This window comes from Lytechinus pictus, chromosome 8 (genome assembly GCF_037042905.1).
Source record: "Lytechinus pictus isolate F3 Inbred chromosome 8, Lp3.0, whole genome shotgun sequence".
Taxonomy (NCBI): Eukaryota; Metazoa; Echinodermata; class Echinoidea; order Temnopleuroida; family Toxopneustidae; genus Lytechinus; species Lytechinus pictus.
Genome location: NC_087252.1, coordinates 31,434,693 through 31,506,781, shown reverse-complemented (window position 1 = coordinate 31,506,781; position 72,089 = coordinate 31,434,693). Strand labels below are relative to the sequence as shown.

The following is a 72,089-nucleotide window of genomic DNA, read 5'->3' as shown; positions in this document are numbered from 1 at the left end:
AGGAGTCTTTTGGTTTGTACCAGGTTAAAAAGGGGATTCTAAGCTTTACAATGATAGGTAATACATCAATGGTATCTTTGATTAAGTTATGTTAAATCACTGATAATTCTCGGTTACGTGTTTTTCAGGACCCTCTGTATACAAGTAACTCCTCGAGTCTTCAAATCTTCATTGTACATTATTTATGAAATTAGAGCACTTATGTTATGAAATCTTTATATATTTCAATGATAGATGCATCACCGAACCGCAGCAAACGTGGCTTCAAGCTCTTCAGGCGGCGGAGCAAGAAGGAGAAAGCGATGAGAAGCGTTAGCCTGGATGAATCGGATCTGGACCGGGCCCGTCAGCAGGCTATACGAAGCTCAGAGGGAACGTCAACCCTACCGTTACCTGATCATAGAACTAATACATTGGAGGTGCCTAGCCCAGAGACACATGAACCTATTAGTGCTGGTAAGTTCTTTCGTGGTCGCTTTAAAGATAGATTAAACCCAGTTTTCATCTATGGCACTTTCTGAATATACATGTAGTATTATAGTGGGAACCAGTTTAAACGTGTAATGGGAATGCTTGAAGTGGTCTTGGAAGCGATCTTAAGTGGTCTTCCAAACCAACTTGGAAAACCACCTCGTGATGTGGTTTTCAAGACCGTATTGCCTTGTTAAACCGGTTTTAAACATAGGTAAAGACACAAGCTTTTTTAAGGAAGCGAACTTCGCACAGAGGTATGAGCATGTGTGCATGTTGGGCACGCTACTCAGTACATGCTGTAGAATGCCTACACTGCCATGTTAAATTTTACGATTCCAATCGCAATAATAATAATAATAGACAGTTCTTGTATAGCACATATCACACTCTGAATAACGTCTCTATGCGCTTCCCAAGGACTCGGATATTATTACCCTGGCTGTAGCTCAAGCAACAAGACCACTTTCCGTGAAGTTGTTCTGGGGCCCATAACACAAAGCTTAGCAATGATCGTAGAACCTTTTTCTACAATTGATTCCATAGACTAAAATGGACAATCAATCAGAAAAATCAATTGTACGATTAATCGCTAACCTTTGTGTTACGGGACCCTGGAAACCAGTTCAGGAGATAGTGATGAGGATGCTAGCAAAGTGATCTTCTAAAACTGGTTTCCTAAACTGGTTTAAGGGAGACCAGTTTAAGAAAGTAGATGAGAACAGTTTTTAATGTAGTCAATGTGAAAACACAGATTTCATGAGAAAGCCTTTAACCCTAATTCTCCCGGGGGGGGGGGGGGGCCATTATGGCCCCCCCCCTCGACAATTTTCGCGATATATCTGCTGCGCAAATTTTTTTGACCTCGCCGCTCACTGACTTTTTACTTTCAAGTCTCGCGCAAATTTTGAGACCAAATTTGTGACGCCCGGGCAACCGCGTAGCCAGGATTTCATTTTGGAGGGGGCGGTAAATGCACGCGAAGCGTGCCAACACTTACAGAGCGCACGAAGCACGCTCCCTAGGGGGTGGGTGCAGGGAGAGGGAGTTTCCCCCTCCCGCGCGAAGCTTTTGGTGTTTCATAAATTAAAATGAAAAGGAGCCGTCTCTCTTGTCTCTAGTACCTATATCAGCTCCAATTCAGTTGACTATATTGTGATTTTGAACCTTGTTTTCAAGTGATTGTGACCGCACAAAAAGGAATACAATGGAGGAAATTAAAATCATAATAACCTCGCGCGAAGCGCGGAAGCTAAAGCGTTTTATCAATTTTTTGCCATGAAAAGGGTCCCGAGAAAAGGGTATTCTCAAAGATATATTGAATACTTCCCTTGGAAAGATCAGATTTGATTACAAACAATTTAGCGACAGTGCATATCTTTAACTCGCAAAGAAGAGGAAAAGAAGTGTATATGCCGGGAGGAAGATATTCATCCCCCCTCGCAGAGCAATAAAACTCTGAAATTTCAAAGGGCGGAAGTTTCATCAAATGCAGATATCTCTAATACCCCATCGGCTCTAATTCAATTGATTTCCTAAGATTATTGAACTTCATTACAAGGAAAATGGTGCGCAAAAAGTTGAAACTTCAGTGATTAATTGAAATTATATAAGAAAGGATGGCTTATTTCTTTGACTTATCCTGAAGCGCTTCATTTTGAATTATAAAGAAACCATATTGTCATTCAAAATTTCAAACTGAGGGTGAAAAACAGGACAGAAAATGAATGTGCAGGGAAATAACATGAAGGTTAATAGAATTTGAAAAAGAATATTGTACTTTTTTATTCAATACGACACGAATTTTATACATTCCTCTTTTTAAATTAGGAACCTGTTTGCCCCAAATTATGGTTGTTTAGTAATGAGCTGAAAAGCGGGAGAAGTTGACTTTATGGAGGTGACGGCAGAAATTGATATAAAGATTTTACCCGCCCGGAGCCGACCCGACCAGAAGTTGCGCGATCAAAAAAAAAAGATAACTTCATATACTTCGGCCTCACATTACTCTAATTCCATGCCCTAATGTATACATTTGAACTTTAACTGGCAAGAAACACATAGGCCTATAGCTGAGGTGAAAAAGCAGGGTTAGAGAAAGAGTGGGGGAATCAATGGAGAACTTCAATATTGTCATTTAACCGCGCGCAGCGCGGAAGCAAAATTCATATATAAATTTAGAGCAAGAGTGAAGGAGTTTCTCTTTTGAGAAAAAAATAAAGAATAAAAAGAAAAAAAAAACCGACAGAGCTACCTTTCTTTTCTTTCCTCCTTTCCCTTTTCCTTTTTTCCTCTCTTTTTTTCCCTTCTTTTTTTCTTTTTGGGGACGTTTTTTTTTGGGGGGGGTGACCGCCCCCACCGCCCCCCCCTGGCTACGCGCCTGCGCCCGGGTACGCGGTCACGACATTACGCAACATTATGTAAGTGCATGTCAGACCCAAAATTGCTCATAAACGTGATTTCATGTACAAATCCAATGCAAATTGTGTATTTGGCCAAAATTCATAAATGTATCATTATTTCTACTTTTTATGATTAAACTTGTTTATGATCAGAATTAAGTCTGGAACGATTTCCATCGAAAAAACAATAAAAAACAAAAAGTAAAAAAACAGAGAAATACATAAGAAATTTAAAAAACAATAAAATACATAAGAAATCGGTCTTGGTACCAGAATTTTTTTCATTCACAATTGTTAGGAATGCCATAAAGAATATTTTCACCAAAAAATAGCATTCTAGGAGCTTTATTTAGTGAATCAGAGCAAAAAGTATGATTTCATGAATAAATTAGCATAATTAATTCATATAAAATAAAAATATATGAATTCAGTGAAATTTACCAATGCGACTGCGTAGATTACGTCATTCTCTACCATCATGCAAATTTTCGTTGTGATTGCGCAATCCACGGCTGAGATCTTAAGGGGAGGGGCCATAATGGCCCCCCCCCCCCGGGAATGACAAGAATCAAAATACCCTGGGAGATTGAGGGTTAAAACCAAGGTGAATTGTCACTATCATCGTTGATTCAGATTTGGTAGACACACATAAACTAATTTCTTAAAAAGAAATCCAAGCTGAAAATTAAGTTCGTTAAGACAGACAAGCACATGTGGATCGTCCATGAATTGTTATTACTTTGAAAAAGACCTGACAATTTTTTTTTTTTTTTTTAAATACCCAGAACCCTCTCTTGGTATTAATTTTTTCATACAGAATCCTCACCAATTAAAATCAAGAAGAAACTGTTTGGTTTCTTGAAGTGTCAGATGAGTACTGTCACTTTTAAAAGTCTAGTTGCTAATGAGATTTTTTTTTAGCCATTGACTCTTCTGTGAAAATTTAAATCTTGAATTGTTTGGTATCTAGCGTCGTCTCTTGATACTGATTTTTCATACAGAATCCTCGCCAAGAAGTAAGAGGAATCTGTTTGGTTTCTTGAAGCGCCAGAAGAGCAACCTCACTTCTAAAAGTCCAGTTGCCAAAGATTTTTTTCAGCCAGTGACTCTTCTGTAAAAATGTAAATCTTGAATTGTTTTATATCTAGCGCCGTCTCTTGGTACTGTCTTTCCATGCAGAATCCTCTTCAAGGTGAAGCAAGAGGAAACTGTTTGGTTTCTTTTAAGCGTCAGAAGAGTAACCTCACTTTCAAAACTCTAGTTGGAATAATTTTTTTTCAGCCATAAACCCTTCTGTAAATATTGAATCTTGAATTGTTTGATATCTCGCGCCGTCTCTTGGTACTGATTTTTCATTCAGAATCCTCACCAAGGAGAAGCAAGAGGAAATATGTTTCTTGAAGCCTCAGATGAGTATCGTTTCTATCGAAAGTTTAGTTGCCTAAGATATTTTTTCAGCCATTAACTCTTGTGTAAATATTGAATCTTGAATTTTGGGTATCTAGCGTCTTCTCTTGGTACTGATTTTTCATTCAGAATCCTCACCAAGGAGAAGTAAGAGGAAACTGTTTGGTTTCTTGAAGCGCCAGAAGAGTAAAGAGAGGCAGTACAGCTCACAGGGTAGCTTACAACCTAAAGCAGCCAAGGGTAAAGCCCAACCCGTCGTCCCTAGACAGAATCTTACAGTACCATCAGGACAACCTAGGTCAGCTAGTACAGGTTAGTTACACAGCGCCCTCTTGTGGGTGACTTAGGTTTTTTATGCATGCTTGTTTGACATGGATAGAAAAGAGATTGGTTAGGTCAGCTTGGACAGGTTAGCAGGCATATACTGTAGTCGCGGCCGGTACGTCTGGGTCATGAGGCTGCAGGATGAAACCTCCCATAAACTCGTACAAGAGATTTGGCCCAATGCCTAGACCAAGGCCAGCCTCGACTACATCCCTGCAGGTTTGTTAAACAGTTCCCTCTTTTGGATGCCTTTGGTTATAGTTTTATGCTTGAATATGGGTATATAGGTATGACCAGTTCGATTCAGTTGTAGGTTTACCTTTTTTATAGGGATAATTAAAAAACATAACTTTTAAAGATGTGTGCATGAACAATCCCCTTAAACTCTACGACTGGACAACAATCATTTTTAAATCTTCATCATCTGTCCCCCAATTTTTTTTTTTTTTTTTTTTTTTTGGGGGGGGGGCAGAAAGATGGTTCCTCTAGGAGATTCTTATACCAGTTGAACGAAGTGTCCTACCTTGTTAGTATAGCCATTTTGCATGTTTGCATCTTCAAGTCGCAGTGACCAATCACCCAAGTTAAAGATCCCATGACTATGTTGTTGTATGGTTATCAGTGTTGTCACAACAGTAGTCAGCACCTGTAGGAATCTCTCAAATTTGAGACCAGGGCCCCGTTGTACAAAGAGTTACGATTGAGCCAATCAATCGCAACTATGGAAAGCCAGCAAAGTCAACATATAAAATGCATGTTTGTTTAAAAAAAATCTAGATATGAATCCATATCCATAAATTCATTGATTTCTTGATAATTTGGAGTGTTCTCCTTTGATTACAAAGGACATTTTGCAAATTTCCTGTAAATTTTTTTTTGACACTGATGGATTTCCATAGAGTTACAATTGATCGGATCAATCGTAACTCTTTGTACAACAGGGCCCAGAGCCCTGTCTCACAAAGAGTCACGATTGAGCCAATCAACCACAACTATGGAATGCCAGCAACGCCAACATCTGAAATGCATGTTTGTCCAAAATATTTTCTAGATGTGGTGTATAATCATTCATTCATTGTTTCCTTGAAAATGTGCTTCTCTGTGTTTACAAATGAGATCATGCAAATTTCCTGGAGAAAAAAGTTAAGACATTGTTGGATTTCCTACTAGTTTAAGATAGTCGGATCAATCGTAACTCTTTGTAAGACGGGTTCCTGGACTTAAAGGGGAATCCAGCCTTGGCCATAAAATGTTGTGTTGGGAAGGAGAAAAATAAATTAAAGAGAATGGTGAAAGTTTGAAAGAAATCGGACAAGCAATAAGAAAGTTATAGCTGCTTAAAAATTGAAATCACTAATACTATGTAGATTTCAAATTGGCAACTGAGTAAGTAAATTATGACAAGGGGCAAGGACAACTTTCCCATAGGCCATGTACTTTATTATCAGGGATTTGTGGTTTTCTCCTATAAGTACCCATTCCCCTGGGGCAGTAATCTAAATATAATCCAGGTAGTATATTGTTTTATGTCCTTATGAAATAAAAATATAATTTGAAATAAAACTTTTGTGAAAAATGACATTTTAGTCATAATATGTATTTGAGTACATGGAAGAGTAGTCCTTGCCTTACATCACTATGACATCCCATATGCGGCCAATTTGAAGTCTCCATGGGTATAGTGATTACCAATATTTACAACTTTTAAAAATTCACAACTTTCTTGTTGTTTGTCCAATATTGTTCAAATTTTCACCTATTAACTTGTCTGATTTTTCTTTTCCTTATATAAACAAGTTTTTGTTTGGGTTGGATTCCCCTTTAATTATATCACATCTGCCTGCCCAGTACTGATATACCAACTGACACAGAAAATAATAAGAAAATGTTAGTCCTTAATATCTTAGCCTATTTTAGTCTATCATTTGCTAGAGAGATTAGAATTACATCTTTTGATAGGAAGAGCATTTTGTTTTGTACCATGTGAGTAAAAAAAAAGCAATAATTTGAAAATCACTAAATGCTTAAAAAGAATAGCATAACTGTGAATGGAAATGCAGTGTAGTTGGTTGTATATAGACGCATTTTGTCTTAATTACAAATTTTAATTGGAGTGTTTAAACATACTAGGATGAAATACTCTCTTTTGAAATAAATTTGCTTTGGGACCTTATCTTTGAAGTAAATGGAAACTTTCCTAATGAAATTATTATGGACTCACGCAATATATGTAGTTGCTTGTATGGATATGTTTTTATTTATCATATATATTCTAGATAAAGTTTTATATAATTGTTTGGGATAGAATTACTATCGGTCATGTGATTTTGCACCAGTATGCATGCTCTTGATGTTTGACATTAATTTGACCCCTCATTTTTTCTCACATGTTTTGTGATTTTTTCCCCTTTCTCTTTTCTTCTTTGCCTTCCCCTTACTTTTTTCCTTCTTCCCGTCAATCTTTCCATCCTATCGTCATGAACCCGTCATCTTCCCATGTTTTACCATTCATGTACCATTCATCGTTTTAAAATCATTTTTTAAAACCCATCATGAATCATATATGAAATCCATATTATTAATCGTCATGTTTTTCTCTCCTAACTTGGTAACGTTACAACTAATAATGTTTCTGTTCATTTATGTGTTATTGTTTCATGCTGCATGCTGATATAATTATTATGATAACTCTTCCTGCTTTTACTACACTTTGTACATTTTCACTATATCCTGACCTAAATCCCTTCCTTCTACTAATATATTTTCATGCACTGATAAAAACGATATCAAATATGAATGAACATATTTCTTCATATGTTATTCCGCATGAACAATTCTTGTACATCTTCAATAATCCTTCCTCTTTTGGACTTACATCTCTCACCATCTTATCATGCCTACATGCCTGTGAAAATATACTTTGATTTTGCCATTTCGTAATGAAATTGGGAATTCTGTCTTTTCATATTCATTATGTGGCTTACAAAATACAAATGCACAATGCCTTCACCTACATGTATATACTCACAAATTTTCACCCATCAACATTTATAAATAACTTTTTCAACATCATACATTTTCATTTTAATCATCCAAAATGGATCTTTGTAATGGACGAAATACTACATACATTCTGCATTCCATATTAAAGAGGATATAGACGTTCACCTTCGTTCCCATGACAACAGAGATACCAGACCACGCCCATTATCCATGTGACTACTCCACCCCTCTCTGAAACGCTTCCCTCTGCCGATGTCCACCCCTTACAAGAAAATCACCTTCAAACTTCGGTTAAACCTCTCATGACATGGCGTGTGTTCAGACATCAGCGCTTGTGATCAATAGCGCTTTCAGTCACCAGTGGTGATCAGTAAATCGTTACGTACACATGCTAGCTATCGCCACTCGCAATAGATGGCAATGGGCGATCAGGAACTTGTTATTCAGACTTTATCGTCACTTACGATATATTGCAATAGGCGATGTCATTCAGATATTATCACCACATGCAAGAGATTGGTAGAGGCTTTCAGTATCATGTTATTCAGACGTTCTTACCACTTGCAAGAGATTGCAGCAGATGATCACTGATATGTTATTCACATAATCACTACTTGTGATAGATTGCAAAAGAGGATCAGTAACATGTCATGTGGTTCTTATTACCACTTGTGATAGATTGCAGCTGGCGATCAGTTAGATATCTTTCTGAAGTTATCGCCACTTGCGATACGCGTCATGGTAATGCACGTTACTTTCGTAAAATTATGTTTCACAAACGAGATGATAATGATCTAAGCTCTCTCCAGTCAAAATCACAGATGATGAGTAGCGATTTTTGGGACTTGTTGTCCATAGGACAAATGTGTTCTCAAGTGGTGATTGATCATGAGTAATGATCAATTTAATTTTCACTCAAGATAATGGAGTTTTTGGATGTGTCAACTTTCACGGATTGAGATTGATAATGATAATCTCAATTGGCAATAACGTGTGAATTGGGGGAAGAGGCACCTTTCTTGCCTCCTGTTTCCTTCTGTAATCCCTTCAGGACAATGTTTACTTTAGGCTATAGTTAAAATCCTCATAATATTGTTAGAACATGGAAGGATTATATAAACCAAGTTTCCTTTTTCTTTGATAGACACTAACCTGGACCTTGACAGTCATACTGTACTAAAAAGTTATTTGCCCTTGTAAAGGACTAGAGATATTTTACAGAGTTATTTCATTTGTTGTAGAAATTTACAGATATGTATTCATGTATATGCTTAATACTACAGGAGATGTACACTTTAAATTTCATGGACTTGCAAACAAATCTAGATTGGCTGTTAATTGTGACGAGCCGAATATTAGATATATTTTTAAACCAAAAGTTAAACAATTCAATCTCAAGAGATTGAAATTAAATCATTTTAGATTTATATTCAAATCCACAAAGTTTAATTCTACACTGTTCACTAGCCTGTAAGCACAGATTCAATTTTGACACTTTAACCAATAACAGGTCTAGAGTGAAGACTAGATGTCTGTGTCAAATAAGAGCCAGCCACAGAACATAGTGAATCTAGTCTCACTCATTCAGACTCTGCATTTTACACTATGCAAATTGTTAGAATCAAGGGTCTGTGTCTGCAGGCTAACTATTCACATTTGATCTAGATTTATTCTTAATTTTAGAATTTAGAGTGTGTATGGAATTTGAATAGAAGATTGGAAATAATTTAGATTGTACTGAATGTAATTCATTACAGAAGTTTGAAAAAAATCATATTTGAAGTCTCTTAGTTTGTTGTGTGAAATGAAGAATTGTCATTAAATGAATTTAATGGAATTTATCAGTAAATTTCTTAGAAATGAATTTATTTGCTGAAAATGATCATTTGGCAAATAAATTAGTCATCAGTTTGGGTTGCAAAATGAGGAATGTTTCTTGGAAATGATATGCACTTAAAATGATAATCATGCTAACTGAAATGAATAATTAGTAATTATTTAATGAGTGATAAAATTCAATACAAAGCAACGTTCTTTGCTTTGCAAAATTATGAATTTATAGTGGTACTAAAATTACAAAATGAGAGATTTCCAAAAATGGTAATATTAGATCAGGTTCAAACATGTGCTTTGATTTTAAAATACATGGTATAAATGTTTTTAGTGAAATTTATCTGATTTATATTACTGGTAGTCATTTTACCGATTTACTGATTTCAGTTCAAAGAAGATTCAAATCAATGCAGTTTGTTTTGGTTTTCACACTTCTAAATTAGGGTGAATTATCTGATTCTATGATTGATAAGGTGACTAAACTTTCCCTGTTTTGAAAAGCATTCAAGAATTTCATGGCTTTGTTACATAAATCCCAGAAAAAAGCTACATTTGCTTCATATCGTTTGCCATTTTATAGATGTAGGTACATTTTTAAAAGCCTTTATTTTGTAAATGTTCTGAGAGAACGCCCATATTTATTGCATTTCGTGTGCGCAAGTTAAATGAGCTGGTCTCAATATAATTTGCATATATTTTTTCTTTGTTCACATTTTTTTTTTGGGGGGCGGGGGTCGTTGTTTGCTATAATATCATACTCAAAAGTAATTTGCATCGTAGATTCTTGACTTTGCAAGAAAACGTGTACACTGCTGAAAACAGTGGTGTTAACTTAAATCTACACTAAATTAGTGTTGTATATGGTGAGGACGGCACCAAGGTGTCAATTTCTACACCCTTTAGTGTCATTCTGTTTGTGAAGTCAATCTCAACATTTGGTGTCATTTTAACACCTGTTTGAAATAAGAAATTATCCTATATTCTATTTAGCACCGTGATAAGAAGTAGCATTGTAGCAATTATTATATTTGGAAATGCACACAGAACTAGTTAATCAATTTCACTATACAGTATAAAATGTACTTTTATGAATGTTAATGAAATTTAAAGCCTTGATTTTATTAAATTTATCTAATTTCATTAGGTGTACCAAAGGTTGGTTTATTTTCTATTCTAATGCTGGATCTTTCGGAATTGTCTTTCACGCAATGTTATGTATGCCCAGCCCACACTATTTATTAATGCCCTGTTTTCATGAAACCTATTATGTATGATAACTCTACTATCGCTGGTAACTACTGTCAAAACGTTACCCCCAAAACAAAAAACCTGTTTAAAAAAGAAATCCATGGGACTTATATAATAGAGCCCCGTACACCTGCTAAAATAGCACCTGATTGTGGGGTGGGGCTCATTTTTAACATAGGATAACAACGATCATTCTTATTTGCAATCAATCATAAAAATTAATTATGGATGAATACCGTACCTCAGTTTGTGTTAAAGAAAGAGCCTCTGAATAAAGGGTGCCAGGGTGTTTATATTGAACATCTGATAGGAAGACATTTCCTCATAACATGGGGGGTGTTTCACAAAGATTTAAGTATGACTTAAGTCGCACTTAAATGCCGACGCGTACATGATATGCAACGCGCAATCTTATTGATCAATACGCAGTAGTGCGCGTCATCTTGACATGATTTGACCAATGCGCGCAACTAGACTTTTAAATGCGACTCTAATTCATATTTCAATCTTTGTGAAACACCCCCCTGATGTGGAAAAAAGGAATGTCATACATACAGTGGTCCTCAAAAGTTAGTGAACCCCACAAGAAAATGAATTTATTTAAAGTGTTCAATTTCTGACATGTTTTTTTCTACTGATATTTCATTTATTTGAGAAGTCAGGTGAAAAATTATTACATTGAATACAGTTTGTTTCTCTGGGCTTGCCAAACATTGAAGTGTTGTTGTCTACTTTCAACACCCGGTATAAAGGCATTTTGTCGTGAGGTTCACTAACTTCTGAGCACAACTTTACATGTATTTGTTATCAATAATTTATATTCTAGTATACTTATTGGAACTAGAAACTAGAAATCAAATTTCTGAATCACTTACTGTGGAAAAGTGCCTGCTTAAGCAGTATCAGGGCCCTGTCTTACAAAGAGTTGAATACTTGCCAATAGTATCGTTTTGTTTCCAATACTTGTTAAGGGTAGGGTTTCAAACGCCAATACTTGTTAAGGGGTGCATTTTCAGAATACGTGTTTAGGGTGCTTTTTGAGATCTCACGGTATCCACTCGTGAACTGGGTGTAAAAGAAATGATGCATGCACAAGTATATGTATAAATTGTAGATAGAAAGTACTTCCATCGACATTGTAGATGTTGGTGTTATTGCCCGGGGGGCCACTTCCATTCACGAGTGGATACCGTGAGATCTCAAAAAGCACCCTTAACACGTATTCTGAAAATGCACCCCTTAACAAGTATTGGCGTTTGAAACCCTACCCTTAACAAGTATTGGAAACAAAACGATACTATTGGCAAGTATTCCCTGAATTGAACCCCTAAACAAGTACGCGCCTTCAAACACGGACGTCGGTTTTACCTTTACCTCCATCATTGGTTTTAGTACAGCCCAACTCGCGCAAATCGTACTCTAAACACTCCTGGGGCAAAAAGTACATCCTTTATAAAACATTTTAGTTTTGATTTTTTATACCCTCGCAAATTTGACCCTAAACACGTAGCTTTCCTAGCGAAATAGATACCCTTTTTTCATTATTTTAGTGTTTTTGACACCCTTATTACGTAACGTGCCCTATCTTGAAAAAGACATCCTTTTTACATGTTTTTTTGGTCGCGCATGGTATCCACTTGTCAATGTAAGTGGCCCCCCCCAGGTGTTATTGGATTTCAATAGTTATGTTTTATCAGATCAATCGCAACTCTTTGTAAGACAGGGCTCAGGTCATAGTTAATAAAGCTCTTTTAAAAGATTCTCAGCTGCAGGTATGTTTATCACGTGAATTAATTTGGTGATACATAAACATCAGGGGGGGGGGTTCACAAAGATTTAAGTGTGACTTATTACAGTCATGCTTAGTGCTGATGCACACATGATCATTTAATGTGCAGCCTTATCGATTAATTGCATTAGCGCATGTTCTCTTAAGCGGTGATGCCTTTTATTAAATTGGCACGCAACTGGACAGTTAAGTGCGATTCAGAGTCATATTCATCTCTCTGTAAATCACCCCCAGGTGTGAAAGTAGGCATTTTATGACAATAATAATTTTTAGAGTAAAAAAGTTAAAAATTATCATAATGATCCAAGGCCATATAGGAAATTATAGAATTGAATGAAATAAAAGCATCAAATCATGTAATTTCAGAGTAATCAGTTTCTGTGTGTGTATTTGCTTTAAAGTTTGAACTATTTTGTTGTACTGTAAGTAGAGGTTATTCCACTATAAACTGCTTAGAAAGCATAACTGCTCATAACGGCGATTCCATGCTAGAAAAAGAACACTAGAACACTTTTCAGCCAAACAAACGAGGAACGTCATTTTGTTTTGTGTTAATATTAAAGTACTACTAGGGAGTCATGTAAAAAAATGACAACCAACAAAAATATGTTTTCTATTGATGAATTCGGGGTGAAAGTATTGCATGTTGTACAGGAAATTTCTGAGTCCCGTACGACACACTAACATTTTCACCTTTAATTCACCTGTACTCATATATTTTTAGTAAACACGTGACTCGCCGCGTATTACACTTAGTATTACCGCACATACGACACGAGCAACCGCAGAAAAGTGGCATATTTGGGCCATTTTTTTATGCTAAATCCTTCTGAAATAATTGCAAATCTTGACTGAAATTATCGACTAAATATTCCTACACGTACTAGAAACATGACGTCATTTTAAAAGATCACCTGACATTTAGAATCCATGTTTTTGAAGTCACATGGCTGAAGGCCCGGCCTATCTGGTATATGGGCGTTTACTGGGAGGCCGGTATTCCCTATCTGGTTCAAAGGGTTAATCAAAGCGGATCAACAATTAAAATGCATTAGCAAAAGTTTGTGGAAATTGTTTTAAAGGTGTTATGGTTTTAGTTATGATTTTGTGACATCACAAGCGCGCATCTCCTCATGTATCTTGATATGAATTCCATGAATGGGAATTTTTCACAATATTGAAGGAAATTTTGTTCGTGCATTCAATATAATAATAATAATAACAGGATATTTACCCAGGGTAGCCACTTCAGTTCCGAAAACTGTTCTCCCAGCGGGCCCTGCTATTATTATTACCCGGCTAAGCTAGGCTACTGATTCAGGTGCACACAGCTTTTTGAGGAATTATTTCCTGCCGGTACCCATTTACCTCACCTGGGTTGAGTGCAGCACAGTGTGGATAAATTTCTTGCTGAAGGAAAACACGCCACAGCAAGGATTCGAACCCACGACCCTCTGTTTGAAAGGCGAGAGTCAGAACCACTAGACCACGACGCGCCCACTTATATCAACAGACACATCATTTTCACACCCAATTCTATAAGAAAATGATTTCATTCATCATGAACCATTGGAAAATGGGAATTCATGGAATTTACATTGCAAGACATACAAATTATAGTCGCAAATTATAAAGTCTAAAATCTCTTAACTTTCTAGAACTTATTCTTTTAGTGGATTTTCATCAAACCTTCACCAATGTTGTTTCTCTGCTTTTATTAAAACCAACGTATTGTTCGGGTGAATTTCTCCTTTAAATGCAACAGTGATTTGATTCATCATCTTTTTTAATTGAGACTGTCTACAAATAACAGCTTTAATCCACTCTTCTTTCTTTGTCTATTTTCCTATCAAAAAGTGTATTGAGATGCTTATGGGCAGTTAGGGGCTATACAAGCACTGTATTCATCTTGACCCGCATATTTAAACTAACCCTAATATACTAATTAAAATCCCACATTTTTATCATGTTTTTCCTTTTCATGTCACCTGTTATTACCCCACAATTTAAAAACCTGTCGCAAATACATTTGATTTAAAATTCAATTATTTGTCTTCATCAGTTTCTATCCCAGCAACCAAGCCCCTACCAACCCCAAATTTGCCCCTCCCCTCCCCACCCAACCCCTCGTTCCCTCTAAATCAACACTCCAAACTACCCCCTTTTCCCTCTTTAACCCCTCGCCTTATACCTCAATCACATTTGTTCTACGGCGGCCGTACGGAGAGTCGAAAACAGCCATTTTAACACTTTTTGTGCCAGGTACATACATGTATAGGTGGTTTGAATAAAATTGAATGAATGGGTGTTTTTTATTCATCGTACGGCCGCTGTAGGGGAAATGTGATTGAGGTATTAAAGGGATGGTCCGGGCTGAAAGTATTTATAGCTTAATAAATAGAGTAGAATTCACTGAGCAAAATGCCAAAAATTTCATCAAAATCGGATAACAAATAACAAAGTTATTGAATTTTAAAGTTTAGCAATATTTGGGGAAAACAGTTGTCATGAATATTCATTAGGTGGGCTGATGATGTCACATCTCCACTTGTTCTTTTGTATTTTATTATATGAAATGAGGTTTATTCAAATTTTTTCCTCCAAGAAGTAGAAAAATTGGAATGACAACTGATTTAGTGCATTAGATATTTATTGCTGCAACTTATTTCATTATAAGGGAGCCATATTATTCACACAAGTATGAAATAATGAAAAAATTTGATTTTATGTAATAACATAAGAAAACGGAAAGTGGAGATGTGACATCATCAGCCCACCTAATGAATATTCATGACGACTGTTTTCACAAAATATTGCTTAACTTTAAACTTCAATAACTTTATTATTTGTTATCCGATTTTGATGAAATTTTCGGCATTTTGCTCAGTGAATTCTACTCTTATGTATTAAGATATAAATATTTTCAGCCCAGACCATCCCTTTAACAACCCTATTCCTACATGTAGCTAGATGTCTGCTCTATCTGTCTTTCTTCACCTGTGAAAAGTTCATTCACCTCCAGCATGCCATTAGTCTCTCCTCCAGCCCTAGTCCTATCTCTATTCTGTGGCCATCACTCTACTAGGCTTGTTGTTGCAACTCATTAGTCTCTCCTCCAGCCCCAGTCCAATCTCTATTCCATGGCTATCACTCTACTAGGCTTGTTGTTGCAACTCATTAGTCTGCTATCCAGCCCTAGTTGTATCTCTATTCCGTGGCTGCCACTCTACTAGCCTTGTTGTTGCAACTCATGTTTTTATTGTGGTGTTCCATCCCTTCTCAAACCTTCCTGACTGTGTGCCCTGCATGAAGACTGTATCAACGACGGAAGAACACATTCAGGTAATAATTAAACTCTTCTTCAGTTCTTTCTCTCTCTCTTTTCTTTCTCTTCTCTCTCTCCTCTTTCCCTCTTTCCTCCTCATCACTTTCTATACTCTCTTCTTGGGTGCTCCTTGTCCACCATCTCTCCTACTGTCTCATTTATTTCCTCTTGTTCGTTCGCTTGTTCATATCCCTCTCCCTCTTCTATCTCTCTCTCTTCTTGAGTTCCCCTTGTCCCCCCTCTCTCTGTCGTACCTCCTTCCTCTACCCCCTCCCTCTCTCAACTTTGACAAGCTTATCTCACCACTATTTTCTTTCCTATAATTCGTCTTGATTTCAGAGTAAAACTCTCATTAAAAAGGAAGTTCACTCAAACATCAGGTTTGTTTTGATATAACAGATATATTGATGATTTTGGGGGAAAACCCATCATAGAATAATAGAGATTCAAGTTTTGGAAGTTATATTTTTGTAGTACCACATGTGACCACTGATCAACTTAATATTTCTCATGTGATAGAATTTTCAGTGAAATGAAATAACAGTAATAATGATAATTTCAATGAAAATGAATTGATAATAATATGATAAATTTCATTGCAATGAAATTTTGTCATATGATTAAAAATGTCAAAACAAACTTGATACCATGTTTGACTTCCCCATTTAACAGAATTTGATGATTGTTGTAAACATTTGTTGTGTTCTGCCCTCTATGTTGCTTTGAAATCAAATAGAATCGAAAGTAAATTGAGATGAATAATAAGGCACCTTAATAAAAAACCCAAACTGCCTCTTTGAGCAGAATCCCCTCCTCAGCGCCTTTTCCTCGATTTCAGCACACTCAAAGTATTAGTCTTCCGGCACAGGCCCTGATTTAAACTTTGATCAACAAGTGGGTCTTCACTTGAAGACTAGCACAAACACAACATCCTGTTTACTGAGGGACAGGGGCCTTCCGTACACAAGTAATTTTAGGCTGCATATTCAGACCCCTTAACTCAAGTGAAGGGTTTCGGCAGCAGACTGACCGGGATACAGGAAAAAACGCTGTGAAAGATGCTGAAAGACATGAGGGATTTTGATTAAGGTGCCTTAGTCTTTACATTGACGTTGGTCGTTAAACACAAAGAAATGCATTTAAGGTGTCACCATTATTCATAACATGCATGTTTTGTGTACAAGATGTTCCTAAGCATGCATATACACGTATAATGTAATTGTGTGTGTTGGTGATATTTTAGTTTCCAAAGTGATTTAGTCTGTCGAAAGTTTGCGGGAATGTTTCTAACATTATCTAATTCAGCCATATTATGCTTTTCTGTTTTTCTTTTATAACTCTTGCTGTCTGTTTTTCTTGTTTTATTTGCTCATCATGAAATTGTTTTAGCAACTGAATTACATGAATTGATTCTTATTCATGAAAGTATGATAGGGCTATGTTTTGAAATCAATTATTTTGAAGCGTTTTCTCTTGCTCATATTTTTTTTCGCGCAGACATACTAAAGTTTAAGTTATTGTGGATAATTTTATTTTATACTGTTGATGCTTGATGGTTAGATTTCTTTTTACCTTCTTTATGGCACAATCAAATCTCCCCTACGGCGAGCCGAAAACAGCCGTTCCAACAATTTTTGTACCAGCTTCGTATTTGTGGGTTTGAATAAAAATGACATAACATTTATTCATACCAGCGACATACATGTATTTGTAGGTTTGAATACAAATGACGTTACACTTTTTGTACCAGCTACATATTTACAAACCTGTTTGAATAAAAATGAACAAAATAACTGTTTTTTACTCTCCGTAAGGGAAATGTGTCTACGCCATTACTGCAGTATTCTTGTTTTTCAAGCTTGCTTTTCAAATGGAGGGGGTGGGAGATAACAATGCAGGCTTTGAAGTTTAAATTATGTCTGTGGCTCCATTATCTAAAATTTTTATAAGGAAGGTATGACTGGTCATGGAAATGTTTATCCCCCCAAAAAATAATACAAAAATAATGATATCACACATCATAACTTTTAAAACTTATACTTATTTTGAAAGAACTGAAAAAATAAACATCAAAATAATTTTGTTTTCTTTTCTAAATACCTGCTAAATTTTCATCTGTTTGCTTTTCCAAATATTTCTTTATGACTATATTTAGAACGTTTTGCATTTTATTGTTATTGTATTCTATGGCTATGCTATCTGCTTATCCTTCTTGTAAAAATGCTTTATATTTTTGCTAATTCTGTGCTTTGGAAGGTGAAATAAATCAACCTTCTACTTTATTTGTTGTCAATTTTTGACAGTTATCTCTTTGACCCATTAAGGTACAGAGGCTTGACAATGAATTTTGAAGAGTGGTGCTGGTTTGTTTAAAAAAAGTTCCCAAATGATTTTGATAAAGCAAAAATTGAACAGCAGAAAATAAATGTTTCGGCTCTTAAATTAAGATGATTTTGAGTCAAATCTCTACATTACAGCATTCCAACCTAATTCCCCCCTGATTTTTTTTTGGGGGGGTTGCTGTAAAGTGTACTAGGATTAAAGAGTAAAAAATGATAACATCTCTAGCGCTGTATATGGTGCTGTTTCTGAATAAAAGCCATTTCTTATGAGCTAACCATTACACTTTCTAAATTTGCAACTCTATGAAAAATTAAAATCGTCAACGCTACGTATAAAAATTAAAATGGTCAACTTTTGGTTTAAATTTTCCTTTGATCATTAAGTTTTTACTCATGCTACATGCATATTTTCTATATGCACATAGTTCCTGTGCTATGCAGATCAGTACATATTTCCTGTGCTATGCAAATCAGTATATTATCATTATTATATTTATATTAATATTTTTTCCAAAATATGAAAGTGGATAGGAAATTAAAGAGTTGTTGCCAATTTGAGGATCAATATAAGATTGATTTTTGACCTCTGTACCTCTCTGGTTTAACATTAGCCTGAGCCATGTATTTCAGTAAAATCTTACTCGGTGTATTTTTGCTTGTAATGCTCCAATGTCTGCATACACAAAGCAACGTGCAGTGCTGCGAAGACACTGTAAAAGGTGCCGAGTATGATTCCTCCTCAGCGTCCTTTCTTTCGTATAAACTTTTATTGCTCTTTTTAGTTCTCCTATGTACAAAAGAATAGGAGCTATTTCAGTTTCAGCATTTTTTCAGAATTCTCCAGGTTTTTTTTCAGCTTCTTTATTTGTGAGCACTCACATCCCTGTGTAATGGACGACATGTTTCTTCTGTATATTTTATTTACAGGGGACATAGGAATCTATGGTGAGTTTGAGCTTCGCAGGCCGTCTGTGGATGATACAGAGAGTAATGTATCGGGGACTAGCTCCAGAGCGGACAAACAACAACCCATCTCAACGGTGTGACACGCAGACAGACAGACAGACACACACATCTAGAATGTGAGGTGAGTAGTCTTGGTCTATTAAGGGATGGTCTATCATAGCTATCAAACCTACTTGGTCTACTAGCAGTTAGGTCCAATTCTTAGTTAGACTAATATCACCATGGCTTAACTTTCTTGGTCTACTAGCATGTGGTGTAAGTCTCAGATAGTCTAACATTGTCATTGAACTGACATGGTCAACATGAAGATGGTCAAATTTTCAGATTGTCTAACATGGTCTATCATGGCTATTAAACCTACTTGGTCTACTAGCAGCTGGTCTAATTCTTAGTTAGACTAATATCACCATGGCTTAACTTTCTTGGTCTACTAGCATGTGGTGTAAGTCTCAGATAGTCTAACATTGTCATTGAACTGACATGGTCAACATGAAGATGGTCAAATTTTCAGATTGTCTAACATGGTCTATCATGGCTATTAAACCTACTTGGTCTACTAGCAGTTAGGTCTAATTCTTAGTTAGACTAATATCACCATGGCTTAACTTTCTTGGTCTACTAGCATGTGGTGTAAGTCTCAGATAGTCTAACATTGTCATTGAACTGACATGGTCAACATGAAGATGGTCAAATTTTCAGATTGTCTAACATGGTCTATCATGGCTATTAAACCTACTTGGTCTACCAGCAGTTGGTCTGATTCTTAGTTAGACTAATATCACCATGGCTAAACTTTCTTGGTCTACTAGCACAGGGTTTAAGTCTCAGATAGTCTAACATTGTCATTGAACTGACATGGTCATCATGAAGATGGTCAAATTTTCAGATTGTCTAACATGGTCTATCATGGCTATTAAACTTACTTGGTCTACTAACAGCTGGTCTAATTCTTAGTTAGACTAATATCACCATGGCTAAACTTTCTTGGTCTACTAGCACAGGGTTTAAGTCTCAGATAGTCTAACATTGTCATTGAACTGACATGGTCAAATTTTCAGATTGTCCAACACTATCATATCTATCCCACGTGGGTGTAAAAGAAGATGGTTTTTGTAGTAGGCTTATTATATATGTGACAACAAACATAATTTATTCCTTTAATTTGTCTTCTTCTTTTTTCCCCTTTCCCAACAGTAAGGTGAGGATCTGCACAATGCCTTGCAGAGTTCCGTGGATCAGAGCACAATCAGCACCATGTATTAGACTAGAATGTTATCTGAGAGCGAGATAAGGTATCAAGCAATACTGACATGATAATGAATGGATGGGACTGCAGTTGGGAAACCAAGGAATTGTTTGTAAATAGGAAGACATGACAAGTACTTCAGCCATTTCAACTCACAACAGTAGTTTTCATGTATCATGTTTGTTAGAATTTATCTTATTTCTTTTTGCCAAATATCTGTAAGTCGACTTTCAACAGCTTTTTATAGACCAGTAATGGATATTCTCACCAGTAAACTAATTTTGAGTTATGTTTGGCAGTGATGTTTTGGTGCTTTTTGAAAAGTGCACACAGACCAATAAAAATGATAATGGGTGTCTAGAATGCCTGAGTGGGGAGAATAAACCTACTTTTGTTACAAAATATCAATTGAAATCGTGAACTAAATCATAATAATAAAAAAATCTATAAATAGCATGCCTTCCTTAAATGTAAAGGTAATGTGAATTTTGGATAGTTCAGCTATAGTGATTACAAACAATATTTTTTAATTTGTATTTGAAATGCCATGAGTTCGGTGACAGGATAAGGAATTGAAAGTCATGCACGTCATTAGTGTCTGTTGGCAAGACATTGAAGTGTGATTGTTGTTCGCCGAGGTGTTACAGTACTTCTGCTTCGCAGTTACGAATCTTTCGGTTTACGACGCAACTGCTTCTGTACAACACACTCTTTAATAGCGTGCTGGTGTTGCTCTGCGTATGTCCGAGGCCCGAGACAACTTTTCCCTCAATTCTTCCTGTATATCCCCTGATTTCTCACGATGGTTCTGGGACAATTTCTTGTTCTGTCTTATCTTAATAACTTTAATATGTACCCCTTTTGCAAATTCTTGGCCTCTGATTGGCCAACTTAAGAGGTATTACATTCACTATTGACTGTGAGGTCACATGATGGGGAAAATTAGCCTTTGATATGTACACCTTTTGCAAATGTGAGGCCCCTAATTGGTCAAATTAGCAGGCATAACATTCACTATTGACGGCTAGGTAATAGTTGGATGCTACTCCTGTCATTGATGTCAGAGATTTGTTTTTCTTTGTAACTCCCAAACCAATATAACCCAGACTGCCTCCTAGATTCCCAAAATGGAATGCTTTTGGGTGACCACCTGTTCTCAAGTTGCTTGAAGATATGCCACAAACAATATTCAAGATCATTTAGGAAATCAATATTTTGCATTACTGCCTGCCAGCTGCAAAAAAAAGTAGCCCCCTGCAGCACAAAAAGTACCCCTTTCAATGAAATAAATGGCCCCCTAAATTAAGCAGTTGCCCCATGTGGAAAAAACAGCCCCTACCCCCCCCCAAAAAAAATGACAACAACAACCTACTTTGCACCATTAGGTATTGTTATATTATTACACAAAATCAACGCCTTGGCTCTCAGTAGGACAGCATATTGATGAAAATTATCACCCATTTTGGGGAAGAAACCAAACTATAAACCCTAGAGCAGTGAGTTCTGTGGACTGGAGATCACGCTGGTATTCCATCTCGTATCTGAGGGGTTGTCGTGCATGAACAGGAAGTGAAACCTAATGAACAGATGCATTATGGGTCCTGCTGTTGATCTAGGTCACATGTTTTGCTGTGTGTGCGTGTGTGTGTATTCTGTTGAAGGCTATATAGCTTGATATTGATACAATACCAGTATGTCTTAGCTGTTGAATTAATAGAATAGGCAGGAAGTGGATGCACAATGTTTTCGGACCAGACATTCTGAAACTAACTGAAGGACTGAAAGATAAAAAAGAAACTTTGGATGATGGAACCGATATAATCTTTTGCTATGGGGAAAATCCAGTGTAGATAATGCCTCTTGAAAATGGTTTCACTTTCGTGTGGTATAAATCTTTGTTTTCAAAACAAAATGATGTGATTTGTTTCCCCTAACCTCGTGGCTTGTTTTTCTCAAGATTTGTACTAGTACTATAATTTCATTCATTTCTTTGTAGGGTCTTTGTGTCAAAGAAAATAAAGCCCATGATCATCTAACTTCATATGTATCTGTATAGGGAATGTTTTATTAAACTATGTAAATGTAGATCTTTGACGGTTTGCTTTTGGTGGATATGTGAATCATTGTTACCTTGACAACCGCTCTCTGCTCACTTCTCCGATCCCACTAGCTGGTCATTTGGCCTCACTGGTTATCGTACAACAGTTCCTTGATATACAGTTGCATCTGTGGGAATCGGCAAATCAAAGTGTCCCCATGAATCAAATCAACAACATTCCTTTTCCCAATTTAGTCATTTTCAGATGAGTTACTCATTGCATAAAGAATAACAATTAATTTAATTTTCCCGTAAAGGTAAAGGAAATCCATCAGTGTCATAATTCTTTTCTACAAAGAATTTGCACATTGTCGTTTTTATGCAAAGAGAAGCGCAGCGAATTTTGAAGATAACAATGAATGCATGAATATACATCACAGCTAGAAAATATTTTGAACAAACATGCATAATAGATGTGGACGTTGCTGGCCGTCCATAGTTGCGATTGATCGGATCAATCGTAACTCTTTGTAAGATTGGGCCCTGATCATCTTAAGAGGATGTTCTCTATTGTGTGAACATCAGTGAGATACATGTATGTGTGCGTTGGTGCTTAAGTATGACTTGTGTTTAGACTTAACTCCTTGTGAAATACAGCCCCTCATGAAAGCAGAAAGCCAATGGTCTTTTTATTTAATAAATCCTGAATCTTAACTTCAACTTCAAGAGTATTGGGTTTATTTTTAATCTTTAGGATTAACTTTTAAATCTCAGAGGATTTGAATTCAAATCTTTAAGCTTTATATTTTATTCCACAAGGTTTTCATCTAAATCTGATATTTGGCTGATCACTTTTTTCTAGTCGATCTCAATTTGTTTTAAATCCTTTGAATTTAGAGTTTACTTATTTATGTAAATGCATCAAATTAGGAAATCATAAATCAATGATTTGTGTAGGTTTTTTCCCTTGTGTGTCTTGCCATGTGTTATTTGATCATGTATGTCGTGTTTTGTTTGTAAACTTTACATAGAGATTTGTCATCATTCTTACAATTGAAATAAAGATTGAAGTATATTTCATAAGTACTAGAAATGGACACTTTTCATCCGTCAATTCTGATCTTAAAGGAATAGGTTTGACAATATTTGATAGAAGCTGGTTTTTCAATCCAGATTGACGATGTATGGTGTGCTTATGAATATCTTGTATTTGTATTTTGCTGAGAGTTGTCTGTAGTTTATGACACGCCTGAGGTTTGTACAAATTGTTTTTTCTCATCTATTTATTTTCATTTAATGTATTTATGTATGTAAAGACGGTGTGTTGTTATCTAATAACATGAGTGAATTTATTGAATGGCTAAGAATTGATATTAGTGAAATTATATCGTTGAATTGAAATATTTTGACCAAATTTGGACTTAACAACCATAATTTAGATCAATGGTTTGTGAAATAACTTAGAATGATCTAGTAGTGCTAGTCTCATGTGGAGTTGTTGAGATTTATTGATCAGAGTTCTAAAAGTAAGTGAAAGTGAAATTGAAGGTTTTGGGGGTAAAAAAATAGTTCAATACTTCTAATGAATGTATAAATTTAAAGTCATTTTAGTTTGCAAATTTATGCAAAGATCCAATATGCTTCAGCAAATATATTCCACTCAAATTGTGCACAAAATTGCCACTTTTCACCCAGGTGTAGGTTAATTGCGTACTACATAATTCTGCAGTATTTTGATGAAATGTAAAGTGTACCTTCTTCCCCCCCCCCCCAGGAGTGGTGAGTGTGTACATTGCCTATGACAGGCATGTATCAAATGACAAAGGGGAATACCATAGGCCTAATTTGTATGTGTAAAGTATACAGAGTTTTCATCTAAAAATAAAAACATGACTGATATTGCTGATATGAAATTTTTTGATGAATCATGGGCGTCGGTGCAGGGGGTTATTCTTTGTTCACAGGGAGGGGGGGGGGACGTCTATTGTTGCACCCCCCCCCCCAAACACAAAAGATAATCCTCGGTTCTGATGCCCATGGATAAATCTACTAAACATATAAAGATAAAATAATAATTTTTAGAATTCTACCATAATCTGTAGATTGGATGAATGTGTTTGCTTGTTGTATGTGTAGTATCACATTCTATTGGGAATAGACATATCAATTTAAGATATTAAAATAGTTTAGGAGGAGAGTTAACGAAAAACACAGCAAAAACAAAAATGATAGAGTAAATATCGGTGTTTTAGATGTGAAATAGTTTTCTTTATTTGATAAAGAAATAATCATTTACTCATGAATGTACATATTTTTTTTCACCATGCCTTAGCTGTTTATACTTTTAAATTGCACTCTAGTTTTTCTTAGATCGTGCACCACTAATTTTATCTGTGATTTATCATGGGTGATTTGTTTATTTCATATTTCAAAGCAAGAATTTGAAGAACAGAGTTTGTTATTATACATGACTACTTACTGCGACTAACATGTATAAAATTGTGTATACATGTACATGTAGAAAAAAAATGTATTCTAGAATATCTATTTAAGATAAAAATATAACTTTGCAAAGAAATATAAAATCTGGATTTTTGTGGAAAGTAGGCTTTCATACTACCTGGAACTGCCATTATACATGTATTTATTAAGTCATTTAAGAATTCATAAAACAATTGAATGAACAAGGATTAGTTAATATTATACAATGGTGATATGGATCCTCATCATGTGATTGGCTGAAATCTGTCACATGGCCAGTCATTTATTTTAGCTAATATACAAATTTCGAAATGACTGGTACGAACAACTAGTTCTATCGCCTGGTCATGGTTTTGAGATTAAGATGGTTTACCAAATAAGAAGGATCCACATCACTTTGTTATAAAACAAATAATGCACATCATTTTGCTCAGGCATTAGAATAATAATCACACACACTTGTTACCTTTGAAACAGTCCAAAATGCCCTCAGCTACACCCCGGGCATTTTAGAATTGTTCAAAAGGTACCTCGTGCGTATAATTCATACTAATGACCTAGATGATGTGTAATATACAATGAATACACTAGCCCTTAAAGTGTAATCTTTTTTGAAAATTATATCCTGGTAGTAAAATTGCAAAGGCTTTAGTTGTATCCTGTGGAGCTTTATACATAAACCATTGTGTACATATTACCCAGGTGCTACAGACTAAAGAAGGAAAATGATACTATTTATTCTAAGAACCACTTGCTGGCCAGACATTTTATCTGTTGATAAAACATTTGGCCATAATCACTAAAGTGAGTCATCATGTTGGATGAATTTGCAGAAATGGGGGGCAAATTGTAATTTTAATGTGGTTTTCACCCTACTGTATTTAAAGTGTTGGGAGAGAAATCAGGAAAACATGATATGCAAGCCACTGCAAATATTAAGCTCTGTTAAACTTCCTGTCGAAACATCACCCCAAATTACATCCAGTCCACCTCTAGTACAATTCCCACGGAGGGTGGGCATGACATCAACGGAATAAATGGTATACTCTTTACTACGACATAAGCTTGTACAAAGGACTGAAAGTTTTTTACATCCTATTGTAAGGACAACAGTGCCTTGTTGATGTTTTTTCTGAAGACTTTTTTCATATATTAGGACAGTAATCTGTTCTACAGTTTGCAAGAAGGAAGCAAGTGATTAATAAAGATATTTTGAGTGATACACATCAGCATAGTATTATGTAACCAGCCACCCCAAACCCAACAAAAAGTCACCAGCAATGACCAGGGAAGATTCTCAGTAAATAGTCATTTTGGTCTTCAAAATTGAAATGATAAGATTTAGCCACCTGAAAGAATGATTCTTCTTCTTCATACTGCCAAAAAATTTTGTTGTAAAGTTGAAAAAAAAATACAAGTTTCTTTGACCCCTTTTTTTCAGATTCTTGGAAATTTTGCTAATATTACACTGCTGCACATCTCATGGTTGAGTGAACCCTGAACTTCAAACATTTTTCTATCTCTTTATTCCTCGAAGCTCTCTGAATTTCTTCTGCATTCAGTCAACTACTCGTGTGAATTATTGTTGATCAACTTGGGCAAAGTATATATATCATTAGGATGTGCTTTTTCAAACTCAATAAAAGATCTCACTTTATTGCGGGCGACTTGGTGGTTTTGGGGTGGGATGTCACATTCTTGTATGCTCTTTTTGGTTAAATATAACCAAATAGAACACCCATCCTGCTATGTCGGGCAATACATCATGCTACTGCATTCTAATCAGTATGTTGAGAACTAGTGAATTTTTGCTTGGTGAAAGGAAATACCATTTCATCGCTTGCTTCCTCTTGTGAATACACTCTAAAAACAAATCAGTCAAAAATGACTAGTTAATAGGGTCAGCTGGGTGCAACTGTTATTCTAGTCATATTTTACTAGAACAGAGTTATTTCTGACAAGAATACATGTCAGAAATGTGACTATCAGTGATTGCCATATCAGTTGCTCCCAGCTGACTACTGGTCTAGTCAATTTGACTGATTTGTTTTAAGAGTGTATACTCTCAAAATTTCATGGATTGAAAATAAATCCAGATCAGCTGTGCAAAGTGGCCAATCAATCTGGATTGAGATTTAAATCCTAACGATTTGAATTAAAACCAGTCAAGATTTTACACAAGATGTTTAGGGCCTGGATCTTGATTTAGACTTTTACTGGTCAAAAGTCCAATGACTTGGGTAATAATATTTATGAAGCACCGGGAGAAGCCGTTCTGATATATGAAATGCTCTATGAAAGCGGACTGTTTTTCACAGCTGATACGGGCCCTGTATTATGAAGCATAGCGATCGATCGTGGGGCTTATTTCTACAATTGATTGCTGTGTATTATCAATCAGAGAAGTCGGCCCAACTATCAATTGCTAAGTTTTGTGTAACAGGTTCCTGGATTTATTTTACATCCCTGACAATGAGAGTTTACTACTAACATTAAAGGGATGGTCCGGGCTGAAAGTATTTATAGCTTAATAAATAGAGTAGAATTCACTGAGCAAAATGCCGAAAATAACATAAGAAAACGGAATGTGTGGATGTGACATCATCAGCCCACCTAATGAATATTCATGACGACTGTTTTCACAAAATATTGCTCAACTTTAAACTTCAATAACTTTATTATTTGTTATCCGATTTTGATGAAATTTTCGGCATTTTCTCAGTAAATTCTACTCTATGTATTAAGATATAAGTATTTTCAGCCCGGACCATCCCTTTAATCTATTCACTGTGAATATGTAATGTAGTACTCGTAGTTCAGTGACGATTCAATGCAGTTTTGTGCAATTATTTTCTTTGAATATAGATAATGAGATTTTAATTAGTTGTGTATGATGTGTATGGACTAGTTTTCAAGATACCGTCTTTGTTTGTATTGTGTATGTATTATAATGAAATTGTTGTATGTAATTCTACTCTCTCAAATTTGGAAAGAAACAAATCATTATGACACTATTAAAAAGTAATTTAATATTTAAATTATTTGACCCCATTTCATGCGTTCCCTTCCAAGAAATCAAATCTAATTCTAATGATTGAAAAACAGTTATGAAATAGATAAAAATCCATGAATTACAAGTAGCAGTATATAACCAGTTTGTATGTAATTTGACTTCCGTTTTCATTATGAGCAAGGGAACCATTTGTACAAGAACATTTCATTGTCATTTCAGACTTAAGTTCCTTAGTAATCTAAGTGAAGAAATTTTATAGATTCAAATATCCTACAATACAATATAGGGGATGCAGATTGAAGTTCTTGGTAAAAAACAAAGAAATTGGTAATAAGATCATGATTTAAGAGGTGTTTCAAAGCGATGATATCCTTCAATTTTAGAAGTTTATGTTGAGACAACAGTAGTATATCATATTAAAGCAACACATGTTATTCAGAGAAGAACGTTCTTAACCCGGTAACATATCTCACCACAAATTTTATGATAAATAGTTGAATTCATCCTTGGAAGTGTCATGTTATGTTACACAGTTCATCACATTTTACATATCCGGAAAAATTCTAATAAAGTAACTCGTAGTAAATGTCACAGTGCTTGGATTTAGTTTTTTTTTATTCTGTCAAAATGCTAGGATTTTACCTCTCTCTAAACGCAAAAGAGCTAATCTATATAGTCCCGAATCATGCTCCTATTGGAGGGATGCTAGGGACCAATCCCTTTGGAGTGAACTGCATGTGCCTCTTCCAAAATAGTCATGCACTCTAAAAGGATTGGTCCCTAATATCACTCCAAGAGGAGTGCGATTAAACACTATAGATTAACTCTTTTGCATTTAGAGAGTGGGATTTACAATCATCCATTACCGCCACCAATTTTTATTTCGCATTTCAGACTTATGCAATGACAAGATACAGGGAGGAGAGGAGGGGAGGCGGAACAAGAAAACGAGGTGGAGGAAGGGAAAGAAGAGGGGAGCATTAGGAGAAGGGGAAAGGAAGGGGAACAGAAGAACAGAAGAAGAGAGAGGAAGAAATGAGGATGAGAAAGAACAGGGATAAGAAGATGGGGAAGAAGTGGTAGGGTAGAGGACGAGGCGGGAGAGGATGAAGGGGAAAGAGAAGAAGGGAGAAGGCGAAGAGGGGGAAAAGAAAACGAGGAGGAGAAGAAGGGTACGGAAGAAGAACAGTGAGATGATGAAGAAGAGGGGGAGAGGAAGGATGGGGAAGAGGAAGAGGAAAATGAAATAGAAAAAATGAAAATAATAGGGAAAGAAGAAGAGAAAGGAAAACAAGAAGAGAAAGAGGGGAATGGGAGAGAAAGATAAAAAGTAAGACAAACAAGAGCATGAAGAATATGAGGAATGGAAAGAGAAAGAACTAGAGGGAAAGGGCGAGGGGAAGAAGAATAGGAGGAAGAGAAAAAGTAAGAGGATGGAAAGATTAAGAGAAACAGGATGAGGAGGAAAATACAGACGAAGCGGAAGAATAAGAGGAGGAAGAGGAGTAGGGGCATACTGATGGGGGCTTGGGAGGAAAAGAAAAAAAAAGAAAAGGAGAAGGAAGACGAGTAACTATGTTTTTTTCCATTGAACTAATCTATGGAATCTGGAATAGAAATATGTAAGTAGGCCTATATTAAGTAGACAAGTTAAAGTTTGTGACAGAGTTTGAGATAATAATTAAGTATTGATAGTAAATGTCGCAGGCCTATCTGAGCGAACGAAGCGAGCGAATACATTTTCTGTTAGGCCTACCTTTTTAATAAAAAATACAATTTTTGACTTTTTGTCAGGAAAAAAGGGTATAATTTTTCATCCCTATTCCTTCTTTTTCTCATTTTTTCATCTCGATTGTGAACAGTTTGGTATCCATGTTTTCAGCTCACCCCCCCCACATCTGTACGTCGGTGTCTCGCAATCCCGACATAGCACTTCCGTGCTATAGAGTAAGATCACACACTCACTCTAGGAACACAGTCCGAGAACTTTTTACTGTGTTTGCCCATGAAAAGTTTTGTTCATTACTAACATAGGCCCTTATTACCATGACGACAAATTTATACAATATTATGTGTAATATATACGAGGGTGACAAAGACATTACTTTCAAAAGAGCCGATAAAAGATCTCAGCACTTTTAATACTCAAGTGGCAATTCTTTCTGTATCGATCCTTTCTGTTGTTCTGGACTGTAAACAAAAGATTAATAATTAATCGAAGATGACTAGAAAGTAACAAGTACTTCATTCTCGGGAGGAGAAGTTGGGGGTCGGGGGAGTGGGGGCGCTCCATTAAAAAAAAAAATCATTATTTTCAAGAGCACTCGCGTGATCCTCGGGCGATAGGCACGTCCATCTCCTCTGCTTGGGCACCATTGCCATGATTGCCGAACTAGCAAGGATGAAAATCTGGGAAACATCTGGGAAAAATCTGGGAAAAGAACCCTTTTCGAACAAGAACCCCCGACCCCCGTTGTCATGTATCTTTCCCTCTTTACGGTGAAAATATCCATTGCAAACTCAAAACAGAAAATCAAGCGGTCATATGTTTTCTAAGACAGTGTGGATAATTATGACACAAGCTAATCTGCTTCCGCTTCTTTAATTCCTCAACATGTTTTCATGAGCGCAGATTCTCTTAAAAAACATCTCCAAAGATTAAACGGAACTTCGGTGAGTATAAAAAACATTATCTTGAAATTGATCAGTTAATTCGTCTGAAATAATTATTTGCATTTTGTTTTTGTTTCCAGTTACTTAAAGCATTGCGGTATATTAAAGTTCATGTTACAGTTTATGATTCACCAGTTGCCTACGGTAACCGATTGCTCCCTACACAAAGTCTATTGGAAGAAAATAATTCCATATTCAACGGGTTAACGTATATTAATCACCCATCTCGGAAATTATTCCATTAACCTTTTGAACGTTTTATTCATCCAATTTCTAAGTCCTGATGATATCTATTTTTTATTTCAAGTTTGTCATTTTTCTTTATTTCTTTCTTTGGTGATCTTTTTATGTTGATTTCTGTGGACAAGCATAATATCATCGGGTATAGCTGAAAATAATGCTTTGTAAAACAGAAAAGATAAAAACAGTTTCTTTGTTAAAATAATTAAGTAACGCAAACTTTTTCCTGGTTTCTTCTATCAATCCTATGCTCCAAGTCTCCTACCGTTGCCGCTACTACCAGTGCCATTCAGTGCGTTTCAGTCAGAAAAAAGGTAACCCAAATCTAGGGAGTCGAAATTCAAAGCCCATTTAATTCTTAAAATTATTTTGGTTTGATATGAGAAAAAAACTCCTAATCTTTCCATTGATACCGTATTTGTACCAGTTGTGTCACGCACGACCGAACTAATTGATGTTGAAGACAACATAGGCAGATACAACTTTTCCCAAGTTATTGAAAACTTGATGAAAAGGCAGAGGCTGATGTAAATACTTTCATCGATGCCGGAGTTGGCAACAATCTTTTGATTGGACCCTACTTCTTCCAAGGGAGTGTAAATAGGCGAATGTACTTGTAGATGATTAACAAGTAGATCATACCACACCACAGTTGGACCAACATTTTGAGAGACAGGTTCGAGGAGTGTACAGGCATCTTTGGTGGATTCAGGATGGCGCTCCTGCCCATCGTTAAACACCATTCGTGATAGACTCAGAGAACTCTTCCGACATCGAGTTGTTGCCATCAGCCATGACGTTGAACGGCCATCAAGATAGCAAGACCTCATAACCCGTGATTATTTCCTTTGGGGACACTTAAGAAATAAGGTGTTCGCAACTCCTCCCCGAGATCTCGATGACAAATGGTGAGACGATGACAAATGGTGAGACGAGCTTTTCAAGATATCCTTCCACGCTGCCGGCTTTAATCGTGTGCAAAGGAGAGGAGGAAATTTTAAAGGTGTGGGTGAATAAGGCATTAACATTTCAATCATTTCAGAGGAGTGCCTTGAATCATCATTCCAAAATTTAATTTGAGAACCTGAATAAAATCTTATTTTGGTCCCTCTGGACGACGGACACAAAACGCATTCATAACGGAAACAGCGGACAGGCCAAATTTCGGGGTGGCTCCATATTTTCATCCGCTGCAGACAATCATGGCCCCTACTAAGAGTAGGGTCCATGAGACAATGAACTAAATTGGCAAACAATGAAATCACATTGGACGGATGCTCGATGGATATAAGAGTACATAACGTTTTCCAACAGATGGCAAGGTTCTTTTTCGTTCTACATCCTCTCTGCATCCGCAAGTGCAGTGGGACCGAGCTTAATCCACTTCACCGAAACTTGGAAAAAGTGGTATATGCACCTGTTGTCTTCAACATCAATTAATTCGGTCGTGCATGACTCAAATGGTACCAATAGGGTATCAATTGAAAGCTGAAGAATTCCTCCTTCATATCCACGAAGAGTAATTTCACGAAACGAAATATGATTGGTATATCAGCCCTCTAGATTTGGATTACCTTTTTTTTTCTAAAAACGCACTGTACTACTACCATTACTACAACTACTACTACTACTACTACTACTACTACTACTACTACTACTACTACTACTACTACTACTACTACTACTACTACTACTACTACTGCTACTACTGCTACTACTGCTACTACTACTGCTACTATTACTTCTACTACTTCTACTACTAATACTACTACTACTACTACTACACTGCAAAAAAACTCCGTTGTTGATTTAACACCAGCCTGGAATCTATATATGTCCACACCAGAGAGATGTTAAACAACACCAGTTTAGTTTGGGTCTAACACCAAATAGGTGTTTATACAACACCAATTAGTATCAAAACAGCATCGGTTTGATTTTAAACTGGTTTTGTTTCACTACTTCTTGGGTGTGGACATATATATATAGATTTCGGGCTGGTGTTAAATCAACACCGGAGTTTTTGCAGTAAACTACTACTACTACTACTACTACTACTACTACTACTACTACTACTACTACTACTACTTCTACTACTACTACTACTACTACTACTACTACTACTACTACTACTACTACTACTACTACTACTTCTTCTACTACTACTACTACTACTACTGCTACTACTACTACTAGCCTAAATACTACTACTAATACTACTACTACTACTACTACTAATACTACAACTACTACTACTACTACTACTACTACTACTAGCCTAACTACTACTACTACTACTACTACTACTACTACTACTACTACTACTACTACTACTACTACTACTACTACCACTACTAGCCTAACTACTACTACTTCTACTACTAGCCAAACTACTACTACTACTACTACTACTACTACTACTACTACTACTATTACCTGCTACTACTGCTACTACTACTACTACTTCTACTACTACTACTACTACTACTACTACTACTACTTCTATTACTACAACAACAACAACAACAACAACTTCTACTACTACTTCTACTACTACTACTACTACTACTTCTACTACTACTACAACAACAACTACAACTACAAATGTGTGATTGATTTATATACATTATTATCATCAACATACCAAGAAGCATTTCTAACTTGGAAATTGTTCGTGTTTCCACTGATTTTCTTTCCAGACTAAATGCAATGGCGATGTTCTTTCAGGCATTCTTTCCTCGACATACGCAGTCAGTGATCTTAATATTATGTGGTAAGAGTTAATGCTCTGTTCTTGCCTAGACATTGTCATTTCATTGTAACGATTGTAACCACCAATATGATAAAGAAGTGAAATAAACAGTGGAACTAATCAAATGAATATGTCTATGGAATTTATCCCTCATCCAGTAAATTCATGAATATCAAATTGAATTAACACACAGAAACACGCCAAATCATTAATGAAAAAAAAAATCACGTACTGCAATTAATTGTAATTTTATAACAAAGAGATACGACTAAAGTGATCACTATTTACCTTAACCCTTCCTACATAATATAAATAGGGTAATATAAACACATATAAAACTTAGGTATGTGATTAGGCACACATATAGATAAATCAACCATTAATACATAAAGCCATGAACGCAATTAGTAGTTGTAGATAGATAGTGTAGATTTATGAACGAATAAGTGATGAATAAGTGATAAATTAATAAATTAAACAGGGATAACGACCCACTGACCCTGGACGCTAATTTTTGTACTGTCCTCCGTTATTTGATTTCTCTCAATTTTTCTTCCCTTTCTTTCTCACTTCCTGATTATTAATAGGGAGGGATTGGGCAGGGGCTGAGAGGTCGCTCCCTGTGGCGCTGCCCAAGCCCAACATTTTCATTAGTGTAATGACTTGATTTGGTTAAGTAATATGCGTTGAAAAAATGCAATCACGTATCCCTTGCCAGTCAATATTGTGGGTAAAAAAAAAATCATTCGTAAGTCTGGCAATAAATTGCAAATTGGGACGACACTGGGTGATTTCAAGTTGAGTGTTGACCTTTTGGTGTAGGTGTTACGTCAATTTTCACACGATTATAACACCAAACATAAAATGAAGATGGTCTAGAAAAGTCACTCACTATTTGTTGAGATGTCAATAATGTGATCTGGATCAGTTTTACAAGCTCTGAATAAGTTTTGGAGCTAGGGGAAGCAATCCAAATTTCAACACCAATACCAACACCAAGGCCAACACCGTACTTGAAACCACCCACTGCTTGTCTGCTGCTTCCAACAGGCATTAAAAATTCAGTTAAAACAAATAAAAATCCAGTAAGAATCGACATATTATTGATTCTAAATTTGCATCATAAATCTGCATTTTATCGAAAATATTTTTTTTACAACACTCCTCTTAAGAAACCTATTTGGTGCTCTTGTTTGAAGGAATGACTGTGTATGCCTTTGCCATTGAAGTAACGATACAACAAACTGGACTTGCTATTCTGGGAAGGAACGCCGTTTTAAAATGTCACTACCGAGAGACATCTTCGTCTACCCAATCGGGACTCGTCTACTGGAACTCAGATATTGAAAAGAATTTCATCAGTGGTACATCGAACACCAGTACCACAAATACTTACCGCCCTCAACGGTATCAAATGTGGTTTGATGGAGCATCAAATGGCGTCTTAAAGATTTTGAATGTGGGTTTTGACGACGAGATGACGTATGCATGTGGTGTAATCACAGAAAGCGGGAGCGGCCTATCAGAAGATTTTGAGCTAATTGTTCTAGGTGAGATATAGAATGTACAATAAATTGAAGATGATCATGATGGCGATTATGTTATCGGAGATGGAAGATGGTCAAAATAATCTGATGAAAACAGGAATGCTTTGTTGTGTCCGGGATGACTTTTAAAATATTTCAATTGGGAATGAAATATGATGAGAGATTGCGATGAATTGACATTCTTGGGGATAGTAGAGGAAGTTGTTGTCAAATATCAGCGTCAAAGGATACATATCAATACGATAGGCCTAGTTAATTATAAAGTCATTCATGTCGATAACGCTATTCCCTCGAGTTGAATGAATTTTACTTTTCTGACTTAATGATTTTAATTCTATAACTTTTTTCCTTACGGAAGTTATCTTTGTAGGCATTGAATAGGCCTTTATATTTTTATCGAAATTGATTCTTTAATGAGGAGGGGTCTCAGTGGAAGAATCTATGGCGTCCCAATGGTGACATTTATGACTCACTTTTATTACATAATCCTTTGTCAATGCAACTCATTAACCATATAGCTCCACCGTCTCATGTAACCATTGAGAGCAAAGGATCCAGCAGCAGTGAAGTGGTCGTCGTTAGTGGTCAATCCCATTCAATTACATGTACTTCCGGGTCAAGCAAACCTAGTGCGAGTATCACGTGGTCTAAGGTAGATGTGAACTTTGACCTCCAACTTCATAAATCAGATCAGGTGAGTTTTGAGTAATAAGTTATTTCCATAGGTTCGATAACCACTTTGCAGTGTAATGATAAACGAGAGAGCTGTATAGGGAAAATGTCATCGATAGTGTACGTGATTTGTGTGTGTGTGTGTGTGTGTGGGGGGGGGGGGGATGCACGTGCGTCCGAGATATAGGCCTATTGAATAGTATCTCAAACAATGAAACACATCTAATTCAACAAAAAAATGTACCCTTTCGCACTGACATTTCTTTCCCGGCGAAAGTCAACGGGCGATTGCAGAACAAACGAAAGAAAATTGTAAACATTACTTCTTACCTATTACAAAAAGGTATCAAAAAAATTAATTACAACATATTTTGGAAGTATTACGATAAAAACAAACAATATCACCTTGTTTTTATATCTTAGCGCATTTTATACATGTAAAAAGTGTTTTTTAATAAATATTGTTAGTAAAAAAAAAAAAAAATGTTCGAGGGTATCTACTTGGCCATAGCATTCAGCTGGGCTTGCAACTATCGCGCGCGGAATCTCGGTGCAGGGGACTTTGGGAGAGAAAAAAATTGACCTCTGACGTCATTAAAGAGGAGAAGTTCTCCGGTTTGCTTTCATACTGGCCTTTTCACCGGCGAACTTCACCGGTGAAACAGTTTCGCCGGCGAAGTTCTCCACCTCTAGAGGTGGAGAAGTTCACCGGCGAACTTCACCGGTGAAGTTCTCCTGTGTACCTTTCATACTGGACACTTTCCCCTTCGTTGGCGAACTTCGCCGGTGAAGTTCGCCGGTGAAAGGCGCAATATGAAAGGGGTATGAGTCAAGGGTTTTTCAGTGACCACTTAGTTGTGGGCCAATCTGGCCCAAAATGTCATAATACGCTTGTACAAAAAAGATTATCCTGCGCAAGGGATTTTTTTCTCTATTCCCTTTTTTGGGCCACCTACCCATGTCACATGAGTTTCTTTGCAAATTTAAAACTGACTGATAAAAGCCTGCTGGAAAAGAAAACAACGTAATACGTGCACATTCTACGATACATCATACTCTTTAAAGAAAATAATCTTTTAAAATTATCCATTCAGTCCACCACCCCTTCAGAATCAGATGATCGCATGGTGATTACACAGCGTCTGGTGAGTTTCATACCAATGCCACCCCATGACAAGAAGAGATTACGTTGTGCCGCTTCTCATCCTGCACTCGAATCTACGCTATCATCCACGGTGACATTACGAGTCATGGGTAAGTGGTGTTCTTCTACAGATCCGTCACTTTAATAAACCGGGTGGGTGTTTCATAAAGCTGTTCGAAGTTAAGAGCGACTTAAGAACAACCGGTGATCCTTTCTTGTGGTAAATGGTATATTCATTGGCGATGGTTACGCGCGTAAGAAAGGTTCACCGGTCGTTCGTAAAGTCGCTCTTAACTAACGAACAGCTTTATGAAACACCTACCAGAACGTTCAAGTTATCACGCTAGTTCTTATTAGACCCTATGCATTGACGTCATGCACGCCGCCACATCAGAGGCTGAAGCCATCGACTTGTATACCTTCATTTATCTGCAACTGGCGCACATTTGACAACTCCGTTTATGCCTATTTCTATATCCTTTGAGAGAGGGCGCTATGAAATTATGACGTCATATGCATAAGGTCTATTCCATGAAATTTCGAGATTATCAGGTGTAAGGGTGCAATAAGGGGGCTAGTTCTTGAACCACAATTTCAGTTGGCAATCTCGAGTTTTTGGAGTGCGCTTTAGTGATCTAATTGACAGGTGAAGCGCACGCAGGTTTTACTTCAGGATAACTTGATACTGTTTGCCCATTGCATTTGAAAAACTGTACACAATGTTTGCTTCCCGTTTGCATCCTCCATGAAAAGAAGGTCTCATATAGGCCTGTTGACTGTTCTCCAACGTGTCGACTTCTGGGAACGCTCTATTTACCTCTTGATCTATACCATAACTTATGTAATGTTATCCAATCTGTTCGTAGTTCTCCCTCGTGATATGAGGCTGATCTTGAAAGAACCCGACCTAGAGACCACCTTAACCGGAAACCTTAATATAGATGATGGTGATACCACCACCTTCCAATGCCTGGTCCTTCAAGCTTCTCCTGCAGCCACAATCACCTGGAGGATTGGTGAATCTCCAGGAGATACTATTGACGGGGAAACCAGGGTAACAGACAGAGGTGATGGTCTGATGGATACCGATTCTCAAGTCCAACTGGTTATTTCCAGCGAGCAACACCATAACCGTCTTCTGACATGTGAAGCTACTCTGCGCATCAACTCGAAGACCCACAAGATTGCAAGATCCGTTACTCTACTTGTTCATGGTAAAGAATCCTTTCCATGTTTTACGTATCGATAGTGGGGAGTTTCCGTTCCACAACATATGGTGGATTCAAGAACGGAATGAATGTATTGTCAAATGCCTGCCATGGGAGCAAAGAAGTCTATGGTAAAATTTAATGAATACAAACAGCAGCTTAGTCCGCGATTCTGAACAACGTTACATTTGCAAATATTGCCATCAGCTGTGAAACTAGGAAAAAACTGCTGTTTCGGTTCACCAAATTTCGACAAACACTTCTTAGCTGCTCTTTGTCGTTAGACGGGCATAGGACAATACGTCTATTTTGTTTATGAATCCTGCGTACGATGCTGAGCAAAAACTCCCTGATATCTGTTCAAGAACGTTCCCACAAACAGCCATGTTGGAGGGGTGAGAATAAAAATCTGCGCATAGAACTGAGAAGAATCAGTTTCCTTTGGTCCAATTGTGTCCATTTTTGTTCTCCAATATGACTCTTAACGGGAAATATATGCTGTACTTTGTTTGGCTTAAGTCTGACAGCTACTTGAAAATCCTTCCCATTCTCAAAAACATATCCAATCAAATTCAGAGTCTGTAAAATATTTGCGTATAATGATGGCCAACACTGTAAAAACTTCGAAAATTCCCCAACATCCAAGAGTAGATTAACATCTAAACGGATGTGTGAACCTTATTTTTGGCGAGGGATTTTGAGTTTCCCATATATTCCTGCTGCAATAAATCCACCGTAAGTTTAATATTTTTATGGGCTTTCTTAAAATCTTTGAACAAATCGCGATGAATAGTAATACATAAAAGTTACTCACTATACCTGCGGTGTAATCATCAGTGATAGATTAAAATGGTTTTGCAGTATCAATACTGATTTCTTGGAAACTTATGCTCATTTAGCAGGGGATATACGTATGAAAAGGACAAAGACATTTCTAGGGGTAAAATAAATATTTGAATAGTTCTATTGTGAGCAAATTCATTTACGCAGTCCATGGAATTGGGAATGTCAGCCAAAATCTTCTTCTCCGATGAAATTTTGTTTAATGCGGATGCTGTAGGTAAACTGATCCACTCTCCTTACTGTGTTTAAAGGTCCCCCGAATATGATAACACTTGACGGAACAAACAACCTCCTTGAAGGTGCTCAGAGCTCGATAACCTGTTCAGCGCCCAACGCTTTCCCTGAGCCAAGGATCACCTGGGACATCGATGGCCGTGATGTCACGGGAATGACCACAAAAGGTGCAAGTGTAACAGCTAGAGGGCGCTTTACCGTAGAGAGTTCTCTTCCCCTTGACGCCGAAAGAAGCGACAATGGGAAAGTTGTGACGTGCAGAGCGATTCATTCAAGTGTCAGTGGTGGGGAAGATCACGTGACGGATGCAGCAGCCACACTTGATGTTCACTGTAAGTACATGCGTATACCATTTTGCTTAAACAGGACACATTTCCTACATACTGGGTGTGCGAGATACCAAAGACGCTGAGGCGACTTGCAAAGACGGTATATGTTTTTGTAAGACCGATTACTTTCAAGGTATATGTTTTTGAAGATAATTGTATATCCTTGCAGGGCAGTTCCTTTACCTCCCATATTTTCCTTCTACCTCAAATAAAAAAGTAATTTGCTTTCTGGAAGGATTTCGTTAATCCATTGGCTATTCTCCTATGTTGAGAGCCAATCAATTTTGCAAAATATTAAATCACTGATTACAGCTAGGCCAAATGCAATATCTCTCGTTCTACTGTGAGGAAACCAAATAAATGTATATTTGTATCTTACTTTGAGAAATACCCTTTCATTCTTGATAGATTGCCCATCGAATATCACAACAACATGTCCTGTGGTACGAGATTGCGACGAAGCCAGAGTTCGATGCAGCGAGGTGATTAGCAACCCGGCCACCGTCGTGAGGATGTTTCAACATGAGCAGACCGTTTCCCAAACCTTGACGACTGTAGATTACAGAAATGTGACGTCTCCGGTCCATGGGGTAAAGACAAATGTCATTTACGAGAGGCAATTCACCAAGGACAGTGGTCCCAGGGAGTTCCGATGTTGCACAGAGTCTTCTTCGATTTGTCCAAACATAATCTGTCATCGCTGTAGAGCTGACATTCAGTGTAAGTCTACTGTATTTCATGTATATACCTAATTTCAAAATTGTGCACAAGATCATGCACTATTCTCCCATGTTTTCAGTCGAACAGAGTAATGAATATATTTTCTTGTCTTTATGGCCTCACCAGAGCGAATAGAACGTCAAAGAAACATAAGCATAATGGTCCGACAGGGCGTATATATATATACAAACAATCCTTAACATCTGCTATTGTAGTATAATTTATCATAATCAATTTCGTATCATGAATGATATGCCTTTCTTTTGGCGTTAGTTTAAATTTAGTTATCATATCTAAATATAATTTCGTTTCGACACCTTTCACACTCCCAGATCCTCCTGAAGTTTATCGGCTTCCGGAAGGTCAAACACTTCAGGTCACAGAGGGGGATAGTGCTAATTTGACGTGCTGCGCAGACGCGAACCCCACTCCGGAAGGACTGATCACCTGGAGTGTACAAGGTCGACATAATGTCTCCTGTTCACCCGAAGGCCATTCACATGTTATTGAAACAGTCAGGGGATCCACAGGTGACGCTTGCAGCACGTTGACCTTTGAACCTGTGACCGCAGGGGATGCCGGGATACACGAATGCATGGCTGACAATGGATTCGCTACCTCGTACCATGTCACCTTCGAGCTCCAAGTAAAATGTAAGATCTTGTCGGTGGAAAATATATTGCATTCGACAGAGTTACTGTTCAGGGTGGGTGCTTCATAAATATGATAAAGTTTTTTGTAATGTCTTGCACGACTTTACACACGACTGAAGCATACATGCTAAGTCAATGTCGCTACAAAGAGATATATAATTTACCACAGTGTCACCACGTGGACATTTACCCTGATTGGGCGCTCGAGCATCAAGAAATTCCTTCCTTCCGGATACCCATTAGTTCTCGATGCTAAACTATTGGTAAACTATAGGGTCCCCTACTTGGATAATTTTCACCACACAGCATTAGTTAAGTTGGATATGAATTAAATGAATATTACCTTTTAATTTTTGTTTCACTGAGCTAACTAATATTCAATGATTCACACTTACTTTCTAGTCCCGCCTTGCGCTACGGCAGACCAAAGCTCCATGTTATTAAACAATGGGAGTGACGCTACTCTACTGTGTGACGTCATTTCAAACCCACCATCCGAGGTCACGTGGTACTTTAACAACCAACCAATCAACACGAGCAGTCCGCGGTATCAGGTGACTACTGGTGGCAGCAGTGGGATCAATCACATGCTTATAAGAAGTGAGATTGAAATACTTGGCATATCTGCATCGATTGACGCAGGGAACTATTCCTGTATGGCGTACAACTCTCTGGGTAATGTCACGAGCGTCACTCATCTTAAAATTGCAAGTACGTTAACCCAATCGTTATATCTAACGTGAAATTTTGAAATAATCTATTCGTTTATTGTTTTTATTGAAAACTCCTTCATAATGATTTTTATTTGCATTTTGTAACTATATATTTCACGTTTTATATTATGAATGATTATCAATCTTCTCTTAGTTTTAAAATAGTTACCAGTTTATGATCCTCCTTGCCTTAGTGGCACAAAAGGCCGCGGTTTAAAAGACCTCACTTCAAACCGGCACAGCCCCTGCCTTATAAAACAAGCTACCCCGGGACTGATCTACTTTTTTTTGCTGAGAGGAGGAGGGGGTTGATCAGTTAGTTTGACCCAACGCCGATGAGTTGCGAGGTACAAGTGTACTGCGTCATTGTCTCCCTCCCGTAGATAAGCCACTGTTCTCGTCATCAGCAAAAAGTTTATATAATTGGCGTTTGATCCCCTCTCCCTTTTCAGGGAGCCCAAGAGTGTGGAAAGAAGGGGGGGGGGGGGTGGGGGTGGGTGAACCCCTAAACTCCTCCTCTACATGTAGCATGTCTAGATTCGCAACTGTACATTTTAAGTACTATTACTGACTCTTGAAAACAAATTCCCGTCTTTGCCACCATGCGTGTCATGTACTTCTTCTCTCTATTGGTAAATACCGTCTCGACTATGCAGTTTATCAGTTGATGTGACCACTCCAACAGTAATAAAACATTCCAGATTGCATTTGTTTTCTTCATATTTTGAAACATGTCTTATTCTCTGCTTTTTCCGAATTCCACCTCAGCCGTACCAGATCCACCGACGGAACTACACGCTCCCATAAACTCAATAAAAGAAACATCGTTATTGGTGGAATGGAAACCCGGCTACAACGGTGGCAAGGAACAGACATTCCGATTGGCTTATTGTTTGGTTGACTCAATGACGTCATGTTTTCAGATATCCAACCTTCGTAATAAAACATCCTTCGAGTTTGCAGATACCCTTAAACCATACACCTTATATGCCATTAGTGTCTGGAGTAAGAATGAAGTAGGGAAAAGTACCGAAGTTTCGATCAACGCCTCGACAAAACGTAAGAAATGTATAATTCCACTGTTCCACTCGTATGATTCCAGACATGCCATTAGAAACGCATAACGCTGATTGAAAAAATCTGCAAACTATGTACTATTTGAGTTTTTTTATGCAGAATCGGCGATGAAGTGTGAATATTTCCTATTTTTCGACGGAGACAAATTATGGAGCTAAATTGAATTCCTGATGGTGATGGCAAAAGATTTACCTTTAAAATGAATGCCTTATCTGTTCAACCAAGTCACAGATGAAATATGATATTCCACACCTTTCGCATTTACTACGGGGAAACTCCCTACAACGCACCAATTCCTTTGAAAATGCGCGTCAAATCACAATGGAGAGCTGAGATGCTTTGTCGAAAATTGATGGACCGGGACGGCATCGGAATCACTTGACTCTGGACATGACATATTTGCAATTGTTCGTTTGGTGTAAATCTTAGGATGATCTGCTGTCCCAGTTCACCAACTTTCGACAATAGCCTCTCAACTCTCCATTGTGAGTTTAATGGCGTTTTCAAATGAATCAATGCGTTGAAGAGAGTTTTCCCCCAGTATATGAGAAAACTCTACCTTGAGGTGACGTATGACATACGTCATATTTCGTTTCCTTGGCAATTTATTTCTTGGGCAATAGAGAGTCATACAGTCAAGACGTATCGTTAAAGTACTATTCTTCTTCTTTTCTTCCTTTGCCACATATTCCAGTTTTTACCTTCTCTTTCCCTGTTCTTTACTGCTTGCAAAATCCCAGGGGAGAGGCAGGGGTAGTCGTCTCCTGCTCAACCATAGTGCCGCCCCTGCTTTTCTGATTCTAACGAATATTTTTTTTTTTTATCTTTATCATTTTTTTCTTTTCATATTTTTCAGCTTTGTCACCTTCGGACTTAGGTGAGTTTTATATTCAACAGTAATCCTATTTTCAGTACGACCCATGCTACTTATCCAAATCCATATGACCTCATATGCAGTCAAATTAGGTTTGAGAATATTCAAACACGTTGGAGACGGAGCTCGCTTATGTATGGGAAAGAGTCTCTAATGGGTTAAGAAATTCCTAGCAATGTTGTTAAATAAATTAACCGGAAAATTCCAGAATTTGACACTTGCATAATATTGTAGCACTTATCCAAATATCATTGAGGCAACAAATTTGACAACTTAGTAAGGTTGTGCTAGCGTGTTGTTACGGCTTTTAAGGAAGTTCTTAATAAAACTTAAAGAGGGAGTGAACTGTGTGTGTTCTATCACTGACTGTGTGTTGTTAATACATAGACCAATAAATATACGGATATCTACTAATACTACAGATAATACATCGACCTATAATTGTATTTCTATAGAGAAACTAAAATGTGTTGAGAGGAAAAGTAATTGTGCTACTTGGTTACATAATTATTGTGGTATAAATGTATTGAGTAGTTAATTAGCATGCTATCATTCAAGTGGGTCTGCATGATTAGACTACAGTAGCATCATGGGTCAGGACACTGGTCGAGTATGAGTAGTTGAGAACTCGAGATGCTGCTATTGGTTCGTATCTGCTTTAAGAAAGTATACATCTGAACACAGTGTAGTAAATAATAACATTTACAAGATCCACTATGAACTGCCTCCATTTTTGTGTGTAGAATTCGAAATCACCTACAGCCCAAGCCAGGGCGTGGTCATCATGCAGTCTGCAGGCGGGTCAGCGATAGATGGCGCTATTCCCAATGACCTCTGCATCCGGATTGAGGTCAATCTAGGTCAGGACTGGGTCCCAGGAGAAGGATGTCTTGAAGTGGGCGTGGTCAAGACTATACAACGTGATCTATTGGAAGGTCAGCTTCGAGGAGTAAGCTGTGGTCGAGAGTTATGTAGCAGCCACAGTTCAGTGATTGTTCAAAACAGCCAAGGTACCACTTTTTTCGTAATCCATGTCCACGCCAAGATGCAGTTAATGTGAATAAAAGTAGAAAAGTAATTCAAACTTGTTGAAAAAAAAATCATCAAATTCGGATGTCAAGAAAGATTTGACATCTTTAGGTTTCCCGTATGTTCACAGATTTCATCAAAATCGGATGTCAAAGAAGAAAATTATGATATTTCAATATTTCACAAAACAGTTATACACACATGCTGGTCAATATGCAAATGAGGTTAATGATGACATCATCCATTCATTTTTAAAATTTTATTTATACAAAATATGAAACATAATTTTCCATTCATGTACGAATATATTTGTGCTAGTCTCTCTGATTAAAATGTAATAGATGTTCAATTATTTAAATAGTGCATATCAGAAGAAAGCGATAACATTTATTTCTTAAACGCTTAGTTGAGGTTCTATCCTTTTAAAAATCACTTGCAAATGTAGATATATGGTTTGTTCATATCACATGTCAACAAAGTGTAAGAACACGATAAATGCTGAGAGAGAGAGAGAGAGAGAGAGAGAGAGAGAGAGAGAGCGAGAGCGATATATAAGTTTGTGTTGGCTAGCGTCCATCTTACAACCGGGAGGTCGGTAGTTGAAGCCCCAGCCGCATCGGCGCCAAAGGCTTTTAAGAGGTGATGGTTGCTGTTACCCTGTTTAAGGTTCATAATAGAGTCACGTCGATCTGGCTCAGCACGGTGGCTGCCTGGCCCACGATCGATTGGGCAAAATTAATTGTATTTTTTGAAGAGTATTTTCATTTCAGATAAGACATATTTTCTATTTCGAACAATGAAATATGGGTTATCAATTCCGAAGGTTCTTTATTCCGAAACACGTAAATTGCCTATACCTCGATGTTCGTTAATCCGAAAACGAAAAAGGGTTCGTTAATCCGAACATTTGTGGCGTAATTCCAAAGGTTCGTTAATCCTAAAAGGAAATGAGAGTCGTAATTCCGAAGGTTCGTAAGTCCGAAATCGAAATGAGTTTCGTAATTCCGAAGGTTCGTTAATCCGAAAACGAAAGGAGGCTCGTAATTCCGAAGATTCGTTAGTCCGAAAACGAAATGAACAACGAACCTCATTTTGTTTTCGGATAAACGAACCTTCGGAACAACGAACCTTATTTCGCTTTCGGATTAACGAACCTTTGGAACAACGAACTTCATTTCGTTTTCGGATTGTCGAACCTTCGGAACAACGAACCTTATTTCGCTTTCGGATTAACGAACTTTCGGAATTACGAATGTATACGTATCAATTTTGGGGTTCAATACCATTTTTTTCTCTTTGCCCTCAGGTATCCCCTGGACTATTATCATAATCATATCTGGTTCCGTTGGAGGCATCATATTATTAATAATCATTATAATCTTTTGTTGGTGCATCTGCCAGAGGAAGAAAAATAAGAAGGAGACAATTAGAGATCTCAAAAGTAAGTTATGATCCTTCTTTTGTGTTTTAAGATAGTATACAACATTACTAAGGCCACTCGAATGAAGAGTACATGTAGGTCTATGTACATCTATGACTCCAGAGTATTAAATTTCACATCGAGTCACGGTTCCCCGGCAACGCTAGTCTTTTATCTTGACATGCTTCTCCCTTCCCCCTCTCTTTCTCCTTTAGAAACAGTATCATCTGATCCTGTCCAGCGGACTTCGAGCAGTTGGTACCAACCTTTGTCCTTCTGGAGCAATTCCCTACCACCTCCTGCTCTACCACCGGATAGGCCGAGTATCAAGTCCAAAACGGATCCCGATGGTGAAGGTAAGTATCAGACCGACAGTCATAGGGACGCACCACTAGATATCCTGGGGGGGGGGGGAGGGGGCTGCAATTTTTTTTAAACTTGACTTGGTAAATGAGCAAAAAAAATGACACACCATCAGAGTAAAAAAAATTAATGGTACAGTGATGAATCATCTGAAGAGGGGGGGGGGTTGTTTCAATGGAATAAGGAAAGAGCTTGGCTCAAAGAAGAAGGGAAACAAAATGCATCAACCCAAACTTCCAGCCCCCTTTGTATCTAATGGTGCGTCCCTTATCAGACATGAGTAAAATACTGCGTAGATACATGGACTACTGACCTCTTAATGTCACAGATGACGATGGATGACTTGGACCTCCATTCGGACGTCCAGTTGTATTTCCTGCGACAATTGCTACAGGCTTTATTTCGTCTAAGATATAGGGTTAGGGTTGAATTAGACTTCTATTTAGGTTAGGTGTTAGGTTTAGGGTAGGGTATATTGTTAAATCGAGGGTTGAAGTTGGCGATTCCATTAGTGTGTGAAATTGACAGCGGAGCAATTGCCGCGGGGGTAAATGTCATGGAACTGTTTACAGACCTACACAGACCTCCAAGGATACACAAGGCGTCAACATGGATCTCTTCCCGGATCTGATCCTGGTTAGTCAGGCGTCTATATGTAACTGAGGATTTAAGCTAATTATCTAATTTTTGTTCTGGAAAACATAGAACCTTACCTGGCGACTTATGTTGGTTTGGGAGTGGCTGGTCACATCTGTTCCTACGGTGTGAGGAGATAAACTCGCAATCTGAATTATCCTTTATACAGCTAAGCCCCTTTTCACCTTCACGGATCTAACACGGATCATCCTGTATTGCCGATTCGGGGTCATCCGTGTAAAGTCAGGGATTACAGTGTACACACCGGCTACTCAACCGGCGCCATTCTTGATGAACTGGAATATCCGGGAGAGAAATTTAACATGTTCAATTTTTCATCCCGGAGTACACGGACGAATAATCATCCGTGTTCTTGCTTGTAGCCACCGTGTACGTCCGTGTAACTATCGAATGCATCCGGGAGGCTTCTTGTAGGAACCGGGAGGTCCTTGTTTATACCGGCTATATCTGGAGTCGAAAATTTTCCATTGCATTCGTACATTAAGAAATGTCCGTTTTCTTCACCATCTATGTGTACGCTAAGGGCGTTGCAAAAACGAAAGAAACTTCAATCTTGTTCAAGCTCTAGAGATATCCCAGTAGAGACCGTAAGCCACCATGAAGGTCCGTGTAATATCTGTGTTTTCCGTGTTGACTCCCGATAGATTATCAAGCAGATTCCTATATTCCTATATAGTGTCTCTCCTTGTAGAAACCGCACTTTTCCGTATACTTCCGTATAAATACCCAGTTAAATCTGAATTGACTCACTCCGGCAGTGGTAGGAAAATATTGATTTGGCACCCCGGATCACCACGGACTGAGATCCGTGTTGCATTCTTGAAGATGCAAAAGGGGCTTTAGAGCAACCTGAAGAATGCTAGGTATGGGTTTGTAGAAGTATGTGGTGTAGGGTGTGCTAATGAGTGTGACATGCATATGTGAACATACTGATACATGCAAGAATACGCGTGGGGTGTGTGTGTGTGCGTGCGACAGATGAGGGTGTGCGTTAAGGTGTGCATGCGTTCCCCCTTTCAATTAACAATGGTATCTTCGAGGCATAGTTAATTCAATTACTGTAAAGAGCCATGTAAACGTTTTCTGGAGAGTTCCGAGCGTTCATATCAGTCCTACCAGGGACCCCCTCTCACGTCCCTGGTAGGTGTTTCATAAAGCTGTTCGTAAGTTAAGAGCGACCTAAGAACGACTGGTGATCCTTTCTTGTGCAAAATGGTATGTTCATTAGCGATGGTTAAGCGTGTAAGAGAGGTTCACCAGTCGTTCTTAAAGTCGCTCTTAACTTACGAACAGCTTTATGAAACGGCACCCTGGTCCTACAAAGGAAGCTTGGTGCAAAGTAAAATCAGTGACGTGAGAGGGAGCCCTCTAATGTCCCTGGAAAATTCACCAACAACAGAACATACAACTCCATTTAATTAGTAGATTGGATTTCCATCATAGTTTCTTACATAATTTGTTTCACATTGCAGATCCAGCTTACGAGATTCCGGATCAACCTCCTATTCGGGTGAGTATCGTTAATCAAAGTAATACAAACCAAGTGGAAAGTTCAGCAGGTGTTCAGTGTGCTTCTATTTGTTTACAAAGGGCATTGTGCAAATTTCCGTTAAGAAAAATATGACAGTGATGAATTTCCTTATATTTGAGGTTGATTGGATCAATCATAAGTCTTTGCAAGTCAGGGCCCTTTTAATCTTTGGCAAGGCAGACAGAAAATGGAGTTCCATGGACAGATCTGTGTTCCGTCTTGCAAAGCGTTGCTATTAATCCGATCAACATCAACTATAATGGAAATCCGTAAAAGTCATAAATTCTCCTACAGGAAATAATGAGTGACACACTCAATCCTCCAGACAACGATGGACTAACAATAACAATGATAATAATAATAATGAAAATGATAATACATATGATTTATAAAGCGTATTTTCCATTTTTATCACAAGCTCAAGGCGCTTAGAAAACATGAAAAACTAAATGTATGTGAATGTATGAGTATCTACATAGAAAGTATTATTTCTAGATAGATGTTATCTAAAAATAACTATATAAATGCCTATTATTATCATTATTATTATTACATCACATCTTGATAATATTTTGAAAAAAAAATGCAGTTTAGATGTTAGATTTGCTGTTCATAGTTGCGGTTCGGATCAATCGCAACTCTCTATAAGACGGAGCCCTGAAATGTATATTCTCTCACATTTTTCACTCTTACTTCCCATCAGACATTCATGTATGACGACACTTCACCGAGGTCACCTTCTGCAGTGAGAGAAGACCCGGATTTTGCTGATGACGGATATATTCCGATGATGACCAACACAATGACAACATTCACGAAGCCGCCCATCAAACCTAAACCTCCTAAACCATTACCTAAACCCTCAGCTACATATGACAGCATCAAAGGAGGGATTTATGAGAATCTCAGGATTTGAAAGGAAAGGGTTCTAGATAAAAATATATAATTCTTATCATACCCAAAGGATCCACTTCAGCTCTTCTGAACTGTACTTTTCGGACCCTGCATATGACACGATGTTAATATTACCCTTTACCATTCTATATGAAATGTCAAGCGCCCAACAAGACGGCAGTAGGTCCAATTTTTGTCTCACCTGCATAGCAGAGTGAAACTATTATAGGTGCCGCTTTTCCGACGGCGGCGGCGTCAACATCAAATTTTAACCGAAGGTTAAGTTTTTGAAATGACAGCATAACCTAGAAAGTATATGGACCTAGTTCATGAAACTTAGACATAATGGTGATCAAGTATTACTACACATCCTGCCTGAGTTTCAGGTCACATGACCAAAATCAAAGGTCATTTAGGGTCAGTGAACTTAGACCACGTTGGGGGAATCAACATCAAAATCTTAACCTAAAGTGAAGTTTTTGAAATCTCGTAATAACTTCAGAAGTATATAGACCTATTTCATGAAACTTGACCATAAGGATAAGCAAGTATTACTAAACATCATGTTTGAGGTTCGAGTGACATAATAAAGGTCAAAGGTCATTTAGGGTCAATGAACTTTGACCAAGTTTGGGGTATTTGTTGAATTACCATCATAACCTTGAACGTTTATGGATCTGATTCATATTACTTTGACATAAGAGTACATGAAGTTGCCGCTCTACCACTGATGTCCGGTTATCACACTCTCTAAATGCAAAAGAGCTAATCTGGTCCCTTAATATCACACTTTTCTCGGATTGAGACGAACTCACTCATTTTCGATCAAGATTTGCATCTTTCCAGAGTGGATTTTACCTCTTTTTTTATGGTAACTTCCGTAGGAACTCGGCAGGACAGCGCTCTGCTGGTAAACGCCAAGCTGGTATATAACCAATTAACTAGGAAACACGTCTAGGTTAATCAGTCATAGTGGCTGACCTCATAGACGACAGAAATTACTCTCGGGCTTTTTGTTAAATCAAAGTGGAGACAATGATTCGAATGATTCGAAGTAGGGATTCGAACTCACAACCTTGCGATTATGAGCCCTATTCTCTAACCACTGGATCACACGACCCGTGTACTGGACCACACGACCCGTGTGGACTGGAAGTGTCTAAAATGATGCATAGTTCTCTCCAGAAGGAGCTATAATTCACTCTGGACGTGCAGTTCACTCCAAAGGGATTGGTCCCTACTATCACTCTAAGGGGGTGTTGCAAGAAAATATTTGCAATCAATCGCAAATATTCCTTTGCAATTTTACGAGTGGTTGATCACTTTTAACTATAGCAAATGAGATTTACACTCCTTGTTTCATGAAGCTGATTAGCGATCAATCACAAATTTGCAATTAATTGTACGGCATATGCTTGATTTCAGGAACGAAAATTGACTTGCAATTGATCGCAAGTTTCTTGCAACGCCCCATAAGAGGAATGTGATTAGGGACTTGATTAGCTCTTTTGCATTTAGAGAGTAGCATCAAATTATTATTGGATTGGATAGTAATAGTCTGGAGTGACATGCTTGGAGGTCAGTGGCGTACCTAGGATTTTCCAAAGGGGGGGGGGGCAAATTCGTCCGCCAAAAATATTGACGAGCAAAAAAAAAAAAAAAAAAAGGTCTTCAAGTTCAAAGTGCCTCGTCAGGGATCAGTTTTGACTCGTCAGGGGGGGGGGGGGTAGGGATACGTCCTTTGCATGAGTTGTGACTCGTCAGGGGGGCAGTCTGCCCCCTTAGGTACGCTAGTGTGGGAGGTGGTTAAAAGGGTAAAATACCACTCGGTCGACACCGACTTTGACTACCTCTCGTCTGGGCTCATCCAACATGGTCCAATCCTTGTTCATCTTCAATATAGTTCGTCTCCCAACTTATCGATATAAGCAAATTTACCATTTTGTGTAATTAGCTTCCATTTTTGCTTTATCAATTTCGAGAGGCGGACCATCCAGGCTATATTCACAAGTCCATTTCGGGGAGGAGGAGGGGGGCTATTATTTGTGCTCAATCCGCTCGTAAAAATTGTCTTAATCAATCTGGGCATCAGAGTAAATTGCAGTAAGACTATTAAACAGAATATTAGATGAAAATGTAGCTGGATCAGAATTATGGTAATTTGATTAATTGATAGTTTATCAAGTGATTTTATCGACGATCCACAACGGCCAGAGACGATTTGAGAATTAGACCAATTGCTCGTTGATCAAGTTGATTCACAATTGTTAGTTCAACCACTTGATTCAACAAGAGAAGTCTTTCTGCTCTATACGTCCGATTTGAAATGTTCAATGTTTAAAGAAACTTCATACAACGCTCTTCGAAATAAACTATTGGAACGCTGCAGTGGTTGTGTAACAGTTTAAAACCATGCTCAATGTATTGAATATTGAATATAAAAAGAAATTTTGTTCTTTATAATTTTAAACACCTGTTTTATACTGTCAAACAGCTGCTGTAAAATACACATTATTTTAAACAGTGTTTGTACTGCATGTTCTTTGTATCATAATCATGTACATTTATTTGCGATACTTTTGCTGAGTCAGTCTGTCATTAGAATTGCATGTTGCAGAAAGAGTTGCAATCAATCGCAACCCTAAAAATCATGCGCAACTTGATTTTCAACCAATCAACAGCCCGCATTTGGGACTTGCGATTGATTTTTTGACTTGCGTTTAAGCGCAACTCTTTCTGCAACGGGCCACTGATTATATTACTTCGTAAAACAATTTCAATGATATCATCCTTGTGTAATTGCTTTTTATGCTGTTTTAGGCCTTACTTGCTTCGTGTGAAATTGTATTATTGTACACAATTTGCTATGTTTATAACGTAGAGAAGGTTTACGGTTCACCATGTGTAATATGAAGAAGGGAAAGGAAATACAGGCAGAAAAATTGATATAGAAAAACGAGAAAGGATGAAAAGAGGAAATTAGAGGTATTCTTTTCTTGAAAGTGAGTAAATTCCCGAAAAGAACTACATCAGATGAGATGTGCTGAATATGGCTTAAGTAGCGATGGTTTGAGTAGTAGCAGGATGAAGTGAAGAGAGGTTACTCGACGTTCCGGGTAGGTTGACTGTCCGTCTTCTGAAGACAGTTCACCTGGTGAACCGTAAACCTTCTCCACGTTATAAACTCCACCATGCAAACCTACACAGCAAACACTGTGGTGTTAACAGGTGTACATAGAGGACCACACCAGTTATTTCACACCGGTGTTGAATTGGTGGTGTTAGTTTTACACCTATAGGTGTCATTACAACACCTTTGGTTGTTACATTTACACGCTTTGGAGTTATTTTTAATCTCTAGGGTGTAATTTTAACACCTCTGGGTGTAGTCCTCTATTAACACCAACTGGTGTCAGTTTTAACACCGCAGTTTTTACAGTGTACAAAGATAATTTGCTATGTTTACCTGTTATGGTTTGTTTTTATTGCAAAGTGGAAAATATTTGAAATTGATTATTGGATTGAATCAATTGATGCTTGTGTGTAATTGATCGTACAGATAATCTGTATGGTTGGTCGCCAAGCACTGTTATATGAATGCGATACGAACGATATATCAATATGATCCAAAAATACGCCGTAATGTGAAGAACAATCGAAACTGTTTATACTGTATGCACGTTTATAAATCATTTGCCTCCGACACATGTTCCTTCATTGAGCTGAGTTCGGTCTAGTTTGAACACTGATTCCCATGCTCGAATATGTAAAGCGCACAAATTAAATAAAAGTAAATTTATATAACATGCTGATACCTTGATTTCTACAGGTTGTGTACCTTACCTCATGAATTTAAATTGAATAAAATTATGCACCATAAAGGAGATCTGCAGTCGGGTATATCTATATATTGCATTTATTGATGACGTTTCGTTCAAAAAAGTAAATTATCGTAACGATATAATCAGTTTGTCCAAATAGTGCTTAGGTAAGGTGAATTTGGGCGAATATGAGAGAATCAATGATGAGGTGTATTTCTATAGAAGTTACCCATGTTGGTGGGTCCAAGTCAGAACAGACATACATAGAACCACAGGGAAATATGGTAATATGGTAGGCCTACATTGGACCAATTGAAAAAAAAACCCAAAACAAATCACGTTTACTAATGGTTTTGCGGGTGGAAACTGTACAGTTCAATTAAGTGCACCAGGGGGCTGTAATACAAAACTCAGCAATCATAGTAGAACATGTTTTTTAACGACTGATTATTTAATTTTTATTTATTTAATTTATTTACCACTTGTGGGATGGAGCACCCTATCAGCACATGCCATAACTGTTGTGTTGTCGTTGGATCTAATGCTCTTTTACTTTCAACCAGTCTTAAATGAGACGAATCAATGCAGTATGTACAGTTTATGTACACGTTTATTAAAGATTGTTACTTGATGATGATGATAATGACAAATACATGAGTAAGTCTGATGGTGACTATACTCTGAAGATGAAGATAAACTGTGCAGTATGAAAGAAAAACTCTCCTGTAGCTCTATCTCTAATCTGTCTGCATGCTGGAAACAATCTAAACTCTAATCTCTACTCTGAATTGGGTACCAATACATGTAATCAATACTTAATCAATACTTCTACAGGAAGTATAACAGGAAACTATTATGTTTACCAATTCCAACTTTCTTAAGATAGTTAAAGTTGGTAAACAAATGGTTTCCTGTTATACTTCCTGAAGAAGTATCGATTAAGTATTGATTATGTATTCATATATTTTTGAATATGTAAGACAAGTCTCATCATCACAAAACATTACATTGACAACAAAGTCCAATTAATCGTAAAAAGCGTACGATTAATCGCTAACCTTTGTGTTACGGGACCCTGGTCTGAAACAAAATGTTCCTTATCAGATATCTAGATATCTTGACAATTACTATGCACAATATTTCTGTTAAATATCAATTTACATGATTGACATCGTACGTGCCATTATATATACAGGGTGTTTCTAAAAGAAGTGACCGAAGATCAAAGGTGAGCTATTTCAAGAATGCATGATTTATTCATGTGATTTCTACTTTACATAACTAAGTAAAACATCAACTTTGATTTGACTCCTTGCGCGCGTCACAATTGGCACGGGTTATAGGTCTTCAAAAAGCATTACAACCCAGTTGGTTTCGTGCATGTACATAACGACCCCAAAAGTAAAAAAAGAGTAAAACTTGAAAAAGTAGGTTGTGTATCCGAATAAAACACCTGGATGTTTTACTTTTCGAGCACTCTGCTGAGTGGATTCGGCGAATTATAAATCATGACTTTTATCATGATTATCAAATCATATCTCTATTTTCATAATTATCATATCTATTACATACCAATTAGTGGTGCAATTCCTTTATACACCTGCACACCGTTGCACGTCTGGCAAAGGTTGAAGGGTCTACTTAGCCTTACGCGATATACGGAGGTCTTTTGGTCAAATAAATTGTCCGAATGCTCTCTCTTCTCTGCAAGTTTCCATTGAAGTCTTGACCAAATAAAGGTACCCGGGTGGTCGAAGTAGTTTTCCTGGTCAAAATCTCTCTTAAGGCCTTCCTGAACTCTGGACAGTGGATGCTGTAAATTACCGGATTCACGCATGAGTTCAAGAAAGCAAGAGCGACCAGGGCTTCGTATGGAGGGCTGTAGATGAAGCTTGCATCCACCCACTGCATGCTAACGGCCAAGTACGCGAATGTATTCGGTGCCCAACAAATGATGTACATTACAACAATGATGAAAAGGAGTTTGACTGCGCGCCTTTTCGCGACAACGATTCTGTAGGCAGGACTCGAACGGTGATTCCGTACACTGCTGGCAAAGCGTCGAGTCTGCCGATGAAGAGTTGCTACGATTAGAACATGAATGGCCAACATTACAGATGACGGTAGCAAGAAAAATATTACTATTACAAATATGCCATAGATCTCTTGTGTTATAGTAGACTGGTAGCGATATATGCAATTGCGTGACCGTGGTTCAACAACATGAAACACGAATTCGGGAGCAACAAACACACAAGAAGAGCACCAAATTATACCCACGACGATGAAAACCCGACGACGTGTTATTAATCGCTTAGCACGCAACGGAAACACTACGGCGATACAACGCTCAACTGCGATCGCAGTGAGTGTGAATATCGAAGCGGAGCAGGATACCCAAAGAAGAGCAGACGATTTGACTAGTTTACAGACGAAATTCCCAAGGAACGTTACTGGAACATTCTGTGGTGTCGGATGCGGAAACATGAAGAGTGACGTCAAAAGATCTGCCGCAGCAAGAGCGCCGATGAGTGTATCCGCGGGCCGCCTCGTCGTTCGTCTTTGAAACAAAACTACAACGACCAGGGAATTTCCGACCACGCCTAACGACGCAATTGCGGTCTGGAGTATCTCCCACCATGACCACGTGACCGGGTTCCACAGCCAATCAGCGAAAGGAAAACTAGATATATTTGAAGGAGTTTCGATGCTGAGTTCATGGGACTCTTTCGGAATCTTAGAGTCGGCGATCAGTTCTATCTCGGAAACTTGGTTGGATCCCATGTTGATCACTCTGGACGTTCCCCTGAATAGGTAGTATAGAAAATAGGCTCCATTCAAACAAAATGATACATTAGTACTTCAAATGTAATTTTCTATTATTGATAATTTCATGAAAACACAAACGTCGTAATAGGTCATGGTGGATTTATTTAATCCATGCGCTAGTCGACACTGATATTCCTGATATTAAAAAAACCAAAGTCACATTTCATAAGTTGGCTTGCAGGATAATTTATCTCGCCATTTCTACAAGTCGACGACACCGTTAAATTTCCGTAGATATCAACGTTAACAATTAAAAAATATTAATGGCTGTGTTAAAATTCATAACTCGATTCCTTGAAGGGATAAAGCAAAAAGGGCAGCGGAAAAAGAAGAGAAGTAAAAAGGAAGAAACGAGGAAAGGGAAGAATATGAAGCCGAAAAAGAAAAAGGAGGAAAAGAAGTAAAGCAAAGTACTCTCGATCTTTTTATTCCAAAAACCAGACGACCATGGGGAGATCGTGCATTTGCATCAGCAGCTCCCCGTCTATGGAACAATCTTCCAACTAAACTAAAAGACTGTAGATCAGTAGAACATTTTAAGGCCAGTTTGAAAATTTATCTAATGGCCAAATTGTAAGTTGTACCAGTAGTGAGTTGAGTTTATTGTAAGCGCCTAATAGGGTGGATATGTTTGCGCATTATAAATGTCTTATTATTATTATCATAAGGAAGAAGAAGAAAAAGTACGAGAAAAAGAAAATTATTTAAGAAGAAATAAGTAAGAGTAGAAGAAAAAATTAGAAAATTGTAGAATTTCTGTTCAAATGATACAAACAAAACAAATAACAGGATCATATATGGTATACACACTCCTACCTTTTCTCTATTCGAGACGTGCAGTCGATAAGCATAAATCATACAGATGTGAGAGGATACAACGTGAAGTGGTCCCTTCGTAATGTTAATCACAAACGCGTTAAATCTCACGAAAACGAAATGTATATAGAAAACTCTGTAAAAAACAGCATCGGAAAGTTTTTAAATGTCAACGGTCTGTCGCATTACTGAGGGTCTGTTTCATGATCGTCGCAACTATGGGAAATTATACCAACTCCTATGAGACAACTTGATTCCAATTGGCTGCTGTCCTTGTTACCATGGTAGTCAGTGGCGTACCGTGGGTCACGGCATTGGGGGGGCACCAGCAAAAATTTTGAGTCACTTAGAGAGCGCGCGAAGCGCGCACAGTTGCCAGGTATACCGACATAATAGAGACATTTTAAGAACAGTGCCATTAAACGGATATGTATCTCACTGATCACATAATGCGAGCGCGAAGCGCGAGCTGAAATTTTTTGAAATTCAGACCTAAAAAGGGACATTGTAAACATTTTTTGTAATCATAATACGTACCTGTCTCACTAAACATACGATGCGAGCGCAAAGCGCGAGCTGAAATTTGTGTATATATTGACCCCAAACAAGGACATTTCAAGGACTATATTTTGGGAATCCAATAAGAGTATACATATCTTACCATAGTCAACTAATGCGAGTGCCAAGCGCTTGCTGAATTTGTTTGAATAATATACATCTAAACACATGAAGCACTTTTTGTAGTCATTGTAATCATGATTATCAATACGCATCTCACTAGTCAAATATTGCGAGCGCGAAGCGCGAGCTGAAAATTTAGGAAATTTAGACCTGAAGAGGGGCATTCTAAGGCCTACTTGTAGGAATTCACGAAGACCATGCTTATTTTACTAACCAAATTATGCGAGCGCGAGGTGCAAGCAGAAATTTGTTGATATTCAGATCAGAAAAAGGGACATTTTAAGGTCTGATTTTAGGAATTCATGAAGAACAGACATATCTCACCAATCCACGAATGCAGACGTAAGCACAGACAGGAAATGGTTTATATTAAGACCTTAAAATGGGGCAATCACTTTAAGTAGTCATGAAAAAGAAGCATATGTCACTACATAAAACAATAATAATTTGAAGTGCGAGGAAATATATTTTGTGTATATTGACTTGAAAACGGGAGGTTTTAGTACAACAGGATTATATATCTTAAGTTGTTAAACAGACAATGCGAGCACCAGGAACAATGAAGACATAGCCTAGGCCCTGCGCAAATTAGGCCTATGTTTCATTAATTTATGATTTTTTAATGTAATGTAACATAACATAATTATAATATAATATAACATTATAATTAGCAATAATTTCTTCTTTCCCCAGTACGTTTCTCTCCCTTTCTCCTTCTTTTTCTCTTTTTACCCGTTTTTTTTTTTTTTTTTTTTTTTTTTTTTGGCCAGCCGATTGGGGGGGGGGGGGGGGGGGGCACGTGCCCCCCCATGCCCCCCCGTAGTTACGCCACTGATGGTAGTTGCCAGTGGCAAAGTTAATAGCTTTATCTCTTTATGAAACAGTCCCCCGTTACGCCAATGTATCTATGGCAATATGACATATTAACATACAATCATATTTCTTACTCTAATATCAAAAACTCAATATCAAGACATAATTTATTGATACATGTACCAAGAAACAAAAGTAGATGTTAAACGGCTAAAACGTTCCCGTTCGACAACGCCTATTAATGCATATAAATTACTTTGACTTTTACCACCATTGGAACTCCGCAAAATGTATTTTCTTTTAGCTTTAGATGAGGAATGCAAAATAGATTTCAGAAGTTCCAACGCCCACCACACTCTATTTTTTTCCACAACCCATATTCTTAAATGATATTAGATCACCTACTTTGAAATGAGAAAAAATGTCTGCTCCTCGCTTTAATCTCTTTAAGTATTTTTGGAAACCCCTGAAAGGAATTGCATTGCCTTTGGCTAGTCTTAGCATATGCATATTTTACAGCACAAGCGTCAAATAAACTTGTGAGAACTGTATTCTGTTACATCGTCCTTAATGCACTTTAACAAATTAATTTGAAAACAAATATAGTCAAGGAACGTTTATACTGCAGAACAATTGAATGTTTGAAACTAAACAGCTAGATGTAGGAAAGAAACGTGCAGACCACAGAGAACTATGAAATATTAATTTAAAATAAAAATATAGGCAAGGAAATTTAAACCACAGAAAATTATGGAACATTGCAGCATTTACAAATTACAATGCTTCATTGTCCTTGGACTTTTTCACTCAAGGTACAGTCATGTTTTATACTTAGGTGTTGTCGACGCATTTCTTTAAAAAATGTCTGGCCAAACACTCTGGAAGTAAGAACTCCAGGCTTTTTTGAATTGACCACAATGTAAATGCTCTAATAGTTCTGTTTACATATATATAAATGGCTACCATTGATTTTCAACAAATCTGGGGCTCGTTTCATAAAAAGTTACAACTGTTGTAACTTTGCTATTATGGCAAGTACCACGGTAACCTTGATTTTGATTGGCTGCTGAGCCCTGTTGCCATGGTAGTTGTCATAATGGCAAAGTTACAACAGTTGTAACTTTGTATGGAACCAGAGTTTGCAAGGTCCCTCCTGTTTCCTATATCGATAATATGTTATAAAATGAAGCCCGGGAAAAATTGCACTAAAAACATTATTAAGCATGTACAAAAAGTGAAATATAAAGTGTCTGAAAACACCGCCTAATTTAAATCTGTAAACTAGTACGTTTGTATTAATGTGCTTCAATAAAGATATTTTAGTAAATGATGATTTGTTTTCTCTTTCACTGATATCTTGAAAGTTCTGCAAGAATATTATTTTTTTTCTTCCTTAATGTATTTTATCCATATGAAAAGCAATATAACATGAATCAAATGTCAGTATTAATCAAAAAGTACTTTTCTGATGTTAGCCTATTCCTTTAATGAATTTATTACTCTTCCATAATCTTCCATTTACATATTCGTACTGGTCTAGATATTACATTGCCGTAAGAAGGTAAGATAGAACTCGAATGAGACCATCAATGAGCAGTCAATTCTTTTCAGCCTCCATTCTGGAGATGACAGTCTCAATGAAATTCGGCTAAATATTCAGTTATAGCTACGTGAAAGAAGCCCCTAAAACCCCGATACATTGAGAAAGAAATATAGATTGGATTTATATAAATTACATTAAATGCTTATATTGAATGAGACGATGATATGTTATTGTTCGTCACCTCCGATAGCACTTTTATCATATCAAGGAAACTATTGCAAATAGTCAGTAAATTGATGGTCGATTATTAATGAAAAAAGGTCCTTGGGTGTTGTACGTTGCCCATAATGGTAGGCAGCGTTCCTCTACTTTAACCACGTCTCGATTTTCTTTCCTTTCACATCATCCCTATAATGTCCCAAATCACACAGTTTCTGTTGGTCTAATATGATTTTTTTCTCTTGGATCATTGGCATTCTTCGGTGTTTAGCTATTATGCCCCAATAGAAAATTTATCAATTCCACTTAAAGGTTTTCTCTTTAGGCAATCAGCATTTTTTTTTTTTTACTGTAGGTGGCATTTTATCCAGAAAAAAATGTCTATCTTATGGAAACCATTAGACACAGATAGCTTTTAATGTTTATGATGGTCTAATAGACGTAGAATTTCGACTAAGGTCTTTCGGTGTACGTACTAGTTTGCTGTTGTATGTATTTTAAAACAAAATGTTCCCGATTCCCCTGTTCGAACCGTGATCTTTTCGGGGTTTCTTCTCTCAAATACAATTGAATAAAAACATAAAAACATGTCTTAATCTGGTAAGCCATTGTTAACAGTGGAAAATCCTGATTATCTTTTCCTGAAAAGAAAATGTATGAAAATAGGCTACCAAAGAAAAAGATTCTACCTCATTTTTACGAAAAATGATCATGATTATGGCTACTTTAAAGTTGTATTCCCTATGACTGCTATTCTCTCAAGCATTTTACTTGCTATACCTGGCTCCTGCATTATATTATTTGCACACACACATACACACAACCTTACACCCTCACACACACACACACACACACACACATATATATATATATATATATAAAAATACATATATATGTCAAGATGCAATGCCCAAGTCATCGAAGTAAATATATAGATACAGCGAGAATAAAGCAATCGGTGATATATATATATATATATATTCACTTGATAAAGACGGTATGTAACCGTCGAAAATTTGTGGACTTCAATAAATTTTGTTGGATTAAAGCATGAAAGTTTCAACCTTGTTTCTCTTATATATATATATATGTGAGACGTTATACATGTACAGCAGCTTTGGCAACTCTTTGTATTTTAAATATGTTATGAAAGAAATGAATGAAGAGAACAATGGTAGGCGTAGCTTCAAATCAAGATTCCCCAGAGCTATATATGTATATATATGTATATATATATATATATATATATATATATATATATATATATATTGTGCATGTATAACTTTACACACACACACACACACACATATATATATATATATATACATATATATATATATATATACATAAACAATATATTGGAATATGCTCTTCTTTAAAGAAAATAATGAACAAAGTAATCGAAGTAAAGTCAAAGATAATTTCACCTTAACTAGTTTTGATTTATTTTTCAGAAAGTGAAGTATGATGAACAAACAAGTTCATACAAAATTGCGTTCTGGTGTCATATACGCTAGCTCGATACATTGCTTAGTAACCATATCATTTTTACATAATTACGTAATAATTAAAGGATATTTAATTATCGTTCTGTCATTGTTATTTACATATTTAAACTCATGAAATAATGAAGAACCCATACTAAATTCATAATGTGAAGATTAATACAATTTTACGGTCTATTAATATCCGGCTGAACTATGTTTATTAAGATTTAGATTTTATTAATTTTCCGTTCACAAAGCACAATAAAATCAAAGTAACAAAACATAGTCAAATTTAAAGTACAATATCAATCGGAATAATGCATAAGAATTAGAAGGTATAAACAATTAGAACTAATGCGAACTAAAGTAACTTTGACTAATAACTATATAAACAGAACGGAGGGGCTTGCCAAGAAAAGCAAAGCTTGTATGGGAGGCAAGCCCCTGTAACTTAGTTTCAATGCGTAGAGACAACATTACAAAACTATAGTATAAAAGAGAGACGGAAGACAGTTTAAGAGGAGGCTATACAAAATATCGAAGGTAACAACGAAAGAGTGACACAAATTTCAGCCTGACCATATATTCATCACATTTTATATTTACTGAAATATGTTTATTTCAGTGTTTCTCTTTTAAAGTTGACACCCGAGGACTCAAAAGTATTTGATAATGATTATTTCCTTTCATGAGGCTTTTTCATGAGGCTTTTAGAAATATATATAAATATATATATATAAACATATATATTTTCAGTCCATATATCTGCATGACTTCATCGGTCCTCCGACAAGCTACTACAGTGCGTATCAAAAAAAGTTTACACTTTGAAAAAGCCCTAAGAATTAAAAAAATATACAACATGTGGGTAATTTTTTTCACATATATTATTAGGTTTGGGTCTCATCTATCCAATGAAAGTAAAAGTTTTGACAGAATATTACACTTGAGTGAGCACTGTCCATTTTTGTAAAGCTCGCAGAAATCTGTTTGCGAAGAAATGCTTGTTTTCACGTTGTGTCAAGGGGAAAAGGCGAAATCAAACTTACCCTGCGAAACATTTCTCATACATTTTGAGAAGAAAACAAGTGTACAAATAATTTGCCATTGCTCGCCATTTAATTCCATACGAGGCATCAAAACACATAGGCAATATGCCTAAATAACATAAAAGGAAATGAACATCAACACAATCTGAATAATGTTGTGAGACATAACAAAAGACTACATATGCATTAGAACTGTGGCATACTGGAAGATATTGTCATGTGAACACCAGGAGGGTAGTAACTCCTCCCTGGGGCTATTGATCACGTGACCCACCCGCAGGATAGTAGTTCCCACGGGTATTTCCCCTAAATCTTGGTAATCAACATCTTTGGAGCATATACTTTGATACTAATATTGGTGATCTGTCAGGTTTCAAACAATTTGTTTCTGAACACAAACCTTCTACATATTGTATAAGGCTATCCTTTCATGCTCCTACTTACCATTTACGTGTAACAACCAAAATTAGCCACATTACGTACTATGCTTCCTTAAGTCTGAAAATACATATGACATGTATATGCATATATCCATACTATGATTGTCTCCGCAACCATGTTGTATCTTTGTATGAATTCTTGATAAACGCTGTAATTGCCCGCCCAACCTTCCAACCTTATGCAGGCAAAGAGTCAGCTTCAGATTTCCCGTGCTCCTAATTTCCAACATAAAATCAATATCTCTCCCAACCTCCCAACCAATGCTGACATATTTCTGCCCAACCTCCCAACCATAATGTAATGTCTCACAGGAGCATCATAAATCTTGATACACACAATTTCCTTAACATTTTCCATGCTCCTTATTTGCATCATAGAGCTCAAGGACTCAATGTCTCTCCTAACCTCACAACCATGATGACACAATTCTTCCCAGCCTCCCAACCATAATGTAATGTCTCACAGGAGCATCATAAATCGTGGTACACAAAATTTCCTTAACATTTTCCATGCTCCTTATTTGCATCATAGAGCTCAAGGACTCAATGTCTCTTCCAACCTCACAACAATGCTCACATAATTCTGCCCAGCCTCCCAACCATAATGTAATGTCTCACAGGAACATCATAAATCGTGGTACACAAAATTTCCTAAACATTTTTCATGCTCGTAATTTGCATCGTAGAGCTCAAGGACTCAAAGTCTCTCCCAACCATTCTGACCTACTGCCGTAATTCTGCCCAGCCTCCCAACCATAATGTAATGTCTCACATGAATATCATAAATCGCGATACACAAAATCTCCTAAAGATTTTCCATGCTCCTAATTCCATCAAAAAGACTCAAAAGTCAATGTCTCTCTCAACCTCCCAACGATGCTGGCCTACTGTCGTAATTTTGTCTAGCCTCTCAACCATAATGTAATGTCTCACAGGAATATCATAAATCGTGATACACGAAATTCCTAGATATGGTTATTCTTAACAGTAACTCAGCTCTACGTATAAAGTCAGTTGGTATGGTAACACACAACAATCATTTATTGTTACACTGCAATGCCTTACAATCATGCAGCCCCTACACACGTTCACCTTGTGTGTCTAAATTTTGTACTGACGTTAGGTCCTCCCCACTCGATATTATAAAATAAAACCCTGATATTATACAAAAGTACATAGGGTGGGAGGGGAGGGAAACTTGTTGCCTCGATGGGATTTCAAACTGCAATGGCTTTATACGTGAACACGTCACTATAGAGCCGGGGTAATAGTATGCAGCGCTTAGAATCATTTGTATTAAGCGCGATATGAATGCTGCATATTATAATGCAAGTTCCCCGCTGTGATTAATTCACATGATATGTAACTAGTGATCAGATGCACGTTCTAACTCAATTTTGATTATTTACATAGTTTAGCACCTGACTTATTCTTTAATAAAGCTAACACCTGTCTCTCTCAAAATTTTACTGATCACTAAAAATTATCATTACCTTTCCCTTGCACTTTTAGTGAATTGAAATAAAACGGATACATTCAAGTATTTTGTAACAATTTTGCCACCTAAATTAAAATTTTCACTCTTAATAAGCACAACATTTACCCTTTTTTTGTGCTAGCTGGATCCGAGGACATAGCTGAATGTAAACAAAAGTTTATATCAGACATTTACAGCATTCTTTCACTAAGTTTTTATTATTTAAAGTGGGTTTACATTTCATTTTTCATTTAATACTTGTTTCTCCACACTTTTCACAAGCTTGACAATGATTAACAAAATGAAAATCAAGCCTAAGCCATTTCATGTAAATCACAGCTCAGTGTAAAGCAAATATTGTCACGATGGCCTCGGTGTGTGTGTGTGTGTGTGTGTGTGTGTGTGTGTGTGTGTGTGGGGGGGGGATGCAATGACATTCTTCGAAGTGTTTTGGGCAAGGAAAACAAGTTTTAAAAAGGTAGAAGATATCTTCAAATCAATTTTACTAGCTAAATTCCATGTGTTCTTTATGATTAAGGGCTACTTTCATCGCATAACTATGTCAAAGTTCTGCGCAAATCGTTTTTCAATAACTTTTCAAATATAAGGGTTGCTCACTCAGGCGGAAATATGTTTCGACAGTTATATCGTCATTTGCTTAAATCGATCTGTACCAATGTTAAAATGTGGGAAAGAAATTAGGATATTACAAATGTATAATTTTCCATGATTTTTTAAAAGTGTAAACTTTTTTTGATACGCATTGTATAGGAGTGACGTCACACAGATGACAGCAGCTGTGCCATTCACTTTGCACATATTCGCACTTAATCTCAAGCGGTTTCTGTATGATGGGGTGTCTATACTTCGCGGACATTTAAGAATATTCATCAGGCTAAAATTCATTAACAAAATATTTACATTTACGCAAAACCATTTCAAATAACATCTACCGAATTGACGGCAAGACCGTAAACTAAAATATATCGTCGCTGAATCCACGAAATGGCACAACGTCCCAAAATCACGCGAAATTTCTTTCAGTTTTAGTATTCTCTAGCTATGGTCTATTATTTCACCGATTTTTAGAACCCAATCCTCTCTAATTAATGAGATAATTAAAGTGAAAATGCGACACAAGCCGTACAATCCTCTGTAAAAATATCGACGAAGTGGCACACAGGTACGCGCCATTTTTACGCACAAAACGACACTTGTGTTTGAATCACTGCTACGTCAAAATTTGATGTTCATTCGATAGATTTTTAACATGGAAGGCAGCAGTAGATTTGGTTTGTGCATTCTTCATTCTGTTAAACTTCACAATCATATATAAACGGGCAGTTGAAAATGTAAAACTCTTAATTCGCGTTTATCTCGAAAAGTGACTACGCGCATCAACTGTCGCGTGTTCTACTTCGTGGATTCGGTGACGATATATTGATAACGAGTAGGTCAAGCCTTGCTGTTTGTTGTTGTTTTTATTTCCGTAAGATAAAAATATCATACAATTTTACAAATGAATATTTACAGTATATACAAGCAGGATTAAATTACTGCTGGTAGCCCATATTCAGCTGCAACTGTAATTGTTGCTGCTGGTCTTCCATGGGGCCCTGTGTTTCGCCGGTATCGTAATCACAAAACCATACCGGAGCGTGGCCGAGTGGTCTAAGGCGCCTGAGTATACATAAAATATCCGGGGTTCGATCCCCGGCCACGGCACCTATGCCCGTGAGCATGGCATTTGATCGACATTGCTCTTTTATCCTGTATTCAAATAAATGGAAATGCTATATGCGTTCTTTGTAACTAGGTGTGCACAATTTGTTTAAAAAAAATATTCCAATCGACGATTACATGTGATGGAAAAAAAATTCTCAATACAATATCATACAAAGATTTGTGTCAACAAATCCACCGCACCCTTAAGAGTAATTTTTCTGGTCATCACGAACCATTAAAAAAGTATGCATTTTATGTTACGTAACATATTGGGACACCTGTTCGTATATGACGTCACAAATCACAAACTTAAAGTTTTAAAAACTTTCTTAATTTTCAATGGGTGTTCCTCAAACGTTCATCAATATATTTGTATAAATCATTTCTTAAAATGTTATTTTTACAACAAACTTTTCGTCAGGGTGAACTTCGCCTATAGCTAAATAGGTGCAGTAAATAATAATAATTCAATTGCTAACGTTTTAACATATCAAGTGGATATTTGCACGAAAAAAGAAAAAACAGAGATTCAAATATGAACACGTTAATGAACATTACATAGAATGAGCATGTTCAATTTACCTTCAAATTAACTTTCACTTAAAGGACAAGTCCACCTCAACAAAACCTTGATTTGAATAAAAAGAGAAAAATTCAACAAGCAAAACACTGAAAATTTCATCAAAATCGGATGTAAAATAAGAAAGTTATGACATTTTAAAGTTTCGCTTCATTTCACAAAACAGTTATATGCACATCTCGGTCAGTATGCAAATGAGGGAACTGATGACATCACTCACGCACTATTTCTTTTGTATTTTATTATATGAAATATGAAATATTTTGATTTTCTCGTCATTGTCATGTGAAATGAAGTTTCATTCCTCCCTGAACACGTGGAATTCCAATATTTTAACATTTTGTGCTTCAGGCAAGGAGGTCCTAATCATCAAATTCGTAAAAATTGAAATATTGTATAATTCAAACAATAAAAAACAAAAGAAATAGTGAGTGAGTGACATCATCGACTCTCTCATTTGGATGTAACTGGCTCGTTCATATAACTATTTTGTTAAAAATAAGCGAAACTTTGAAATGTCATAACTTTCTTATTTTACATCCGATTTTGATGAAATTTTCAGCAATGTGCTTGTTAAATTTTTCTCTTTTTATTCAAATCAACATTTTTCTGAGGTGGACTTGACCTTTAACTAAACACGGTTAAAAAAAGGACAATACTGCAAAATGTCCCAAATCACCGACATGTGAAATTTTATGGAAAAAAATCCAATATTCATTCAAATTTAGGATACTGATGTTAATCACGAAAAGGTTAATAAGTAATGTTTGTTTAATCATTATCACTTTATCATATTGACATAAATTTATACATACAAGGAACTAAACATATAATATGCACAATTAAAATTTGTAATGTAAAAAATGCGGTTGAAACAGTGTGCCCCCCTATTCAAAGTGAAGACCTTTTTTTTTCTTTTTTGCTTGTCAATTTTATATTAAAATTTATTAAGGGGATGGTCCGGGCTAAAAATATTTATATCTAAATAGATAGAGTAGAATTCACAAAGCAAAATGCTGAAAATGTCATCAAAATCGGATAAAAATAACAAAGTTATTGAATTCTAAAGTTTATCAATATTTTGTGAAAACAGTTATATGTACATCGTCACGAATATTCATTAGGTGGGCTAATGATCTTACATCCCCACTTTTCTTTTTCTTATGTTATTACATAAAATCAGAAATTTTCATTTTTTCATACATGTTTAAATTATGTGTCTCCAGTATGATGAAATAACTTGGGGCAATAAATAACTAATGTACTTTAAGGACAAGTCCACCCCAACAAAAAATTTACTTGAATAAAAAGAGAAAAGTCCAACAAGAATGACACTGAAAATTTCTTAAAAATCGGGTGTAAAATAAAAAAAGTTTAAGTTTCGCTTAATTCCACAAAACAGTTGTATGCACATCCTGGTCGGTATGCAAATGAGAAGACTGATGACATCAGCCACTCACTATTTCTTTTGTATTCAATTTGAAATATGGAATATTCAAATTTTCTCCTCATTGTCAAGTGAAACAATGATTAATTCCTCTCTGAACATGTTGAATTGGCATTGTTAAATACTTTATGGTTCAGTCAAGTTGGTCCCAATTGTCAAATTTGTAAAAAATGAAATATTGTATAATTAAAACAATAAAAAACAAAAGAAATAGTGAGTGAGGGACATCATCAACTGTGTCATTTGCATGTCACTGACTTGTGTATATCACTGTTTTGTGAAAAATAAGCAAAACTTTAAAATTTCATAACTTTCTTATTTTACATCTGATTTTGATGAAATTTTCAGCGTTATGCTGGTTTGATTTTTCTCTATTTATTCAAATCGACATTTTTCTTCGGTGGACTTGACCTTTAATCAGTTGTCAATCCGATTGTTTTAGTTCTTGGTAGAACATTTTTGAATAAACCTTATTTCATATACTAAAATACAAAAGGACAAGTGGGGATATGTCATCATCAGCCCACCTAATGAATATTCATAAAGACATGCCTAAAACAGTTTCACCGGAATTATGCAAATCTTTAAAATCCAATAACTTCGTTATTTGTTATCTGACTTTGATAAAATTTTCAGCATTTTCTTTCTGAATTTTGTTCTATTTATTGAGATAGAAATATCTCCAGCCTGGACCATCCCTTTAGGGTAGTGAATTCCTAAAGTTACGTCATAGATATAGTCATACAAACTAATATTGATTGATGGGCTAAAGAGCTTCTCGGAGTGAATAAATGAATATCTAGTTGGATAGCAATGAAAGTCTCTATTCAAAGTAAAATCATCAAAAACTATAAAAGAAGCTTTTTTTTTTTAATTTAAGCGATATGATACGAACTCTAATTTGCTATTTTATGTATATGGATATAAGTAATTTTCAATGATTTAAGTCTATAGAGAATACGATCAGTATGGTCAAAATATCCGCCCGGCTCTCTTTTGATATATACGTAAAATCAAGTCTGTATTGATTGATTGATTGAATTTATTCTTCTTCATTTCAAACAAATTGACAGAGTAATTAGGAACAAATCAGAATATGAATAACAAAAATGAAAAAGAGGGAACTCACTGGAAAGCATCGCTTGTTTATGTGAGTCCCCTGAAATAAATAACTGATTAAAAATTTTCAAATAGAAATAGAAATTAACAATGTTCAATGGAATAATTGATAAATACCAATGGGGTCAAGCATCGTATGTTTATGCACTATAGGGGAAGGCGGGGTAAGTTGAGCATAAATTTCAGCCAAAAAAGTGAAAAAGGGTGTGAAATAGATAAGTGCTTTTTACCCACACACGTCTTTAAATATATTATAGAAATAAGAATAATATTGTTAGTCCAGGTATGGATTCTCACTCTTGTCATAGTCTTTTACATGATGGATGCATAAGAAATGTGTGGATGTGAAAATATCGCAAAAAGTTTGGACGGGGCTAATTTAAGCCAACCAACATGGGGCAAGTTGAGCCATGGTAATTCTTATGGTAATATATAATAAAAAATTTAAAAAAACATAAAAAGCCATTGATATGCAGGCAGAAATGAGCAAATTTACATGACAGTTCTTTTACTTTTAGAAGATGTTAGTATTTATAGAGAATTTATTTATAGAGAAAAATTGACATCCTGGTTCTCCCGCATACATTTTGTACATAGTTTTTGTGGCTCAACTTACCCCAGACGGTGGCACAACTTACCCCACAGATGGGGCAAGTTGAGCCATTTGACATAATTTTTTTCAAAGGTCACAACGACTTTCAGTGTGGGGATAGAAAGTTATATATAGGTGAAAAATATTTCCCAATAATCAAATTTAAAGGCAAGGTACTTATTTCTGCAATATTACTAGTCATATCAATTCTAACATGCAAAATGCAAAAAGTGTCACAACTTACCCCGCCTTCCCCTACTATGTATCTACTTGATTGTATGCCAATTGTATGGAGGCTTAATAGTGTCATCCAGATGTTCAGATAATCATATAGTTTGAAAAAAAAAATGAACAGAAGACGATAACTCGGATCTAGCCACGTCTATCAGATGACGTTTATTCATCATAGATTATGATCAGATGACACGACGAAGAAAACGATTTTGCCATCTGATCATCTTTTTAAAGGGTTATAGATATGACAAGATGATTAAATTTGGAAATCTGGGTGGCATCCATAGGCTTCTACAATATTGTAATATGAAATGCTAGAGTGAATGAATGAATTGTAAATTAGAAACTTTAATACGAAGGGGTGTAAACGGCCGCAATTTGTAAATAACACCAATGAATCGAGACTATGGGATTCGATACCATCTTACACAAAAGATCTTTGCCTTATTGGAACTTCCATATACCCTATCGGCCTATCCTCAAAGCTATCCGGAATTAAACCTTAAGTCTCCCTCCTATTGAGAATGCATCCTGATTTTCCTTCGTTTAATTTGATATACCATTAATTTTGGACGCTTCATTTTAGTAATAATGATAATAATTGTAGTATTTGTTCAGGTATAACTACGCAGTGAATTTGTTTTCAAAATGCAGTGAATTTGTTTTCAAAATGTACGATACAGTCATGACAAATTTATCCTTATGATTAATTTGTAGAATCCCCCCATTCCCACTTAACTCTATGTCTTTTTTCTTTTTTTTTTACATTGTAATAACAGATAAAAAAATAACTATGATTAAGTCTTTTATTTTTGGAAAAACCTCTTACTTGAATCTAATTTCTTTAACATGTTCTCACATGCTCCTCCTTGCTTCCATTGCTTTAATGTTTGTTTTTTAAATCTAAATGTGTTTTGATGAAAATAATAATCTACGTATTTCAATTCATTTCTTCATGTTTATAATTATGTTTGTAAACTAGCGACCGGCGAGGGGAAAACATTAATAGGAACTAGTGCCCTTATGTCTATTCCTGACGATCGGTCAATGGGTCTTGCAATTTTTCGTGCATTTGTAATTTCTTGTACTTCTTTTGCCAGAAATAAAATGAATAAAAATAAGTAGACAAAACTTGACAAAGGTCGCGTACGTTCTCGTGCACGTACATGTACGTGACCTTGACAATGCAGGTGCCGCGGAACGGTTTTCAAAGTGGGGGGGGGGGGGGGGGGGCTGACCATGCAAAAAACACAATCCTATGGTTATTTTATGTTTTTGTACACGGTTTTGGAAAAAAATGGGGAGGGGGGGGGGGGTCGGGCTGAAGCCCCCAGCCCCCCGCTTTTGCGGCCCCTGGTAAGTACTAATTATGTAAAAATTCATTCACCCCGGCTTGATGTGCAATATCTTTACATTATCTCACATTTCCTTTTAGGTAGTGGCTCCTTCTCTTTTCGACAATGGAACGTGATGTTATCATCGGCTCGCTTGATACAGGCTTCTAGGATCTTGAGAAGAGCAATGTGTTTCTTAGAATCCATCTCGTGGTTCGAAGCTGTGTAGTTCTCAATAAAGAATAGACTGTTCTTCTCCATACCAGCTGTGGTGATGTCGCCAACGATCTCTTCCTGGTTCAAGATGCTGTTAGCGAAGGTCACAACCATGATCGGATACGAGCCTGCATGATGATGGTGATGATGATGACGATGGAGATGATGATGATGATAATGATGATGATGATAATGATGATGATGGA

The 72,089-nt window shown here is 36.8% G+C and overlaps 3 protein-coding genes and 1 long non-coding RNA gene across 4 annotated transcripts in view; 3 read left to right on the top strand and 1 right to left on the bottom strand.

Annotated features, from left to right (window-relative positions):
- Positions 1 to 10,757, top strand: part of LOC129266535 (phospholipid transfer protein C2CD2L-like) — a 45,616-nt gene extending 34,859 nt beyond the window's left edge. Inside the window, exons 13-15 of the mRNA XM_064104209.1 lie at positions 235 to 456; positions 4,410 to 4,592; positions 7,756 to 10,757. Coding sequence (XP_063960279.1) covers positions 235 to 456; positions 4,410 to 4,592; positions 7,756 to 7,823 — 473 coding nt within the window. The 3' untranslated portion in view covers positions 7,824 to 10,757. The remainder of the gene's footprint in view (positions 1 to 234; positions 457 to 4,409; positions 4,593 to 7,755) is intronic.
- Positions 10,758 to 15,754: 4,997 nt separating this feature from the next.
- On the top strand, positions 15,755 to 21,703 carry LOC129266628 (uncharacterized). The gene is made up of 3 exons (XR_010294491.1): positions 15,755 to 15,819; positions 19,072 to 19,231; positions 20,305 to 21,703. It is a non-coding gene; the product is annotated as an uncharacterized LOC129266628 (long non-coding RNA).
- Positions 21,704 to 34,754: 13,051 nt separating this feature from the next.
- LOC135155275 (nephrin-like) lies at positions 34,755 to 49,621 on the top strand. The gene is made up of 15 exons (XM_064104208.1): positions 34,755 to 35,103; positions 35,619 to 35,794; positions 36,867 to 37,026; positions 37,783 to 38,130; positions 39,219 to 39,533; positions 39,939 to 40,250; positions 40,583 to 40,903; positions 41,306 to 41,614; positions 42,385 to 42,675; positions 43,550 to 43,570; positions 44,311 to 44,577; positions 45,903 to 46,037; positions 46,232 to 46,390; positions 48,515 to 48,546; positions 49,271 to 49,621. The coding sequence occupies exons 1-15, from the start codon at positions 34,755 to 34,757 to the stop codon at positions 49,481 to 49,483; spliced, it is 3,408 nt and encodes a 1,135-aa protein (XP_063960278.1). The 3' UTR covers positions 49,484 to 49,621.
- Positions 49,622 to 71,556: 21,935 nt separating this feature from the next.
- The window catches only part of LOC135155274 (uncharacterized), a 6,987-nt gene continuing 6,454 nt past the window's right edge, over positions 71,557 to 72,089 (bottom strand). The window contains exon 4 of the mRNA XM_064104207.1: positions 71,557 to 72,011. Coding sequence (XP_063960277.1) covers positions 71,743 to 72,011 — 269 coding nt within the window. The 3' untranslated portion in view covers positions 71,557 to 71,742. The remainder of the gene's footprint in view (positions 72,012 to 72,089) is intronic.

What these genes read in the sequence shown, in the direction of transcription:
- LOC135155275 (XM_064104208.1), top strand. Translation starts at nt 34,755, where the DNA reads ATGACTGTGTATGCCTTTGCCATTGAAGTAACGATACAACAAACTGGA. An exon ending in TTTTGAGCTAATTGTTCTAG is followed by an intron (nt 35,104 to 35,618) that starts GTGAGATATAGA and finishes TTAACCATATAG; the next exon opens with CTCCACCGTCTCATGTAACC. An exon ending in AACTTCATAAATCAGATCAG is followed by an intron (nt 35,795 to 36,866) that starts GTGAGTTTTGAG and finishes TTATCCATTCAG; the next exon opens with TCCACCACCCCTTCAGAATC.